This window comes from Thamnophis sirtalis, unplaced genomic scaffold (genome assembly GCF_051295495.1).
Source record: "Thamnophis sirtalis isolate CommonGarterSnake01/CBP01778 unplaced genomic scaffold, rThaSir2_p1.2 scaffold_2, whole genome shotgun sequence".
Taxonomy (NCBI): Eukaryota; Metazoa; Chordata; class Lepidosauria; order Squamata; family Natricidae; genus Thamnophis; species Thamnophis sirtalis.
Genome location: NW_028261382.1, coordinates 79,121,632 through 79,193,720, shown reverse-complemented (window position 1 = coordinate 79,193,720; position 72,089 = coordinate 79,121,632). Strand labels below are relative to the sequence as shown.

Below are 72,089 nucleotides of genomic sequence, written 5' to 3'. Positions count from 1 at the left end.
GGGGGCTTACCTTGAAGAATATTCAGAATCTACAATTGGTCCAGAATGTTATGGCATATTGGGTGGCATATGCAACATTACATTATGCGAGCTGCACTGGTTGCTGATCTGTTTCTGTTTCTTGGTTGTTACCTTTAGAGTCCTTTATGACATTGGTATCTCCAGGATATGTGGGTTTTCATTTGTTTTAATTTTTGTGATTTTCATCTTTCTTATGTTTATAATTGTCAAATGCTTTTTTCTTGTAAGCCACTCAGAATCACATTGAACCACAAGATGGGCAGGAAATAAATAAATAAATAAATTGCAGAGTCAATGGTCTCAAGCCAATGTCCATCCAGATGCGTTGGAATTTGTGACAGCTGCAGCTCTAGAAGGGTTTTAATTTAACACTTCTGAATCAGGCTGGAGAAAACCAGTCTAGCTGCTTTCACAGAATAAATGTCAAGCATCAGAGAAATCAGGAGGTCCAGGAACTTCAAGTGGGTATATTTATTGCAATCTTAATCTCTCTACAATAATTTGAACTACTAATGGCCCAAGTAAATTGTTGATATATAAGAGTTCTAGGAATTGAAGGTGGGCTGGATTAGGATCTCTGATGGGTGCGAAGAGACTCATGACTGATGAGACATTTGACCCTTTCCTCAGCTTCAGTCTGGTCATCTCTTACATTAAATACTTCCATGTATATTGCCAAGGGGGATGCTTAATGGAGAAATACTAAAGCTTTTGTCAAATATTGATTGCTTTTGCCCTTGAGACGGTTAGGACAAAACAATGGAAACATAGGTGTAGAGATAGAGGAAAGGTTACATAAAGTCATGCGCAGCACACTGCCATAGTAACTGGTTACCTCAGATGTCTATGAGCTCACCTAATTAGGAGTGCCAGGCACCATCTAGATATGTGAGATTCTACCCTGGCTGTGATGTTCTTAAAGATTGACAAGGAGAATGCACCAATAAGATTCTGTTCTATATGCTCTTTGCTTTGCTTGTAAAAACGGTGTAAAAAGAATAAACTCTGTGGAGGCAGATGGAGAATTTGGAATGAACCCTGCTATGGCTGGTCTCTGAATCCATCAGATAGGGATGAAAACTAATTTAATTCTGCTCAAATTCAATTAATTAAATGGAATACATAGGATTGTTGTCCCTTCAATCAAGTTATAAAATGCAGTTTGGTAGCAGCTCTTGGAAATTCAGGTGAAGCTGAATGTCATTAGTGGCTACATCTCCTCCTGGGAGAAAGATGGTTGTGAAACTGAGCCAGCAATTCAAGGAGAATTAGCCTTGTGAAATGGTTTCTCATTTTTAACATTGATTCCTTAGTGCACTTTTTACTCAGCAGTAGTTCCTGTGGAGTCCAATAGGATTTACCTTTGAGTAAAAACATGCCCAGAATCACCATCTGGAAATGGAAGCTATCCTGACCAACAGCTACTGCTCTTTTCCTTCAGGAATATGTTTAATACTTGTTGTAAACTCCAAAGTCATGAAAACCTCTTCTACAATTAACCAGGCCCTGCCATGCTTCTGTATCTATAATTGGTTCTTTTTTACAATTAGATCCATGACTCGGTGACATCATTTTGTAAGACAAACTCAGCAGTTTTATCTTAACCAGTTTCAAAGTCTTCACAGACAAAGAAGAGGAGTATTTGTATTTGTATTTATTTGTATTTTATTGGTCTTGTATGCCACCCACTCCCGAAGGACTCCGGGCGGCTTACAATAAACAAAGGAAGGGGATAAATAGACAAATAGACAAACAACAATTTAAAATACACAACATTCATAGTTACAGTGGGGCTGGCTATTTCAACAGCCACCCAGCCTGCCGGAGCAGCCAGATCTTAGTGGCTTTGCGGAAGGCCGGGAGAGTAGTAAGGGTCCAGATCTCCACTGGGAGCTCATTCCAGAGGGCTGGAGCTGCAACAGAGAAGGCTCTTCCCCGGGGAGTCACCAGCCAACATTGGCTGGCAGATGGGATCCGGAGAAGGCCTAGTCTGTGTGATCTGATCGGTCTATGGGAGGTAATTGGCAGGAGGCGGTCTCTCAGGTAAGTAGCAGAACATAAATAAAGGAGAGGCTTCAGAAAAATGTCTATCAACATCAGCATGCTGATTCAGCTTTGTTGTTGTTGTTTTTTGTTGTTGTTGTAATTTCCATTCAAAGAAGTTGAATAATCTTGGTACACAATCAAGACTACCAGAAGGTCTGCTAAATGAGAATTGTTATATGTTGATTAACAAGTTGCCATCATCACCACTTTCAAACTGCAGGGACAAAACTTCCTTTCAGATTATTGTTCAATAGTGTGGGAGAATAATGTTCAAGGATATATGATATGACTCAAGAAACTGAAATTATTGGAAGATTTAAAGGAAGGTAAATATCACAATAGAAATTATTTCTGAAAAGTACATGTTGTTTTTTTTTAAATATTGAATGGAGATTCTTTCTACCATTAATAGAAAGCAGCGAGGTAATCTGATTTGTGCTATCCATCTGATTAGCAGTTTAACTAGGATCCATCACCACTTTACCAGTGCTAATGACAGTAAGAAACCATAAGAAAGGGATCAAGGCTATGCCAACATGGCTTTTATATATATGAAATTTGCTCAGCAGGCATGCAAATGAAGTCAGAGATGGTGACACAAACTTGTGGTTACATATAAATAAATAAATATATTTTACATCTACATACAGAAAACTAGTTATTCAAGCAAACAGGAGCCTCATGAGGTAAATCACAGAGCACCCAAGGCACACAGAAGAAAAAGGCGGGAAAAAAGGGAGACTCCCCTCCCCCTTCACAGTGCAGATTGCCTCACACAAGAGCAATCCGCTTTAATTGTGTGTTCTAAAATAAATTTTAATATCTTAGCAAAAGCGAATAAAGATATGCTTCTGAATAGGAGACCAATCTCTGTAGCATCAAACAAGCCACGTGGCCTTCAGAGGAAAAAATTATCCTTCCATGCAGTAAATGTAAGGATTGCCAGTCAGCTGCCATTTAGAGCAACAAGTATATCATAGCAACAAAAGTGTTGAGTTTGGATTGGGGTCATCCATCTCTTCACTTATCTTTTCCCTTCCCTTCCCTTTCCCTTTCCTTTTCCCCTCCCTTTCTTTTTCCCTTCCCTTTCCATTTCCCATTCCCTTCTTTTCCCTTCCCTTTCCCTTTCCCTTCCCTTCCCTTCTCTTTCCCTTTCCCTTTCTTTTTCCCTTCCCTTTCCCGTTCCCTTCCCTTTCCCTTTTCCTCCATTTTCCCTTTCCTTTCCCTTCCCTTTCCCTTTTCTTTTCTCTTTTCCTTCCCTTTCCCTTCTGTTTCCCTTTCCCTTCCCTTTTCCTTTTAACAATAACAATCCTATGATTTCAATTGGGCTGAGTGAGTATGACTGGCCCCCAAATCTGGCAGGTAGCTTTCATCAACTAAATCACATTCCGCACTGAACATGTAGTCCTCAATGGAACTGCATCTTCATGGAGGGAAGTATGCAGTGAAATACCCCAAGGCTCTGTTTTGGGCCCAGTACTCTTCAACACCTTCATCAATGATTTAGATAAGGGAATAAATGGGGAATTCATCAAATTTGCAGATGACACCAAGCTGGCATGAATAGTCAACATTCCAGAAGATAGGCTAAAGATACAGAAGGATTTTGACAAATTTGAATATTGGGCACTATCTAATAAAATGAAATTCAATGGCGAAAAGAGTACGGTTCTACATTTAGGCAACAAAAATGAAATGCACAGGTACAGTATAGTTGGTACCTTGCTCAACAGCAGTAACTGTGAAAGCAATCTTGAAGGCCTAGAGGACAACCATTTAAATATGAGCCAGGCATGTGCAGCAGCTGCCAAAAAAGCCAACACAGTTCTAGGCTGCATAAACAGAGGGATAGAATCAAGATCACGTGAAGTATTAATACCACTTTATAATGCCTTGGTAAGGCCACACTTGGAATACTGCGTTCAGTTTTGGTCCCCACGATGTAGAAAAGATGTGGAGACTCTAGAAAGAGTGTAGAGAAGAGCAATAAAGATGATTAGGGGACTGGAGACTAAAACATATGAAGAGCAGTTGCAGGAACTGGGTATGTCTAGTTTAATAGAAAGAAGGACTAGGGGAGACATGATAGAAGTGTTCCAATATCTCAGCGATTGCCACAAAGAAGAAGGAGTCAAACTATTTTCTAAGGCACCTGAGGGTAGAACAAGAAGCAATGGGTGGAAACTAATCAAGGAGAGAAGCAACTTAGAACTGAGAAAAATTTTCCTGACAGTTAGAACAATTAATCAGTGGAACAGCTTGCCTCCAGAAGTTGTGAATGCCCCAACACTGGAAGTCTTTAAGAAGATGTTGGATAGCCATTTATCTGAAATGGTATAGGGTTTCCTGCCTAGCCAGGGGGTTGGATTAGAAGACCCTCAAGGTCCCTTCCAACTCTGCTATTGTATTGTATTGTATTCTCCTGGTTTCTAGACCAGCAAATCTCTAACCAGTATACCAAACTAGTTCTTTCTTTACTCCATTTGTTATTCATTGTGCTAATTAATAACTACTCACCCAGTTCTCACGCCCGTTAACCAGGATTGGTGATCTTTCTGAGTTTTGACTACAGCTATGTGCATTACCAGGGAAAGTTAATAAAAGAATGTCAAGATGTGGGCACAAAGCCCTGCCTCTTTTGTGTCTGGAGATGACCTTGACTGCCGCTAATTCTAATGTTGCATAACCTATAGTATGACTCTCTACAGTTTTGGAAAGTAAAATAATAAAAACAAGCAGAGACTTTAGAACAAATAAAAAACAGATTAGAGAAAAAAGGTTGCTTCTTATATTCATTATGGCATTAATCTCCTTTTAATCTCCTTTTATCTGATTCTTTGAATCAGATGCTGGCAAGAGCTCAAAAAGCCACCTGTGAAACAATTATTGTTTAACCTTTTGGCAATCACTTATTTTTATTATTAGTACGGCTATTCTTTAGGATGAAGGCGTCAGTCCTGTAAATCTATTAGTATTACAGCACTGATATTATTGCAGGGTTTTGGTTTTTTTAGCAGCTACTGTTTATGAATACTATGGGGTCCTTGGTGTTCTCTGAGCTTGACTGTTTTCTTGCAGACATTTCATTACCAAACTAGATAACATCATCAGTGGTAGAAGGGAGACAGTTTGCTATCTATTAATATATTGTACAAGTGGCTTTTCCTACAAGGGTTGGTGAAAGTTTTCTTGGCGGTTCCTTGATTAGACTGTTGTTTCCTGTTAGCTTGTTTGTCTGAGTTAGTAGTGTATTGTTTGGAGTATTGTTTACTTCTTGATTATTCCCTGGTGTAAACAGTGGTGTTAATCTCTGCTCATCTGTGAATTGATTACAGGCAAGAAGGTATTTTGGTCTTTTTGTTTCCTGTTTAGCTTTTGATTTTCTCTCTCTCTTCCAGGTATTCTCTAGCATTTTTGGACATGGCTTAGTTAAAGATGTTTAGTTTTCCAATTCAAACCATGGTTATGTCCATCCACGTGTTATGCAATTGGTGCAAGTGGCTTTGTGCTATCAATGTTGATGGGAGTGTTCTTGATGGTTCCCTGATTAGAGTGTCATTTCCTTTACCTTGTTTATCTAAGTTAGTACCGGTAGTTCCTTGATCAAATTTATTTTTTTATTTATTGGCCTTCTATTAATCTTGGTGTTCATTTCTGCTTATCTCAGTGTTGATGTTTTGGTCTGTTTTGGTTTTTTTGGCTTTTTGATTGTCTCTTTTGAATGGTGTGTAGATGTTGTTTATCTCTATATGCCTGTTGATGGCCAATTTGTCTGATGTTCCCAGTGCCCTAGTTAAAACATACTTAAAGGTGATCATGTGTCGGACAATTAAAAAAGTTTTCATCCTGTGTTCTCACTCCTAGTTGGCACTAATAGACTCTGCAATATACTATAAATGGCAATAATTTTGAAAGACTACACTCAATTGTAAGTGGGAATTAGACTTTTCTTCCCCTAAATATCCATATCAGAAACTCTTGTTTTTCCCAGAATTACACTTCTTTAATTTCATTTCTGAATAATGTTGTATTTTTAGTTCCACCTTTTTTCTATGCTTTCTACAGACTTTCTTTTAACAATCCTATTTTAAATATTTTTAATATTCTTGCTCTCTCCTCATCCCATCATGGACAATTTATTTTTCCTCATATTAAGTATTTTAAGCAGACTTTCACCTAAAATATGTAAATGTATAATGGGATGAACCTTTGTTTGTTAAATATGCCTTTTGATAAGGAATTACATTGGCAGTGAACTGAATGACAGATGTCAGCATATAAATGTGCTTTCTAACAACTTTGCAAAAGTCTAATAAGTATAAATGGCCAGTTTATTTTTTGAAAACCTCCAGTGATGGAGCACCTACAAATGAGGGAGACAAACTATTCCATTGATTAATTATTCCTTCCATCAGAAAATATGCCCTTACTTCTAGGTTGGGTCTCTCTTTAGTAAGACAATCCTCTCTTCATTGTCATAGCCACTCAAGTACAGGAAGACAGTTATCATGCCCCCACACCTTAATCCTTCTTTTCAATAGGCTAGACATACCTAGCTCCCTCAACACCTTCCCCCCCACTAGAAGAAAACTTTTTTGCTCTTGGTAGGTATGCAAAGAGAAGATATGTAAAAAAGGTATGCTTTGAGACCTGTTTCTTCATAACCTATTTCTTTTGAAATGAACCCATTGGAGTTTAGCTCTTCTTCATGTTTTTCTCCTAAGAGCATTTATTTCTGAACTTTGTGGCTGTTTACCACCCACAATGCCCCCTTGTTTCAAAAGGGTAGGCACCCCTCATTTACTGCAATGGATCAAAAGGCAATGTCAGAAGAAGAGAACATTTATTTGCCATTTTGCCTTGTAAATGACCTTATCATCTGGCACAGTCCACCTTTCCCTTTACAAAAGCTTTACATGCCTTGTGATGGCATTTCACTGGTCTTCCCCCTTATAGCATTAATTCTCCCTTCTGTTTACCATAAAGATCTTTTAATCTAATCAGGAGCTTTGGAAGAATTAAGAGTTCCAGTAAAGAAATGGTCCTAATCCTTGAAAAACAAGTACAAAATCTAGCACAGTAAATCACATGTTGTCCCCTTGTTTCAAAAGAGTTGACAATCTTCATTTACTGCAATGGATCAAAAGACAAAGTTCAGAATAAGAGAACTTTTCTTTGCCCTTTTCCATATAGCCTTAAGTGACATTGTCCACCTTTACCTTTAGAAAACTTTCACATGCCTTGTGATGGCATTTCACTGAGCTTCCTCCTTATGGCCTCCGTTTGTCTTAATGATCTTTTAATCCAATCAGGAGCTTTGGAAGAATTAAGAGTTCTGGTAAAGGAAAGGGTCCTAATCCATGAAAAACAAGCACAAAATCTAGCACAGTAAATCACATCCGTGTATAGAACCTGTAATAATAAATATACACACTGACATTCAGACTTTTCCTGGCAGGGATGAGTAAATAATACAGCAATTAGAAAACATACTGTACAGGTAGCCCTCAACTTATGACCGCAGTTGAGCCCAAAATTTCTGTTGCTAATCAAGACATTTGTTAAATGAATTTTACACCATTTTATGACCTTTAGGAAACAATGAGCAAAAACCATGAAGTGATGAGAGGAGATATACAGAAAATTGATGACAGAATAGGTACAATACAGCGAGCAATTGAAAAAAAAAGAACAAAAAATAAAAACAGTGGAAATCAGATTGGAACAGACCGAAAAGAAATTGGAAGTAGTGGATCAGAAACTAATGGCAATGAACCAAGAGTTAGTTTAGTTTAGTTTAGTTTAGTTTTAGTTTAGTTTATTGGGATTTATAGGCCGCCCTTTTCCCTGAGGGGACTCAGGGCGGCTTACAACCACAAGGGAGGGGGGTGCAGTGTCAAAAAAACAAAACAAAATGTGAACAAAGAAAATAGTAAAAACACAACTTTCGTTCAGCAATCAAACACTCAGGCGGGTGAATTGGAAACCTATCCCCAGGCCTGCTGGGAGAGCCAGATCTTGAGGGCTGCGCGGAAGGTCTGGATGGTGGTGAGGGTACGGATCTCAACGGGGAGATCGTTCCATAGGGTCGGAGCTGCAACAGAAAAGGCTCTCCTCCGTGTGGTCGCCAGTCGGCATTGACTGGCAGATGGGATTCGGAGGAGGCCCAGTCTGTGCGATCTAATTGGTCGTAGGGAGGTGATCGGCAGAAGGCGGTCTCTCAAGTACCCAGATCCACTACCAAGAGTTAGAAGACTCAGTTTATCTATTTGGAAATGGAATGTGCTGCCTTCTACTTCTGATTTCAAAATGTAACAGAGAACAAAGATGAAGATTTAAGAACAATTGTCAGATTTAATTGCGAGAGTATTACAAGGAGATAGACATGCAGTACGGAATGAAATTTATGAAGCCTATAGAGTACACACAAACTACACTAAATGCAATAAACTACCAAGAGAAGCCCACATCAGACAGATGAAAAGGAACATACAAAATGAAGTATATAAAGCAACAAGAGAGGGAACAATGCCACACAAAGGTATATACATTCAAACATTGAAACAAGTGCCAAGACATGTAAGCGAGTAGGTTTAGGTTTAGGTTCATTAGATTTATATGCCCCCCTTCTCCCAAGGACTCAGGGCAGCGTACAACATTAAAGGAAACACATAATACAAAAGTTTAAAAAAATTAGATAGAATATCCCAAACCCAATTAAAATTGACATTTTTTTTAAAAAAATCCAATTAAAATTAACAGTGATCAATAATTTATTTTGTTTTGTTCAGGCGAGGCTGGCTTGCTGGAAAAACCAACTTTTTAGGGCACGTCGGAAGGACCAGAGGTCGGGGATTACATGAAGCTCCGGGGCAACTCATTCCAGAGGGAAGGCACTCCCACAGAGAAGGCTCTCCCCCTGGGGGTCAGTAGCCAACACTGTCTGGCCGAAGGCACCCTGAGGAGGCCAACTCTGTGGGATCGCACTGGACAATGGGATGCTACTAGTGGCAGTAGGTGGTCTCGCAGGTACCCTGGCCCTAAGCCATGGAGTGCTTTAAAGGTCATAATTAGTACCTTGAATCGCACCCGGAGGACAACCGGCAACCAGTGCAGGCCGCCTAAAAGGGGTATAACATGGGAGCACCTAGGGGTCCCCATGATAACCTGCACAGCCGCATTCTGGATCAGTTGAAGCTTCCGGGTGCTCTTCAAGGGCAGCCCCATGTAGAGAGCATTACAGTAGTCCAGGCTAGAAAAGGTGAGGGCGTGAGTGACTGTGCACACAGCATCCCGATCCAGATAGGGGCGCAACTGACGTACCAGGTGACAGGAAAATTGTACCAGGTAAAAGACCCCACTGGTCACGGCCGTAAAGTGTTCTTTTAAACTAAGCCGCATATCCAGGAGGACACACTGATTGCGGGCCCTCTCTGAGGGGGCTAAAATTTCTCCCTCTATCATCAAAAATGGAACAAGATGCATAAATCAGGATGACAGAAACCACAGCCACTCCTTCTTGGAGTGATTGAGCTTGAGCCTGTTCCTCCCCATCCAGATCCGCACAGCCTCCAGGCATCAGAACATCATGTTGAGGGCATCGTTTGGGTGGTTTGGGGTAGAGATGAAAAGTTGGGTATCATCAGCATATTGATGATACCGTAACCCAAAACCACAGATGATCTCACCCAGTGGTTTCATATATATGTTGAACAGGAGGGGTGAGAGAACCGACCCCTGGGGCATCCCACAAGTGACGCTCCTCGGAGTCGATCCCTGCCCTCCAGTCAACACAAACTGCAACTGATCTGACAGGTAGGAGGAGAACCACCGTAAAATGGTGCCCCCCACTCCCAACCCCTCGAGTCGTCGCAGTAGGATACCATGGTCGATGGTATCGAAAGCCGCTGAGAGGTCTAATAGGACCAGGACAGAGGAGCAGTCTCTGTCCCTTGCCTGCCAGAGATCATCGACCACTGCGACCAATGCCATCTCTGTGCTGTATCCAGGCCTGAAACCCGACTAAAATGGATCCAGGTAGACAGCTTCATCCAGGGACTGATGACATGCTACCGCATTCTCAACAACCTTCGCTACAAAGTGAAGGTTGAAGACCAGATGATAGTTGGCTAAAGAAGCTGGGTCAAAGGAAGGTTTCTTAAGGAGGGGAGTCACCCCCGCCTCCTTCAAGGCAGTGGGAAAGAACCCCTCTCTCAATGAAGCGTTGGTAATCGCCTGGAGCCAGCCTCATGTCACCTCCCGGGAAGTCGAGACTAACCAATAGGGACATGGGTCCCCATAATCCTGTACATGCCCTCAGGGGTCACAGGATCAAACTCATCCCAGATGGTCTCCACAAGATTCATCCCCATCGACTCGCCCTAATCTACCCAGTCAGAGTCCAAGCCTGTCCGGATCTGAGCGATTTTATCCTGCAGATACTGAACAAATTCTTCAGCCCTACCTGCAAGGAGTCTTTCCCAGCTCCTTGATTAAGTAAGGAGCGGGTCACCCTAAACAGGGTGGTTGGGCAGTTATTTGCGGATGCAATAAGAGCAGAAAAATGTTGCCGTTTTGCCGCTTTTATCGCCACTAAGTAGGATTTAATATGAATTCTTACTAGTGTTCGATCAGATTTGGACAGGCTGGCCCTCCAACCACTCTCTAGGCATCTTTTCCAGCGTTTCGTCTCCCAGAGCTCCTCAGTAAACCAGGGAGCTACCCAGGATCAACACCGGGTCAGAGGCCACAAAGGCACAACACGATCCAAAGCCCCAGTGGCTGCCCTATCCCAGGCTTCCACTAGGGCTTCAGTCAAGTTGTGAGCAAGGGATTCAGGAAAAGTCCCAAGCTCCATCAGGAACTTTTCAGGGTCCATCAGACACCTGGGGTGGAATCATCTAGTCGGTTCCGCCTTCCTGTGGTGAGGAGTAGCAGTATGGAAGTCAAGCCTGAAGAGGAATGACCATGACAAGGGTTGGATAGAAATATCCCCTAAATCTAGATCATTCATCCACTGCCCAGAGACAAAAATCAGGTTGAGTGTGTGTCCCCCATTACAGGTGGGGTCTTGAATTAACTGAGTAAGGTCCATAGCCGTCATGGAAGCCATGAACTTCCGAACTGACTCAGATGTCTCGCCAATGGAAGGCAGATTGAAATCCCCCAGGATCATAAGCCTGGGGAAATCCACCGCCAATCCAGCTAACACATCCAGCAGCTCCGCAGGGCCGATGAAACATAGCAGGGAGACAGATACATAACAAAAAGGCCCATCTGAACTCCAAGGCCCCATTTCACAAAAAGGGACTCACACCCGCCTATCTGAGGCACAGTGACCTCCTGAGGTCTGAGACTTTCACTAATAACCACCGCCACCCCGCCAACCCTGCCCTGGGCTCTCGGCTGGTGAAATGCCCAGAAGCCTGGTGGACATAATTCACTAAGGGGAACACACCCCTCATGGCCTAACCAGGTCTCCGTAATGCATGCCAGGTCCGCTCTACCCTCTTGTATCAGGTCATAAATGAGGGGAGCCTTATGTACCACAGACCTGGCGTTAAGCAACACCTGCCAGAGACCAGGGTCCTGTAATCCCGAGCACCCAGGGGTGTGAGAAGGGTGATGAGGGTTGGAACACACGATCGCTCTTAAACAGCGGACCCACATCCCCCGAACATAATTTGGCCCTCGGCCCCCACCATATCTGCCTCTCCCACAAACAGTAGTGATGGTGAACCCCACAATGGAATGGCTTAATGTCTCCCCTGGAATCCCAACCCTTCCCAGCTCTCCCAAACCGCACCCATTAGTTAGCTCTGGCCTGTGCCCTGGCAGACCTCCCCCCAAGCCTGTCTGAGCAATCCGTATCAACCCCCCTCCCCCCTTAAAATTTGATTTAAAAACCCCTGTAAGAAACCCCTAAGAAGTCTCTTCTTCGCATGCCACCTCTCGGGATCCCAAGATCCATCATTAAGGAAGCGTCTTGATAGGCAAGAAGGCCATCCCTGGGAAAGGGGGAGTTCCTGAAGGGAATAAAGTTCTGTTGAGAAATAGCATAGAGGAGAGTGTGGCATCAACCAAATGGGATGACATCACGGGTAGATGGAACAAGGAGATGACATGTCCATGGGGGGGGGCGACAGTGTTCAAGGGGGGTAATGGGAAGCTGCTGCTGGGTACATCCACGCTGGCTGCAGAGATCCCAAGCCGGGCAACCCGCCACTGCTGCTGTTGAACACACCCATGCCGGATTCAGAGACCCCAGGCTGGGCATTCCGATGACCACACCCACGCCAGCTGTGTTCAAGGAGGGTAGTGGGAAGCTGGTGCTGAGCCTATCCACACCAGCTGCAGAGATCCCAAGCCGGGCGATCCACTACCACTACCGCTGAGCACACCCATGCCGGCTTCAGAGACCCCAGGCTGTGCATTCCGATGACCACACCCACGCCAGCTGTGTTCAAGGGGGGTAGCGGGAAGCTGGTGCTGAGCCCATCCATGCCAGCTGCAGAGATCCCAAGCCGGGCGTCTTGCAGCTGCCGCTGACTGCACCCACATCGGTTGACGCTCTTCATTCTTCTCTCACTGCCAGCCACCCCCTTTCACTCATGATGTTCCAGCTATGAAACAGTAAATCACAGCTCAAGGGTATCCCCGAGATCCCAGGAAGTTCTCATAGCTAGACCTGGAACCAACAATGGAATAGGGTACCCCTGCAAGCTCCCAAGAAGGACAATCATCTCCCCAAAGCTCTCCTCAAACATGACAGGACACTATCTTGGGCATGCACACAAACAGCTTCTAGACAGAGTACAGGAGAGATTACCATTTCCTGGCAACACAACTTAACAAACACAATATTCTATTCAGATGGCTCACACCAGAAGGAATGCTTATAACATGGCAGGAGAAGAAGGTAAAAATAGACAATCCATACTAATGCTGAATGTAAATGGACTAAATTCCCCCAACAAAAGAAAGCAAATTTACACAAAATTATACAAATAAAAGGTAGACACAATATGTCTACAGGAAGTGCATGTCAAAAAACAATATTAAAAATGTTTGGAACAACTGACAATAGGTGAACTTTATGTCTCCTTGGCAGACCTTCCCAAAAAGAGGAAAAGCCGTATACCTCAAAAAAGAGTTTAAAGCTAGCCAAATGTATGCTGATGATAATGGAAGTCTCCTAATGATTGAGGTCAAAATTCAACAAGTGCAAGTGCTACTGGTGATGATCTAAGCACTGAATGAAAACCAAAAGAAATTTTACTTAAAAAATGCATGAAAAAATAATAGAAACTTGATTAGAGACCATTTGTTTACTGGGAGACTTCAACATGGTGGTAGACACAATAAAGGACTATAAAAGTAATAACCCAAAGAAGAAAAGAAGGACAACTTTACCAAAATTATTTTTTGATATGACTCATGAACTAAATTTAAGAGATAGTTGGAGAGAAATAAATCCAAAGGAAAAGTGATATACCTTCTATTCAAACCCACACAAGTCTTGGTCTAGGTTTGACATGGTCCCATTGAACAGCGAGATAGAAAACAAAATAGAAGCGATAGAGATTGTACCTAACACATGGGCAGACCATAACCCAGTAAAAATAATTTGGAAGAGCCCGAAGAGGAAAAATAGGTGTTGGATGTTAAATACACAAATACTAAAAGAAAAAGATTATACCCAACAGATTAAGAAAGAAATGGAATTCTTCTTGAAAGAAAACATCAAGATACAACATTACAAAACTTATGGGACACCACCAAAACATATTTACATGGGATAACAATAGCGTATGTAGCTCGAAGAAATTAAAAAAGTGGAAAGAACAACATATATTGCAGGAAACTTTTTAAAAACTAGAAACTACTCTACAAAATGAACCACAAAATGATAAAGTTAAGATTGGGACTTAATGAGACATAAACTAAATTTGATGGAGCAGAAAGACAATGCAAGGAAAATAAAACAAACAAGACAAAACTTTTTTTTTTTAATTAAATATTTTTAATTTTAGTTTGAAACGGGTACAGCATCTTTCTTAATATATCAATCAATTACAGATAAGTTTTGGTACATCTCCTCCACAGTCAACCAACATAACTCATATTAACTCAAGCATTATTATATATCCATTTTCATTTAACTGTAATTATTATTTAGGAGTATTGGTAGGAGTAATAATCTTGAGCAATACCTACCCACACCGATGGGAGGGGAGAAAAATCAAAAAAGAAAAAAAAAAGAAAAAAGGACAAATAAAAAATAAAAGTTAAAATAAAGGATGGTAGATAATACAAAAAAAGACAAAAACGACAATCAGGAAAACAAAACAAAACACAGGTGTCTATTATGAAAAAAAAAGAAGTATATCAACTGGTTACAACATGTTTTGGTGCTTCTCTTCCGTTAATTCATATTAATTCAGATATCTTAACTCGAATATTTACCATATCAACATCATTATACCTCCAGTTTTAATTATTATGGTTATTTAAACATCCTTCATCCTTAGCTATGCTAAAGAATTAATCCATAACACATGCTGGCAATTCATTTACTTATTTGTAAAGTCCTCTATTATCATCAAATCCTCATATCCTATTTTAGCTAAACATCCATAATATTCAATTATATCATATATCATAACATTTTCCCAGTATTGATTAACATTTGATTGTATGAATTTTATTTAGTTTTTTAATAGTGCTAATTATTATAGTTAATACTCTTTATGTATAATCTAAAGGTGTTTTCTCATATCCAATTGTTAGTTATCATATCAACTCCACATTATATACATTACTATCAATATCAATTATTATTCAGCAATATCTGTTACAAGAAAAAGCAATTAGGTTTAACTAGTTTTCAATTGTATTCATCAATCTATCAGCCAGTTCCAAATTATATATATTGCTATCCATATCAGTCATTATTCAGCTATATCTATTACAAATTGAAGTAATCCGATTTAGCTAATTTTAGATTGTATTGTCCCATCTGTCAGCCTGTGTCCCTCCAACAACGAGATTTCCTCAATCCAGTAGCCATTCGTTGGATAAGTTTACCAAATGTTTCCATAGGCAAATCCAAACAAAAATATTTTGGCACCTTTGGATTCTGAATGTCGGTGATGAAATAATAATGTTGTCCTAGGCTTATAAAATTTCCCAAATTAACTTTAATTCTCAAGGGTGGATTTTCCATTCCTCCTGCACTCTGTCTCTTTAAGTGAGTCATCTTTTCCTCTGAGATAGACCAGACACCATTTCTCACATTTTCCATTTGTGTTTCAGGAACATTTAAGCATTCAACGATCTCAGTTTTAACTTCATATTTTAGAATCAGTTGATCCAGGGTTCTTTCCAGTTTTTGGTAAGAATCAAAGAGTCCTCTACACGCAGAGAAAAGAGCCTGAAATGAAATCTTAGAGGTATTTTGGGACGCCATGATGTGTCGTAGTTAAAAATTAGAAGCTCTCTTTTTTTTTTCCCCCACAGGCTTCGAAGTACTTTTTTTTTAGTCTCTTACAGGCTGTCAATCTTATCTAGTTGTAAACAGAACTAGGTAGTAAAGTAATAAAAATGTTGAATCGTGACGGGCTAATTAGTAGGAGATAAGTTTTACGATCCACTTAGGGAGATTCAGAGGGGGGAGGATGTCGCGGGGTTTCTTGAAGCATTTAAGAAGTAAAGTAACCACCAGTCATAAATCCATTAGAAAGAACCAATTCGCCGCTAAATCTTCCTGTTCTTTGGGTTCAATTAGCTTAATTTTTTAACACGAACAGTCTCTCTTGGATAATAAAATCAGCTTACCAGATGACATCACTTCTTCCATTCTTAGGGGCAACCTGCAGTTTCAGTTAGCACGCAGCTAATCCAAAAAGGAATTGGCACGAGGAGTTAATACCCCCCCCCCCAGAGATTTGCGAATATCTCTGGGGTCCTGGATCCCTCCCCACCTTCACTGTCGTCTCCGGGACAGCTAGAGTTCAAAGAACCCGTCCAAAAATCCTTTGGTATAGAGGAATTTCAGGAGTAGCCTGAAACTCCATCTTCTCACTGCTAAGCCCCGCCTTCTTCCACAAGACAAAACTTTTTGAACACGCAAACAAAACTGGAAAGTGGCTAGCGCATAAACTGAAAAAAGAAAAGGAAAAAACCCAAAACCGCCACTAGAAGATAAGAATGGGAATATTCATTATCAAATAGAAGAGAAGAAAAATATTATAAGAAATTACTTTAAGGAGCTCTACAGAGAGGATAAAATAAAGGAAGAAATTGACACATATCTGAAAGAAAAGGGGCTTCCCCCAATAGAGGAAGAAAGTAGAGAAATGCTAAATAAAGAAATAACCTAAAGAGAATTGGAAAAAAAGTAATATTTAGACAGAAAAGTGGTAAAACACCAGGACCGGAATGTCTCCCAGGGGAATATCAATGTATGAAACATTTGAACTCTTAATGTTAGAACTATATAATGAGACTCTACAATAAGCAAAAATACTAAAATCTGGCTGAAGCTTACATTACATTAATCCCCAAAGAAAGCACTGATAACAAAACAAAAATCCAAAATTATAGACCAATCTCATTGCTAGATGCCAACTACAAATTATTTATGATGATTATGGCAGAAAGATTGAAAAATATATTAAACAAAATAATCCACACTGACCAAAATGGATTACTACCATATAGACAAATTAAAAATAACACTAGAATAGTACTAAACACATTAGAATATTATGAAACACATACAGAGAAACAAGCAGCACTAATATTTCTAGATGTGAAAAAAGCTTTGATAATTTGAATTGGGACTTCTTTATTAAATAAGTACGAAATATGAATTTAGTTTAAATTCCGGGATAATGATATTGGCAATCTATTCAAAGCAAATGGCTAGTTTGATAGTAAATGGAGACCACACAGATGGTTTCAACATAACCAAAGGAGTAAGACAGGGATGCCTGCTGTCACCTCTAATTTTTATCCTCTTGATAGAAATACTACTAGATCAAATAAGAAAAAGAAATAAAGGGAATTAAAATAAAAAATAAGGAATACAAGCCCAGACGTTCGCAGATGATTTTGTATTTTTCATAGAAACTCCAATCAATTCAGGAAAGGCACTGTTGGAAGAAATAGAAGAATTTGTTAAGGTAGCGGGGCTCACAATTAACAAGGACAAGACAAAAATATTACTTAAAAATCTTACGGCAAACCAGAAAAATGAATTAGAGAAGGAAAATGGACTGCAAATTGTAAAAACAATTAAATATTTAGGGATATGGTTGACAGCAAGGTGTATAACAATAAAGGAGGATAATTATAAAAAAATAATGGAAAAAACAAAACAAGATTTGGAACATTGCAGGAAACTTTAACATTGGTGGGGAAAATCACCCCAATTAAGATGAATATACTCTCAAAATGGCTATACCTATTCCAAATGATTCCCATAAAACTAGATCAGAAGTTTTTTTTAACAAATTAAATAAAACAATAACAAAGTTTATATGGAAAGGGAAAAAAACTTAGAATAAGTCTTAAATCATTTCAGAATAGTCGAATTATAGGTGGCTTTGGAATCCCTGATTGGGAGGTATACTATCATGCAACCGCCTAGCTATGCATCAAAGAATGGATACTCCTTACCAATAAAAGGATACTTATCCTAGAAGGACATGACCTACATACAGGGTGGCATGCGCATCTATGGAAGAAAAAAAATACAAAACACTCGAATTTCCCAAGCCATAGAATTAGAGGAGCATTACTACTAGTCTGGAGAAAAATTAGGTCAAAGTACTATATTAAAATACCATGATGGTTATCGACTATGGAGGCAATGATATACCCAAATAAATTAGATATAACTAAGATCAGAACCTACAACCAATTGCTAGATAATCAAGGAAATCTGAAAAGAACTCAAGAATTGAAAGAATAGGGAATATTCATTGACTGGTGGTCATACTACAACTGCAGAAAAGATGTAAAAAAGACATAGAGGGATACGGCATTGAAAAAGAACAATTACCATTAGACAAATATTATTAGGAATGGAGGAGAAATTCCTAACCAAAATGTACACTTATTTATTAAAATCTGAAAGGGAAAAGAAAATAGTTAAAGGAAATATGATAGCTTGGGCAAGGAATTTCAGCTATAACATTCAATTAAGAGATTTGGAACAGTTGAGGGTGAAAATATTTTAATTAACTATGTCGGCCTCACACAAAGAGAACTTATATAAAATGTTCTATCGTTGGCATCTAGCACCAGCAAGATTGGCAAAAATTTACTAAAATTTGAGTCCCAGATGTTGGAAATGTAAACATGAACAGGGCTCATGCATTCATATGTGGTGGACACTGTTCCCTCTATGGTGTGTGGCAGCGCGGGCGTGCACATGGAAAGTAACACCGTGCAGCAGTTTCCAACTGCTGCACAGTGTTGTTTGCCGGACACGGACTGCAGTCTGCTCACAATCGTGATTGAAACCCCCTCCAGCTAAACAGGAGTCTTGAGGTGCACCAGGGCAGCAAAGTGGCTAGGTTGAGCGCTTGTGGTGGCTCAGGCTTCCTGGAGAAACTATTTAGAGGGAACATTGCCCACAGCTGCCTTTGCACAAGTTTAAGAGGGCTAAATTTGTCTCGTTGGGTGGTGGTAGGGAGGGAATGATTGGCCGAAACTCGCTGAAAGAAAGTTCCATGTCTTTTTGACAAAACGTGATTAATTCAGCCTCTGAGATAAACGTATTGTGTGAAAGCAGCTGGCTTCCCTTCCTCTCCATCATCCATGCCTCGATTAACACATAAAAGCCCACAAGAGTTGGGGGTGGGAGCTGGTCGCGAACCAAGAACGAACTAACAAGCTAACTAAGCCGAGTGTGGGTTGCTCCACAGAGAGGCTACCCATCTGAGGCTCACATTGGCAAATCCAGGGCGGTGCGGCAGTGATCCTAAACTCCCACCTAGAACAACTGTGCCACAGAATCCAAATGCAAGAAGCAGGGTCTGTTTCCTCGCGCATCTCTCTTTTTCAGAAAGCCATCCTTGTTCTATCTCTCCTGGCTGCAATCTCAGCTATCTTTGAGTCTCCTGCCGGCCAAGTGACATCACATGATATTTGATAACTGATTGAGATTTTCAAAGTCATTGAGAATAGTTTTGCTTTTAAGCTAATTAAACTTCCTATCTGTCAGTTTATCTGTGCAATTTTGTTGGATATTTTTGGTCACTAGTTACTATCACTAGTTATATGCAGAATTGTCTCCCAGAGTTCAGTAGTAGTAGGTTACTGAAACCACTTGTATAGAGAGGAACAAATTGCCACAATTTTTTAAACAATCAGCAAGTATTGTTGAACAGACAGGCAATAAATCCTTGAGTTTACAAATTAATGATGGAAGAAAACTGTTAGATGTGAATGAGACTTTATGCATGGGGATTTTAATCATTTTACTCATTTAAAATAGCAAATTGCATATAATACATTAAAATGAAATATATCAAGTAAAATTCATTAAAATGAAGTATATCAAACATTTACTATTTTAATATTACCAGTATTAAGTGCCATTTATATATTCATTTCAAAGCTCTTTTTTATTTAATCCAAAATGAATTTGAAAAGATAATTGTAGTGAGTTTGCTTTTGAACAAATATTTCTAAATTTATTTGTTTACAATTTTATTCATTTTAAAATTTTATTAGTTTGATTTGATATAACACCTATTTCGTTGTTGTCTTGGGTGACATCTGTGAAAAAAATTCAGGTGCTCAGGCATGAAAATGTGCTGCTCAAACACTATACTTTTCCGCCCACACTGAAAAAAAGTTAGAGGGAACATTGGTGGTGGACCTGTCCAGAAGTGAGGAAATATTGAAGTAAAATAAGAATTTGGTTGAAAGAAATAACAGGCCTTCAAATCCAATTTAAACCTGAGATATTTTTGCTAGGGATAATTAGAGGAACATTTACAAAGGAAATCAATTATATCATAATTCATATACAACAGCAAGAATAGAATACGCCCCAAATTGGAAAATGGTCGACATACCCTCCAAAAATATGATAATTTAAAAAATAATGGACTGCACAGAAATTATTAAATTAACCCTCAGACTGCAAGATAAAGAAGAAAAATAATATTATGCAGTATGGGACAAATGGTATGAGTGGCTAGAGAATAGGAATAATGAATGAAAGTAGAATATGTAAATATTAGGTTATAAGAATTATAAAGGGAAAGAGGAAATTGCAAATGAAAAATGAATGGAAAGTATATAAGATGCTAAACAAAGGGGATATACCGATGTTTTAGGAATGGGAAGAATGGATGTTGAATTTGATTTTTATGTTTCGTTTTGTAAAAAGCTTAATAAAAAATTATGCATTAAAAAACCCCAAAGCTTTATTTCATCAAATTAAAGATGAATGCACCAATTACTTCTGCAAAGAGGAGGAAAAGCCATTAAACTGAAAGTCTATGCCTTTTACAACTTTGTTAACTTGAAACTTAAAGAGTCGCAAGTTAATCCACCCTTAAAAGGGGGAAAACGGGGTTGATTGTAATGACAATGTTGGTCAGGCCAATCTCTTCAATTCATTTTTATTTCAGTTTTTGTAGGTAGCAACCTTGTCACCTATTCTGCCCTGTGCTTTGATTTACCTTGGGGGATGTACAAGGTGGGAGGGACATCTGTTTTCTCTCAGTTTGGAAAGCTCATGGAAGAAGCACATGGGAACAAATCCTTATCTCTTTCTCAGGACGACCATTTCCACAAGATCTTCCCACGTGTGGATTGGCTCATTCAACAGTAAACTGAAAGGAGGGGGTTTCTAACCACTTTATCCTAACAGAATTGTCTGGGTGAAACTCAGATCCTGCTTTGCTTTATCTTGCAATCACTTCCTTTCAATAAAAGGTTCCTTTTGAAATGCTGCTGTTTCAAAAGTCCATACTTTCTTGATTGGGGAGTATAGGCAGGACCTTACACAATGATGTAATGATGCCAGTTTGACACCCCTCCTCTAGGGCATAATGCTTATCCCTGATTCTTGGTTGAGAGAAATGAAGTAATAGGGGAAGTTAAAGTTACAGGAACTATGACAGAGAATGACCATGTCATATTGGAATTCAACATAATGCAGGCACAGTTAATTAAACAAACTCATTGAGTTTAAAGCACAGAAGGGTTTATTCTTGCCACTTATGTACAAGAATCCAGTCAATGTATGGTCAGTGCTAGATTGGCACTAGATCAGGGACAATGTAATTAGTGGAGGGCTTGGCTTGGGTCACTTGTGCCAACACAATGACTCCAAACTGATGACATATTTGACTCAAGCTTCCGGCTTCGTCTGCTCTTCTCCTACATCTATATGAAATATGGCCAAATGTTTTGTTCTTGATTTGTGGGGTGTTTTTTTTTTAATTTTTTCCCCTTTATTATTTTTATAAATAAGTTAATAAGCACACATACCTAATAGTCCTTCCTCCTGCTATTTAAACCAACAACCATGATTTCAGTTAGGCTGACAGAGAATGACTGGCTCAAAGTCACCCATGGCTGGCTTCCATACCTAAGACAGGACTAAAACTCACTGACTCCTGGTAATTGGCCCGAAATCACCCAAAGCAGCATCTTAACCACTACACTAAACCGACTCTTTTTTACTCCATTCTTAAATTCATTTTGCTAATGAATTTGTTCCCCAATTCCAACCACGATTGACAAAATTCAGTGGTTTTCACATTTTTTGCTGCAACTATGGTCATCTGCAGAGAGAGTTAGCAACAGAGTGTCAAGATGCTGGTCACAAAGTCTGGTCTCTTTTATATTAGCAGGTGAAATGTGTGCATCATTGAATGCCACTAATTCTAATTTTGTATAAACTGCTTTGTTCAAATGATATCATACAGATCAACTAGGAGGAGAATTACAGAAATAATGGGCTAAATTGGATAAATTAGTGGTTGGAGGCAGAATGTGCACACACACACACACACACACACACACACACACACACACACACACACAGAGACCTTCTTCCTTCTATTTTCCCCACATTAATAACCCTGTGAGGCTGAGATAGTGGCCCAAAGTCACCCAGCTGGCCTTGACAGGGTTAACTCAAACTTATCGTCTCTTGCTTTGTAGCCTGATAACCATTGGATCAAACTGATCCTCATTTGCAAGCATCAAGATCAACAAAATGTTGCCAGATTACCTTGGAATACTGTATAACCACTGGTTATACATCCATGAAATAATAGGAAGGAAGGAAGGAAGGAAGGAAGGAAGGAAGGAAGGAAGGAAGGAAGGAAGGAAGGAAGGAAGGGTAGTTGTCTCTGTCACTTTGAGTAGAATCCTATTGGCTCAGTTTCTTTTTTTCCGTTATTTTTAGGTGTTGCTTTATGAACATGAACACTTTTCCTTAAAAAAAAGTTTGATGAGCTGATAATGGCTGTGGAAAATATGCAGAGGTATTTATTTTTGGATGAAGATAGATGATAAAAGTTGCAGACCAAGAGATATCTCCATGTGTCTTTTTGAAGTTTAAGCCTGCCTTTCCTTAAAATAATAGGAGTTTGACTGAATGGGAAAGTGACAAATTCTTTTACCCTTTTTTTAAAAAAAAATTATTAAATGTTTTTAAGTTTAAAACGAACCAGAAGAAATAAATGCAAAAACAAATACAAAACAGATAAAAACACAAAAAACATAACAATGTAATATACTTTCACAGCTTTCTGTATCACATATATATTCTGCTTTTGTAGTTTATAGTTTAATTATTGCCTTCTCTTAGTTTTTAACCAATTAATGATAACGTGATAATTATGTTATAATATAATAGTATAGTTAGTACACATAATCAAATTTACATATATACGTTTTTCTTCATAGTGTATTCAATAGTTTTCAAAACTTTTATTTCTTGTTCTGGCTTTAATTCTCTAGTCACTTGTACAGTCTACTTCAAATTTTATAATAGTCCGACTCTTCCCTTTCTTTTAACTCCATGGTCATCCTATCCATTTCAGCACATTTGAGTATCTTCCTAATTATCATATCATGAGGGTTGTGTGTGTCCAATTTTGCACAAAGGCAATCCTTGCAGCGGTTAGTATGTGTAGTGATATATATTGGCATTTCTTATGCATCTCTGGGTCTAATACCTAATAAACATAATTCTGGTTTCAATACTATCCTCTCTTCCGTGGTTTCTTCCAACCAATCCTTAATTTTAAGCCAATATTTCATGGCATGGGAACACGTCCACCACAGATGACAAAATATTCCAGATTTATGTCTGCATCTCCAATATTCCACAGAATGTTTGGATACGTCTTGGCCAATCTTGTTGATGATAAGTGCCATCGGTAGAACATTTTATATAAGTTCTCCTTATAGACAACCGCCATTGTGAGCTCCCCCCCCCCCAATTTGTCCCAATCTTCTGATTTTATATTATGTCCAAAATTTCTGGCCCAGGTTATCATGGTCTCTTTTACAGTCTTTTCTTCCATTTTATATCTTAAAAGGAAGTTGTATATTTTAGTAATCAACCCCCCACCCCCGGTTTCTTGCAATAATTTGGCTAGTTCCAATTGTTTCTCATATATACCATATTGTTCATGGTCCTTTTAAAACCTTGTTTTAATTTGTAAATAAAGACACAATTCCATTTCAATTCCTTGTTTTCCCATGTCATGTTGTGGCTGCAGCTTGATAATAACGTTCCCAATCTGGGAGGGCAAATCCTCATTTCCTTCTGCTGTCCTGTAATATTTTAAGTTTTATATGTGATTTTGTTCCTGCCCAGATAAATTTAGACCCATTTTTTTATTGTTCAAAAAAGTTTTGCCTAATTTTATTGGTATTATTTGGAAAAGATATAACAATTTAGGTAATATATTCATTTTAATTGTTGAAATTCTGCCAATTAATATATCTGTAATTTCAACCAATTATCTAAATCCTTTTGTACTTGTTTTAGTAATCTATTGTAGTTGTCTTCTTTTATTGTAGTACCCTTTGCCATTAGCCATATTCCCAAATATATATATATTGCTCTCAAAATTCCATTTCTCTTCGAATTCTTCAATTTTTCTTAGTCAGATTCTTAGTTAACTTTTTAGTTTTCTCTTTGTTTATTTTAAGCCCTGCTACTTTGCCAGATTGTCTTATTTCCTGCAGTAATATTTGCCCACTTTATAGCGGGTCTTCTATAATAAATGACAGGTCATCTGCGAAGGTTTGGCCTTTATATTCCTCCTTTTTAATTTTTAATCCCTTTATTTCCTGGTTTTACCTGATTTGTATCATTAACAACTCTATTGAGAGAATAAACAACAGGGGAGATAGGGGGCATCCCTATCTCACCCCTATAGTTATATTGAATCCTTCCGTTAATTATCCATTTAGTATTATTTTTGCTACCTGGTTTGAGTATATTGCTCTAATCATTCCAATAAATTTCTCTCCAAAGTTCATCTCTACCAAAATTTATAAGAAAATGCTTTTTGTGCATCAATAAATATCAGTGCTGGTTGCTTTCCCAGGTGTACCTTGTAATATTCCAATACATTCATTATAGATTGTATATTGTTTTTTATCTCCCTATTGGGTAAGAATCCATTTTGGTCCCAGTGTATGATTTCATTAAGTATAATTTTAATTCTTTCTGCCAATATTTCAGTTCAACAGCGAAATTGGCCTGTAATTTTGGATGTTTTGTGTCTCAACACTTATCTTTGGGGAGAAGAGTTTTGTGTCTTTGTCAGGATTTTGGTATTTTGGCTTTCTCTAGTACTTCATTGTATATCTTGAAATTGTAGGTTCACAAATAAATTTTGGGTTTCTTTATACAATTCTGCTAGAATTCCATCTGGTCCTGGGGTTTTATTGTTTTTTTTGTTTTTTTTTGTCTTTGAATTGCCCTTTTTAACTCTAACATCATTATTTTCTCATCCAACACTTCTTTTGTTGATTCCAGAAGTATGGGGAGATTTCTCTTTTTTAGGTAATGTTTAATGTCCTCTATTTTCTCCCATGAGCCGAGGTGGCACAGTGGTTAAATGCAGCACTCAGGCTACTTCAGCTGACTGTAGTCTGCAGTTCGGCTGTTCAAATCTCACCGGCTCAGGGTTGACTCAGCCTTCCATCCTTCTGAGGTGGGTGAAATGAGGACCCGGATTGTTGTTGGGGGCAATATGCTGACTCTGTAAACCGCTTAGAGAGGGCTGAAAGCCCTATGAAGCGGTATATAAGTCTAACTGCTATTGCTATTGCTATTTCTATAGAGTTTGGAAATATTTTAGAGCCATCATTTTTTCCCCTTCTGATGATGAATCTTTCCTTCTTCATCTTGTAGTTGCTGTATTAATTTATTTTCTGTTCCTTTTTTTAATTGGTATGCCAACCATATCCCTGGTTTATTAACGCTTCCAAAATATTTTTGTCTGGTTATTCTAAGTTTTTGGGCTACTTCTTCTTTCATAATTTAATTTATCCTGAGCTTGGTTAGTTCTTTTTCTTCTTTGAGTTTCTCATTTTGAGGTTCTTTTTGCATTTTTACTTTCAATTTCCTCAATAGCAGTTTCTTAACAGAGTTTTGAAACTTTAATTTTGCCTTTTTATTAATGTTGTTCTTCTCGTTAATTATTTTGTAATTAACATAGTATATATTTTACTTGTCTCCGTCACTTTGACTACAGTTGACTACACCATCAGTTTTGGTGTTTCCCCTTTTTTGCCATTCTTTTTAGGTGGTGTTTTATGACCATGAACACTTTTTTTTAAAAAAAATGGTTTGATCAGCTGATAATGGCTGTGGAAAATATGCCGAGATATGTATTTTTGGTTGAAGGTAGATAATAAAAGTTACAGACCAAGAGATATCTCCACATCTGGAGAACTGTGTCTCTTTGAGGATTAAGCCTACATTCCCTTACAATACTAGGAGTTTGACTGAATGGGAAAGTGACAAATTCTTTTTTCCTATGAAGACTGAGGAAGTTGGGGAAATCAATTTATAACACTTTACTGTAAATCACTTCTGTTTGGACTTTGTTGGCAAGATATACCCAGAGTGGAGACCGAATCTATTATGTTTAATTCAACAACAGTTGTTCAGAGATGGCATTAAGAAACAAGCGTAGATGCTTGATCCAGGGCAAATTATTTTCAACTTTTGGGAGAAATAGATAGGATCCCATGGCAAACCTACTACAACTCGATTTCAACAGTTTGTTAATAGAAGGATTTAGAGCATTAATTTTGTCTTTTTTATTATTCTTCCTGTTAACAATTTTGTAATTAATATCATATATAGAAAATAGATCAAAAAATTGCAAATAAATATACTAGTTTAAAAGCAGGAGGGATGTTTCGCAAAGGGCAAAAAAACTATAAACTTTCATTTGAACAAAATAAAAATTACAATAAAAAAACTGGTGGGTCAGTTTACTCACAGTGATCATTCACTGTACAGTGCCAAATCCTTATAATTTGCTGTCTGACTTCACCTTGATTTTTCTTGGTTTGTTCTATTGCACTTCAAGGATGCCTTCCTCTCTATTCACCTTTAAGCAGTTAGCCATAGGTTGTTTGCTTTTCAGTGGTCTGAGAAGGAACAAGTGGTGGGGACTCAGCTGCACTGGACTTTCTTAACCCAAGACTTTGAAAATAGCCCGTTTTCGATGAAGCTCCTGTTTCTGATTTCCTCCTCCTCCTCCTCCTCCTCCTCCTCCTCCTCCTCCTCCTCCTCCTCCTCCTCCTCCTCCTCCTCCTCCTCCTCCTCCTCCTCCTCCTCCTCCTCCTCCAGTTCTGCTGACTTTTGTCCAAACCAGTCCCTTAGATTCTGAAGCCATGAAGTTCTTCTTCTTCCTGGACCTCGTTTGCCTTCAATCTTTCCCTGGGGAATTAAGTGAAGGATGTTGTATTTTTCTGGGTGTGGCATCACATGTCCAAAATATTCTAACTTTCGCTTTTTTCGCTTTTGCTTTTGCTTCTTTTTTTTTTTTTTTTTATTTTTTTTTTTTTATTACATAGACAACAATGGGAAAGGGAGAGGATGGAAAGAAAAAAAGGGGGGGGAAGGGAAAACCCATCTTCACATACAATATGTCGTTTAATCACAGGTGCATCCCTACTAAGTTTATACATCCCGTATCTCTCTATTGTATATTTAATAAGCACCACAATAAGCTAGGGTTTGAAAAACAAAAAACAACAAAGTAAGACAAGGGAGAGAGGGAGGGAAAAAAAAAAAAAAAAAAAAGGTTCAAAAAGAGAAGGGGAAAAGAAAGGGGGGAAAAAGGGGTAGGGGGAGGGGGGAAGGCCAAAAAGGACAAAAAAGGTCCAAAAAGGAAGGGGGAAGAAAAAACAAAGCAAAACAAAAACAGGACAAAACAAAACAAAACAAAACAAAACAAAAAAAAACAACCATCATCACATGCAGCATGTCGTTTGATTACGGTTGTTTTAACATCTACATCTTTAAATAATGTTTACCATCTCAGATATTACCTCTAATGTAACTAAAGGTCTCATTTTCCTTCTACAATATATATTCAGTTAACATTAGCATTATTTTCCCCCAGAGAGTATACTTCTATTCATTGTTAATCTTACATTTCATACCTTCAAACAGAGATCTTATTCCTTCATTGTTCAACAAGGCATCGCTGCCTATATATACCAGTTTTCATTTGTTCCCCTACTAAAATTACCTTATTAGCAGCGAAATGTCATTATAATAAATTCTTAACCTTGTACATTATATCACCAGACCTTATATTAGTACTTCCATATATCATTGTTGAATTATTTCACAGCATAATTATATCATCATTTACTTTTTCCAATTAAAGCATAAGTATATCATTTTACATTTCCAAAATTTTGTTCTTTTTCCCTTAGCCATTGATAAAACAAGTCCCATATCTTATAAAATTGTTCATCCTCTTGCTCTCTAATTTCAAATGTCAATTTACTCATTTCAACACAGTCCATTATTTTTCGAATGATTTCTTCCTCTTTTGGTATTGTTTCATTTTTCCAGTTTTTTGCAAATACAATTCTGGCTGCTGTTACAACATTTACAATCAAATATTTTAAGTCTTTGTTGTAGGTTTCTGGTAAGATTCCCAATAAGAAGACCTCTGGTTTAAAGTCTATTTGTTTATGTATCATTTTCTCCAACCACATGTGGATTTTAGTCCAGTATCTTTTGGCTTCAGTGCAAGTCCACCACATGTGGTAGTATGAACCAGGTATCTGGTGACATTTCCAACACTTTTCTGATTTATTCTTAAACATTCTTGCGATTCTGGTCGGGGGTAGATGCCACCTATAAAACATCTTATACAAGTTTTCTCTATATGCAGTAGACATTGTCATTTTATAATTTTGAGACCACAATTTCTGCCAATTCTCTAAATCAATCCCATACTTAAAATTTTTCCCCCAAGCAATCATAGTTTCTTTAACTTGTTCTTCATGCAATTTAAACTCCAATAAGTATCCATATAGTTTTTTAATTACTTTTTCATCGGTACCTGTTAGAATTTTATCTAGCTCAGTCATTTTATTATATAGACCTTTAGTTTTTCTATCTTCATTATATCTAGATTGTATCTGTACATATGAATACCAGTTCATTTCCATCCCTTCTTGCTTCAACTCTTGACTAGATTTGAGCTCACCCTCTGCATTCAATAATTCTATATATCTAACTGTTTGTTCCTTTTTATATATTATCGGATACGAAAATGCTTCAATTGTTGATGTCCAGACTGGAATTTTTAAATAATGTAATTTTTTAATCTTTTCCCAATTTAACAACAACGCCTCCCTTATATAATGTCTTCTAAAGTAACCATGTGGTTTAGTTCCCTTATACCATAAGAAAGCATGCCATCCCAACAGCAAATCGTGACCTTCTACGTTCAATAATCTAGAGTTTTTTAATGATATCCACTCCTTAATCCACATCAGGTTTGCCGCCTGATAGTATAGCTCCCAATCGGGTAAACCAAAACCTCCTCTTGATCTAACATCTTGTAGTAATTTAAGCTTTATTCTAGCTTTTTTCCCTTGCCAAATAAATTTCAAAGCTATTTTATTTAAGTCTAGAAAAAAGTCCTTACCCAGTCTAATTGGGATTGTCTGAAACGCTTTTGCTTTTGCTTCTGAGCTACTTAGATGGAAACCCTTCCCCATCCAAACCAGGAAGAAATGTTGCCATATGTGGATTATTTATTGTTAGGGGCTCTTTTTAAAACAATACGAACAAAATGCTATCAACCTTTTGAACTTTACGGGTGAGTGAATAAAATAAATGCAGCATCTTTAATGCCAGAAGATAATTCACCTGATGTTTTACCATCTCATGATTGCATGCAAATTCTTGTTGTGGTTTACTTCTGAAGATTTGAAATATCAACCTTTATAAAATGCAGCATTAGAATTGTTTATTGATGAAAGCAGTTACATCTTGGAATCAGCATGAAATTTTGCAACAAGAAGCATTGCCTTTGGATACTCCAGCTCAAAAGGCATGTTGAAATAAAACATGATTTGCAATTGGCAAAGGACAAAATGACCAATTGACATTAAATATGCCTTTGATGTTGGACATGCCCCTGGAGCTCTGTGGCAGGAAAAAGATTTAATTACAGCAAAAGAGAGTTAGATTAAATAGGGAGAAGAAATATTTTAGATGCCATCAAGAAGCTAAGAGTGATTGATGATTAGAATGAAAGTAAATGGTTCCTTTGGACTTGAAGGAAGACTTCTGGAAGGAGGATCTCCAAAATCACATTTGAGAGAAGCTAATTGTTCACCCAAAGACTGTATTTATGTCAATGCACTCTCCGAGGTCGCAGACCTGAAAGTCAAAGTCAAAGATTATCAATACAGTAAGACGATTCTTTCCTACACAACTAAATAAAACCAAGATATTCAATAATCTTTGTTCAGTTTATATATTGTGTATTATATATTTATACTATACTTTATAAAAAGTAATGATTCCTGATCCTTTAAGATAAGCTTTCAAATTGCTTCACCACTTCTAAGTGTCTGCATTGAACTGGCGACCTTTGGATTACAACCAGCTATGCCGTGATTTTCGCATTTCTCTCTTCCACCTTCACTACAAGTGAAGAGAAAGGACTGTCTCTGTCCAGAAAGTGTTGCAAGGGAGAAACATAAGGCTCCAAGAAGACAAGGCACTTTGTTCTTAGAAGGAAAAAAACAACAGACATTCAACTTATTTGTTGTAATTGTTTGAAGGAAAACAAAACAACAAAACAAAAACAAAAAGAAGGCTAGATGGATATTCTTCTTCTACTTAGATTCACAGAAGTGTGGAAAATCGAGACTAGCTGTCAAAATGATCCATTCCAAAATTATTTTAGTGATCACCCCTTGGAATCAGACTTTAGGGCACACAAATTAGAGGTAATCTTTTACTAACCATTCCTTCTCCACATTTCGTTATTGGATCAACCATTCCAATATTTTCTAGTACTTCATGATAGCTGACTTTGCACGAACCAAATGAGATATTTTCTCCAACTGAAGGTGTCTTTGTACCATCTGTGCAGTAGAGTCTGCCACATTTTATATTCCTGGAAAAGTCAATTTTTTTTTCATTAACAAGAATTCATCAATGAGAGATCTGTTCCTTTCTCATTTGCAAACAGTTTAATTAATTAATTAATTAATTTGCAAGGCACCTTTCTCACTAATACAAAGACTCTGGGCAGCTTTCAATATAATAAAAGGTCAAAAAGTGTTTAAAAAAGGGAATTAAAATTAGAATAAAAGATGAAAACTTAAAAATCAAGATGATGGGCAGGTTGGGACAAGAATCTTCTCTATCTGGTCAGCCAGCCCCAATGTAGCAGTCCCATGTCAGGCCGTAGACCAAGGGGCAGAGTCCCGCTTATGGGTTATTCCATTAGGCCAGAACTGTGGGGGCAGACCTCACCTCTGATGCGAGAATGCGGGGTGGGGTGGGGGGGGAGAAGAAAAGGCTCTTCTCTTGGACCCTGCCAGCTGAAGGGTTTGGCTGACTGGATCTGAAACAAGAAGGACTAGGGTGGATTAGTCCCAAAGGGCTAAGATGGTTCTTCAGCCCTCATAAATACATTGGTTACCAATTGCCCAAATTTCTTTTACATGACTATAGGAATATTGTGACAGTCCTAAGTGCAAGGACCAGTGGTAAGTCACTTCTTTCAGTGGTGTTCTAACTCAGAATAGTAACTAAACAAATGGATATAAGCCAAGGACTATCTTTTTTTTCTCACTCAATCTTTTAAAAACAAAACCTCCTAATATAGCCCACTTGTGCTCTTTTTTCTTGAAGGTGGAAAACACAGGAAAATTAGCCATTCAGAAATTTGCTCACATGTCTGTTGTTTTAGTGGGTGATAGAATTAGCTTCCTACAGATGTGGACCTGAAAACATTTCTTATATTATCCTTCGATTGTATCATTATCATAGCGGGAAATAATTTAGAGTGCTTACTCTGGTTCACATGGAATGTTTGTATCGTTTTCCTTTCTGCAGTAGCCATATTTATCGCCATTCCTGTTATTCTCAAAACATTCATCTGGAGCCACTTTTGCATCTGTAAGAGAGGAGTGAGGAACCAAGACCAAGACCTGAGTTGTCACATGACAGCAGGATTCCCAATCATCCCCAGTTGCCACCTGAACCTTTTAATTAAAATTCTATTTGAGACATTCTATAACACCTCACTGCACCACTCATCTACGATCAATATAAATCTCCTTGTTTCCCATTCCCAGAAAAAATATCTCTTTTATTTGAAAAGGAGGAACTTGTTTTCAGTTTCATTTGGGAACAGACTGCCATTAAAATCCTGAGCGATCAGTGGCAAGAATCACATCCCCAATGCCTGTTTTATTAAACCAGATGCAAATAAAATTTATATCACAGAGGTTTAATATTCTTACCAGACAATCCCATATTCAATCTCTGTTATCTCTGATTGAGAAAAGCAGAAAGTGATGGATCAAACAGTAACCCTAATTAACTCTTAGAAAAACAAGGGAATATGGATAAAACTTTAAGCATATGAGAGGTTCTTGGTGTTATTCTTTGTGCTTTTCCAGGAATGTTGACTTACTTCACAATGCCCATTGTGACAAAGAATATTGGGCAATGATTTTGAGCTGTTGCTGTAATATACAACAGGGCAGTCTATTAATGGCATATACACAGCTACAGTTCACATACATATTCTCTCAGATCTTTGTCCAAATTGGAAATGTAGTAAGAACCCCCCCCCCCAAAAAAAAAATTCTTTGGCCGAAGCCCATCTCTCTAGCTGGACCATTGGCCAGGTTCTCTAGAGATGATTGGACCTAAACCAAAAGATCTGGAGGACTGAGCTCTAACCCCTCCATAAAAATATTGGAAAATTATGCCACTTGCATACATAGACAAAAAACAACAGAAATTAATCATTTATTATGGCTAATTGTTCAATAGTAAAGATTATCTAACTTTTTTTTTGCAATGCCATAATTCAGAAATCCTAAGGTTGACTTACCAGGCCCCCAGAGAGAAATACATTGGTTTGCCAAAGTGGGGCAGTTCCCCCTGAAGCAGTAACCTTGGTTGTTTTGGCATTGGTGTCCATTCTTTTGAAAGCGATCTATGGGACACTGAGCAGATTTTCCTGTGCAGAGTTCAGGTAAGTCACAGTCATCTCTTGCCTCCCGGCATTCTTCTCCTGCTTTCTTAATCTGTGAGTGAAAATGAAAATAACTTCCAGCTATAACTCCTTAGGGCTAAAAGAGCTAAACCACAATTCACATCAGGTTTCACAGTTTCCTCTTCATCTGTCTTGAGGATTACCAAGCAAGGCATCCCTGCTATGTTACAGATGGGCTCCATGAATTAAGACACTGTGTATAATGCCCAGAGGTCCCAGCCTTATTTGCGATGAGAAAATGATCACCATGAGATGCAAATGCTACGTGTTGGCTGACCATGAACATCAATGAAAACTCAATTGGCTCTCATGAAAATCAGCAAAACATTAATTGATGAATGTGTGCATGGTATATTTTCATTTCCTTACATGGGCAGAAGCATTCATAGAATTTTCATGTCATGTGCTGAAAAATCAGGTGGCTGATTTCTGTTGCTATGATGGAAGTATAATAATAGGTTTTTGGCCCCTCTGGGGAACAAGTTTATTACAGAGTCAACTGGGATCCCATAAAGAAGGAAAGAGAAACTTGCACCTCTCTCTTCATGGTCCTCCTGCCCCTTCAGAAGGTCCCACCAAAATAGCTGAATTGAGGGCTGTAGAGAGCAGATGGGGAACTTAAGGGTTGTAAAAGAAGCAGTTTGACCCCTAAAAGTTTCCTGAATCAATTTCTGCCTTTAAAATCTCAGAAAGAAAAATGTCAAAGCATTACCAGAGACCTCTTAGAACCTTCCAGAAAGTCAGGAAACTGAGTTAGGACATCATTCCTAAACTTTGCCCACCTTTATTTAAATTGGGTTTTCATACAAACTCAGTCAAAGAAGGATATGAATTATTTTCACAGGTGTGGTTTAAGATGCCAAAGGAATGCATTTTAGACTGAGACAATGCTAAAATCTTGTTAAACTGTCCTCCCTATGGATATTTTCATAAGGGTTAAACTGGAAGAAGAGATGGGAATAGAATTAAAATGCTTTTCATCATAGTAAGCAGAGAGATCACATTTTCATATTAGTAGTAAGGAGTTAGGTAAAATCCTTCTTAGTGTTGTAAATATAAAAGCCTTACCTGGCACTTCTCACAACATGCCCCTTCTGCACACTTTGCTCCAGGTTTCAGTTTACAGTTTGTAGGGTCACAGCACTCATTTGCACATTCCTGAAAATCAAAACATATGAAATGACATCATAGGCTTTACTTCCTGGTCTCTTTTAATTGGTCTCTTTTGAAGAGGGAAAAGGATATTTCTGTCATGTGTTTCCTTTTATGGGTCCATGCTGGCAAAGAATGTGACAAAGAGCAGCCTGGGGTTTGTTATTGCAAACAGAAGATGGCATAGCTACATGAAATCTGCTTATCTGATATTTCCTATGTGAAAAGAATAAATCAAATAAAAATATCACCTCCTGATTGTAAAACCTTTATAACCTGCCGTCCAAATCTCTTCCTTATTCTGAGCCATTTTCTACTCAGGATGTCAGCCTTTGAAGTCAGCCAGAAAAGATTCACCAACCATGAGTATTAGCACTACCTTTATTGTAAAGTTATGATAGCAGATTCTTTCCTGCCTAGAAGTACGTTTCTTCCCACTCATCTTTAGAGTGGGGAGAAAATGGGTATGAGGTATCCTCTTGAGATGCTTGCCATGCCCCAATTGCTTCCACAGGTTAAGCTGTAGGAAGCAGCTCAAAAAAACTGTGAGACAAATAATGTGAAGTAATAATGTGAAGTAATGTAAGGGTTTTCAGCAGGGAAGGATATTGTTGCAGTGATAAATCAGCCATATTTAAAACTGAATTGTCTTCCCAACAGAGTAGCAAGGTATCAAGTCTTTACCTTTACAACTGGTTTCCCAAATCCAAGAAACCAATTCACACATCCATGTACATTGAGGACGTACGCCTATGCTACCCACAAACCAACCTCTTGGATACCACTTAGAAAGCCAGATGATTTGGCAAGATTTCCTATTTTTGAGAAACATCTTGGAATTATCCTTATTCTTTTAAAAAAAAGAACTTACCTCTGGAGAGCCACAGTCACATTCTTCGCCCTCCTCCACATAGGAATTCCCACAAACTGCATTTTGAAAAATATCTGTGTTTGAGGGTTTGTTCATAATACATTTTGGGGTCTCAATCATCATATATTCCTGATAATCCATTAAACTGCAAGAGCTGAACTGCAGGGCAAGTTCCTCTCTGTAAAGGTGAAGAAAAGATCATGACATCATCCATATTGGGACAGATACAGAATTCATTGCAAAAGCATATAAGATAGGGAAAAATGATTCATGAACAAATGCAGTGATTTTTCTCTAAATCTAATAAAATAACTAAGATAACTCTTTGTACCCTTTTATCTTTCTGCCAGATTATGCTCCCTCAGTTTTAATTCCACTAACCTTTTTTTTTAACAAAACAAAATTTTCAATCAGAACTCCATGTGATGTTAGTTGCTCAGGCTACTTCTTGTATCTAGTGTGCTGCCTTTCGTTTTTATTTTTAGTCAGCCTTTCTGTGGAAAGACAGTGTCAGCCCTTCCTCATTCACAAATCAGGAAAGAAAACCACCCGACTCCATTTGTTGAAATCAAGTGTACTTTTACTAATTATAAATGAAAAGAAGCTAAGCTAAGCTAAGTCTGATTATTTAGGCGTGAAAGCGAATAATATATTGTATAATTCATTCCCCTCCCCTTGGCATCCCATACACAGTCCAATCATAATTCTCCCAAATGTCAGGTGCGAGATAATGTCGAAAGGCATCACCAGGATGGAATGCTGGGCCGTTGGCCTTGGCGGGAAACACTCCTCCTCCACATGCGCAGTAAGGTGGTCAGTTCCAAATCTAGAATCTTCCTCCAGCACAACAATAATTCCCCTCCCAAATACCATGCCCCCCCCCCCGTTTCAATGGCAGCCGAAGCCGTAGCAAAGTGGAGGCTGACAGACAGTAATATAATTGAAGGAAAAATATTGGATTTTTTCTTTTCTTATATTGGAGGGGTTGTAATTTTTATAACAAATGAATGTTTTAAGTCAAAGGAAAAGTTAATATATTTATTGGACTGATACACTGGAAATCCACCTGAGCCTTCTATAATTTCGTAAATGCCAAACTTAAAGACCCGAAAACTATCCCACGCCTAAAAGGGCCGAACGGGGAAGACTGTAACATTGAAGCCATAAAGGCTAACCTCTTCAACACGTTCTTCAGTTCAGTCTTTGTCAACCGCAATGGCTACAACTACTTGCAACAATCTTCTGCATACTGATTTTACAGTAGATAACTGCCACTACCCCAGCTCAGTGGTGGTTTCCTACCAGTTCGGACCAGTTCGGCCTAAGAGGTAGTGATTTGGTGGCCTGGGTCGCTGGAACTGGTAGCAACCCAGGCCTGCCATGCCCCCGAACTGGTTCCCTGGTCACTCATCCCACCCTCCCATCTAACCAGTCACTCCTCAACTCTCAGGTAGCTTGCCTGACTAAGCTGCCACATGGTGCCTGCCCTACAACCCAACAGAGCTGCCTCCTCCTACCTATAGTACATGTAAGTGTCACTACCCCCCCTCCGGAGCTTGCTGCACCCTGCCCCACCATCCCCACCAAACCCGCAACCTTACCTTCCCCCTCACCTTCCAGGAGTCCCCCACAAGCTCCATTATGGCTCCCAGGGGCTTTAGGCAGGCCTGTTAGGCCCAAAAGAGGGTAGTGGGGTGGCTCCTCCTGCACCCATTTTGGCTTCCAGGGGCATCAGGGAGACCTGCTAGGCCAAAATAGGGCATGGGGTGCTTAGCAAGCCTATTTGCAGCCCCTGGGAGCAAAAATGAGCTGCCAGGGGGGGGGGTGTCTTCAATGGAGAAAGAAAAAAAATCCTCACCATTTGAGGATTCCCAGGGCATGGAGCAGAGGTCTTCAAAGTTGGCAACTTTAAGACTTGTAGACTTCAACTCCCAGATTTCAGCTCTTCTGGCTGGAGAATTGTTGCAGTTGAAGTCCAGAAGTCTTAAAGTTGCCAAGTTTGAAGACCTCCGGCATGGAGCTTTAGTCGTGAGCTTATTGAAAGTGCAACTAGCTATCCTTGCTCAGGCTAAGCTAATCAATCGTGGAACTCTAAGAATGCCAGATGATCAATGGGCAAGTTCTCAGTTTCAAATCGCCTGCTTTTCTTCCTCCTACCAAAGACCTTCTGGGGTTCATCACAGGAAGGGAGAAAGGGAGAGGGAGGGAAGGACGGAATGGAGAAAGAAAAAGAAAGAAAGAAAGAAAGAAAGAAAGAGAAAGAAAGAAAGAAAGAAAGAGAAAGAAAGAAGGAAGGAAGGAAGGAAAGAAAGAAGAAAGAAAGAAAGAAAGAAAGAAAGAAAGAAAGAAAGAAAGAAAGAAAGAAAGAAAGAAAGAGAAAGACCATGGGAGGTGAGGGAGGGAAGAAAGGGAGAAAGAGAGAAGGGAAAGTTAATGAGATATGGATGGATGGATGGATGGATGGATGGATAGAGGGAGGGAGAGAGAGAGAAAGGAGAGGAAGGAAGGATCACAAACCTGGCACTAGATGCAGCTTCAGAGGATGCTTTGAAATAGCAGAGCAATCCAGGGCTGGAAGGGACCTCAGAGGTCATCTAGTCCAACCTCTTGCTCCAGCAGAAGACCTTATATCATCTTGGTTATTTTGGTGCCTCTAACACAGAGAAGAAATTCCCAGAAATTCCCAGGCATTGCCAACTACTCCCCCCTAGTAAAAAAAAAAAAAAAACCTAGAGCAAAAACTTCATGCAGTATTAAAAAGAATAGAAAAAGGGGCTGCTCTGTATTGTTTAATGGATTGCTAAATTGGCTAAATGGATGGCCAAATTGGCCACTCACACCCAGTCACATGACCACCAAGCCACTCCCACCCAGTCACATAGCTGCCAAGCCATGCCCACAAAATAAGCCATGCCCACCGAACAGGTAGTTAAAAAAATGGAAACCCACCACTGCCCTAGCTGAACTTCTAAGCATAATCCTATGAAGCATCTTTCAGAACCAGCTCCTTGACCGATCTATGGTCATTAGCCATAGTCATACCTATCTTTAAAAAGGGAGACTGTAGCGCAGTAGAAAATTACAGCCCAATCTCATTGTGTTGCATCACCTGTAAAGTCATGGAATCAATTATAAACAAATCCATCACCCTCCTCTTAGAGGCAAACAACCTGCTTTCTAACAAGCAGTTTGGTTTCAGGAAAAAAGTTGTCTTGTAATCTACAACTCTGCAGAAACATTTGGATCACATATCTTGACCAGGGTAAAGCAATAGATGCAATTTACATAGACTTCTGCAAAGCCTTTGATTTAGTGGTGCACGACAAACTACTGTTAAAATTAAGCTCCTACAGCATTTCTTGATCCCTGCACAAGTGGATAGCTGTGTTCCTGTCAAAGAGGCAACAAGTAGTCAAAATAGGAAGTGCCCTATCAAACCCTCACCAGTCAAAAGTGGTGCCCCCAAAGGCAGCATTTTAGGAACTACACTCTTTTTGCTTCACATAAATGACCTCTGCGATCATATTATAAGCAGCTGTGTGCTCTTCACTGATGATGTAAAATTATTTAACACCACTGACAATCCCCCTGTTGTACAAAGCGACCTTGACTATGTGTCAGAACTGCAAAGCGACCTCGACTACCATATTTTTGGAGTATAAGATGCACCGGAGTATAAGGCACATCTTAATTTGGGGGGAGTAAAACAAGAAAAAAAGTTTCTGCCTCTGCCTACCAACATCCATCAGTATTAATCTGGCTAGTGTCCTTTCAGCAAACAGCAGGTGGAATACCCCCAATCAGCTGTTCCAGGCTGCGGGGATTGTCACACACCATCGCCGCCTCTGTGCCTGTGGCTCTTCAACCGGGTGTGCAGAAGGCAGTGGATCTGAAACGAAGGCATGCCAGGCAGTGGAGTTCACAGCAAGGCCACTTTGGGAAGCAGCAAAAGGTTAGGGGGCTTGCTGGGAATCCCGGCAATGTGTTTATGAGATGTCAGCATCAAGAAGGACTAAAATGCTGTGTCTCTATTGGGCTTGCTGCAAGAAAGCCAGCCTTTCAATGCCTACATTTATAGGTAGGAAGATGGGGAATCTTGGGAATGGAGCCTTCAGTGCCAAGTCCCACTTCTGCCCCCATGAAAATCATACCCCACCCCACCCCTCGAGTTAAATATGCATAGGGTGATAGGGTTTGTTTTAAATGGATAAAAAGCTTGCTATCAAAATCCTACTGGAAGTGAGGGTTGCTGCCACTGGGAACCACCCAAAAATGTGACACGCAGATTGGGTGGGGCTACATTTGTAGTATAAGATGCACCCAGATTTTCATGCTCTTTTTTTTGGTAAAAAGTTATGTCTTATACTCCGAAAAATATGCTATGTGTCAGAATGGTTACGCAATTGGTAACTCCAAATCTCAACTAACAAATGCTCTGTCCTACACATTGGCAATAAAAATCAGAATACCAAATACAAATTGGGTGGAAATGACCTTGTAGACGACCCTCACTCTGTCAATGACCTAGGAGACCTCATCTCAAACAATTCAAGCCCTGGAACCCATTGTAACAGCCAAACAGGCTTTAAAAGTTGTTAACCTTATTTTGTGAAGCTTCTCCAGCAACATTGTAGTGCTAACTAGGGCATACAAAATGTTTGCCAGACCAATTCTCAAATACAGCTCATCTGCCTGGAATCCACACTGTATATCAGACATTAATAAGATCAGGTGGGACCAGAGGTATTTCACGAGAAAAGTACTCCACTCCTCTGCTCACAAAAGAATCCCTTATGACACCAGGATCGAAATTTTGGGCTTGGACAATCTGGAACTGCACCGCCTGCAGTCAGACCTAAGCATAGTATACAAAATTGTCTGTTACAATGTCCTACCTGTCAATGACTACTCTATCTGACTCCATTATTATATCCTCTAAACCGCACAGCTTCAACCTTAAACTATCTATCATGGACCTCACCCCATGAGGTTGCAGTGGACAATTCCTGATAACATCTTCACTTCACTTCTTTCCTGTTTTTTCCTCCTCTTCTCTCCTTTCCTTTCCTCCCATTCCATCCCATCCTCTTCCCCTTCCCTTTTCTTTCTTAATGAAATAAAGCCTAACCATGGAACAGCAACAAAATACAGGTAGTCCTCAATGTACAATTACAAGTTGTTAAGTACAGCACTGGAGATGTTATGTGAATCACACAGTCATTAAGGGAATCCTGCTTCGTTCATTGACTTTGCATATTGGAAGACAGCTTGTAGGGTTGCACATGATGGTCACATGAGATGCAAGGACCAGGTTGCAGTCAAGGACTACCTGTACATTGCTACCAGTTTATTTCAGCAGGCTGCAATATATGAGAGAGATAGAATGTGTCTCCTGCCTTGAAAAAAGGCTGAGGCCAGAAAGGATGCTATTTTATTTCTTTCTTCCACCTGTTGCCCAGTTCGGAATCATTTTATTCTATTCTGCTTATAACTTCTTCCCACTGTAGGAAAGTCTTTACTGACATCTATCTATCTATCTATCTATCTATCTATCTATCTATCTATCTATCTATCTATCTATCTATCTATCTATCTATCTATCTATCATCTATCTATCTATCTATCTATCTATCTATCTATCTATCATCTATCTATCTATCTATCTATCTATCTATCTATCTATCTATCTATCTATCTATCTATCTATCTATCTATCTATCTATGCATCCATCTGTCATAATTATTAATATTTGTTTTCTTGGCTATGCTTCCTATGCTATTTCTCTTGTGTTTTGGAGGAAGCTACTGATGGATGGCTCTTCAATTGTTGAGGGTAGTCCTATCATTTTAAATACAACCAATTTTAATTACACATGGTAAAGTGACACATACATGGCCAAACCCCACTGTTGTGTAATTCTCAGACCATTTTATTTTTTAAGCTCTTAGCATACTTACTTTAACATTTAATTACAACTATTTAAATATAACTTGATTAGAAAAACGTTATTTTTTTCCCCCTGAATACTTACCCTCCCGAAGCAGCCATAATGCATGGGCCACCCTTGCAAGTGCAGGAATTTGCATCATGCTCCATGCCCACACTATGACCGATCTCATGGGCCATTGTAGATGCAACCAAACTAACATCTTTGGAATGATCCTGCAGAAAAGAGAGTACTTTGTTTGTTTTTAGTCTGCAATAAATCAAAAGTGAATCCAGCTAGCCTTGAGCTAACACCTTTGCTCAAGCACTTTCTAATGAAATATCTAAGACAGCGGTTCTCAACCTGTGGGTCATGATGCCTTTGGGGGTCAAACGACCCTTTCACAGGGGTTGCCTAAGATTATCTACCTCCACTGCCGTTGCCCATGCTCAGGAGTGCATCCTGAAGCATCAGGTGCATGAAGAGTGCCGGGTGATGAAGCACCCTTCTCCTGGCTCTGAGTGCAACCCAGATGCCGCCCCGCCCGGTCTCCATGCCATGGAAAGGCTGAGGCGCTGAAGGGGTAGAGAGACGGGTTCTTCTGGGTGGCGGATCAGCCTCGGCTCCAACAGACATCCAACTTCAGTCCTACACAGGGGCTAGAAGGCAACCGGAGAACAGGAGACCAGTGGGGCAGTTAAACCAGGCAGATGCTGGGTTTAAAGCCACTTTGGGCTTGGACACTGTATTTGCCGTCCCGGCCGCCAGACCTGTCCTACGGGCTAAACTGAGCTCAGAAGCTTTTTGGCCCCCAGGAAGGGCTGGCAGGAGAGGCCGGAGGGGAGGACAGGCCCCTCCCACCCATTCCTTCTGTCCCGAGGAATTCCACTCATGACAGAAGCACAGTTCAATGTATCTTAAGCCTCTGTTTAAAATCCCATTTAAAGGACAACTTCTTAATCTGTGTTAAATTGATTGAGGGAGGGAGGAATGGAAAAAAAGAAAGAAGAAAAGGGGAGGAATGGAAAGAAAGAAAGAAAGAAAGAAAGAAAGAAAGAAAGAAAGAAAGAAAGAAAGAAAGAAAGAAAGAAAGAAACTGGGTGGGAAGGTGGGGGGAATGGAAGGGAAAAAAAGTAAAATTAATAAAGTGAAACATGTAAACCACGAACTGCTGCTGGAGACATGCAAGGAGATTATTTTATACTGGAAAATCCCAGCCTGGCTGATCTCCCAAACCAAGATTGGCAGATTAATCACTATGCTTTAATTATGTTCAATTTGTAATAATGAAAATACATCCTGCATATCAGATATTTACATTACAATTCATAACAGTAGCAAAATTACAGTTGTGAAGTAGCAACAAAAATAATTTTATGGTTGGGGTCACCCCAACATGAGGAACTGTATTAAAGGGTCACGGCATTGGGAAGGTTGAGAACCACTGATCTAAGAGTTAGAAAAAGAGTTTAATAATTTGCAAGGTTGTGATTGTATTTCCTGGGGGGAAAAAACAGTTTCTTTGTTCAAATAGCAAAAGCTCTTAGACTTATTTATCACTTCATGATGTTTTACAGGACTTTCTAAACAGTTTACAGAGTCAGCACATTGGGCCCTCATTTTACCAAACTCAGAAAGATGGAAGGCACCCTTGAGGCAGCCAGGATCAAACTCCTGGCAGTGGGCAGAGCATTGTAACCACTGTGCCACTACAGCTTGTAAGAAACTTTCAAAGCAAGAAGGTTTACTATTTTTTTTTCCATTTAGTAATTTAGAGATTATATGCCTGTATATAAATTTTCATTAAGTCCAAACTTGTAATGGGTATAACTTCTACCAACCTGAACAATTCCCACAGATATCCAAGGATCACACATGCCTCTAAGGGGAGCGTATCCAAAACTTCCTCCATTGAACTGAACACCCCTATAAGAAAGCAGTGAGGAGGACACAGTTTATAGAAGCTGTACAGTAAAAACCCCAAACGTGGGTTTCTATAAAAAATATGTTTCTTCTATCAATTTGCTATTGTGTTATTAAAGATTAATTGAGCTTGGAAAGAAGATTGAGTGATAACTGAAATAAACACCTGTGGGAAAAGAAAATGGATTATTATTTTATTTTATATTCACTTTGATTTGTTCTCCATCTAAGGATTGCTCATAACAGAATTGTTATTTGTCCAATATATTATAGCTATAAGACAATAAATTTATCAATTTCAAGTGTTATCCAAGATTTTATTATTTTAATTTATTTTTGGAGATCTTCACCAATTTAGTTCAAATAATTATGTTAATTAGGCCCATAGTTGATATTAATTGACTTGGCTTTCTTCATTTTTTCACTTGAAGTTTCATTCTGAGAACATTTGGAGAAAATGCTATTATAAACCAAGAAGTCTGAAAAATCATTTGGTTACTGATAAATATTGGAAATGGGAAGAAAAATAGATCCTGGCTTTCTTCTAATTACATCATTCTACATATGCCAAAAGACCATTTTTGTGACTTTCAAAGCAGAGATTAAAGTTCTCTGGGCCACAGGTAGTTCTCTCAGTCTTTTAAAGTGTTGACATCCAGGCACTCTTTAAAATTGTCGTTAAAGTTGTTATTCATTTGAGTTTCAATTTAGATTCAAGTGAAATGAAATCAAGCTGGCTTTTTGACCTGCATCCCTTCAAGCCCTTCTCAAGACTAATTCTCATATAAGAAAAAAAATGATTGATTTGATCCAGAATATAATTTGCACATGGATTAAGGCATGCAACTCAGAGAGGAAGTTCTGTGCAAACACTAACTTTCCCATAATCCTCCACTCCCTGCCCCCCTCTTTCCCTCTCTCCACAATGAGACATACGTGAGTAGCTGTGTGTTGTCATTCTTTTTGAGTTTCAGATTTTTCTGTCTCCATACTGAAAAGGAGAACAAGTTGTCCTCTGTTGCATTGACCACAATCTTATCTCCGTCGCACCAAATATTTAAGCCAATCAATACTACTTGAATTCCCAAAGCTTTATATACCTGTGGGTAAACATAGCATCAATGAGAAACTCAAACAGAAGTAAACTGTGAGAACCATTTCAAGACCGAAAGGCAACTGACATTGGCCTCTGTGGGACAGTGAAATTTGGGAATCAATGAAAGAGAATCTCTGAAGCTCAGGGTAGAACTGAAAGGGGGGAATCCTTGGTGCTCTATGAACTTGGTGGTTTAATCAGGTAATGAAATATCTGCAAGGAAACCACCAAACTCAGACAGCATCGAGGACTCCACATATTAAAGAATAATAAAAATGTATTAAGCAGAAGAAATAAATGAAATAATAAAGAAGAAACAAGGTTATTATTCTCTTTAATTAAGAACAGAAGAGGAGGAGGAGTAAAGGGAGATTTCACCCACTGATGTTCCCGTGGTTTCCCTGATTCTAACTGATGATCAACAGTGAAGATGTCAACAAGGCTAATGGGATAGAAACAGAGACAATATGAGTGGATCTTCTCCTAAGTGCCACAATCCAACTTAAATTGGGTTCCTCTGTCCTGCTTTATTCTCAGGGATCATCTTCATAATCAGTTGAGTTTGGACTAGGCTTACTCTGTCCATTTCTGTCTAATCTCCAAGTTCAGAAGATTGACCACAGCTCTGAAAGAATCCAGCTACAGAGATGTAACACTGATTGAATTCTTGCAACAGTTTTAGACTTGCATCCTCCCAACACAATGGCTATATTCACCTAAGAGCCTTATTAACCTAGTTACTAAACTAACCCATTTTCTGAATTAGGCTTCCATGCTGCATCACCAACTTACCAAATGATGGAGTTTTGGTGCACTCCAAGCTGAGAAAGTTAGCATTCTTGTAAAAATCAGTCTCCTGAGTCATCTTATTTCATTTAATTTTGTTGTGTGAATAAATTTAAAAAAAAAAACTTTTGCCAAGTTTTCTTACCACATTTATAAAGTTGATCATACCAAACACCCTCTTCCTTATAGTAGTGATGTTGCGGTTGTACTTATTGTACTACAGAAAAGACAAAAAGTTAAGAATAGACCATAATTTTGGGATTGAAGGAATTGAGGATGAGAGAGAAATAGCATATCAAGTGAAGAAAGAGATTTTTTTAAAAATAGAATTTGCTGATTTAAACAAAATACTTTTATATCCAAGATGTCTAATGAATTCTTTTCATTTCTGATAGTTTTTAACCATTTGTGCCATTAATATATTAATGTTATTAATTTTTCAGCACCACACATGGTATTTCCTCCTGGTTGGAGAAAATGTTGGTCAACCGACTTAAATGCTTGCCTTAATTGAATGCTATATTTCCATATTCAGGAATGTGTGAGATAAGCATTATTTACTATCCATTTGATTCTTCATGTGTTGTCAACTTGGACAATTAAATTCCACCCTCTCCCTCACCTTCACTACCTGACCATTGTCTAGTCTGTGGAAAGGGCATCCCCACATAACATTTCCCAAAGGAAGAATGCTTTTATAAATTATCTTTCCAATCAACTTCCTCCATCCAATGTAATGAAACAAATTTGAAAATGTTTTAAAATCATAGTACTAACTAAGCAATATTGGGAACAAGGAGCACCATTAAGATGAATAACACATAAAGGAATCTTTGCAAATTTGCAAGATGTATCAGGTTTGATGGGTAATCACTGAATTCACCCAAAAAAATAATCATATTATATCTCCACAGTGAAAGGTGTTTTATTGCAGAATAAAGAGCCTATATTTTTGCAGTAAATAACTTCATAACAGAATATCACTAGTCACCCTGCTGAGGAGGAGGAACCTGAATTTCAATGATATCAGCCTGAGACCAATTTCCTTGAAAAGAGCTTGCATAAAATTTTCCATTTTGTAATAGCATAAAGGGGAAAGCTTAAACTGATGTTTGGGAATTCATGCACTATTTTTGAGTTCATGAATCTTTTTTTTTATTTTGCTGGGGAAAAAAATTGCACATAGTCAGAGAAAGCCAAAAAGAGTTATTTTACTGAAAATGCTGCATTCTGCAAAGGAGATTGGCTAAGTCAAATGTGGTTCTTTCTTGTCTATTAGCCAATGATTAGCTTCTATTCGAAAAATAGATTTAATATGGTGGGGGAAAAGGTTTAATTTGAGAGATGCTATGAACATTAACAGTGTATAATTATGATTTCTTGAAAGAATCTATTGAAATTTGGCAAAAAAAAAATTCACACAGGCACATAAGGTGGAAATCAATTTCAAATGCATATAGTCATAAAAATAAATCAAAATATTTTCTGCTCAGGAAACTTATTTTAAAATTGCATCTCAAACAAAAGTATAAATAAAAAAATATGCTGGGAAGTATATATTTATATTTCAATTAAATTTAAAAACCTACTTGAATGTAATAGTTTTGAAATAAAAGAGAAAATAAGGGAAAGGACTATCCACCCACTAATTCAAAATTCTCCGCATAAATTTTGGAATTCTAGATTGACCAGGGAGAAGAAATGTATGATTATTCCCTTTTACTCTTTTCTCCATTTCGAAATTTCATTTATCTTCTCTGTATTCAATTTCCTGATCTTGGCATTTCTGAATAAAATATAATTAAAATTTAGATGGAGTCCTGGGTGACTAATGTGCAATTAGAATGTAGTTAAATGTCAAACATCTCTTAAACATTTGACTGTAATAACAAATATAATTATCAAAGTTTATTATAAAGCACATTTTAAGATAAAGCACATTTTAAGATACAATCCAGTTTGAATGTTATGTTAAAAAAGACAGAAAGAAAAATGTGTGCACAATGCAGAAAGAAAATGAAATGCTATCCAGGATACTTACCAGTGCATTGTCTGCAATTATGTAAAGCTCGATATATTTTGGGTCATCCAAAAAGTTATTTTGCTAAACAGAACAGTAAACAAAAGATTTTTTTAGACATGTTACTCCCTGCAGCCAACCGGTCATCAGTCTGCATGTTTTACTTCCTGGTCAAAGTCCTTGGAGTTTAAGAAATATTGTTTTTTTGAAGAAGACATTTATAGAGAGAGATTTTATCATGGTATGAAATATTTTCTTTGTACATAATGTAGTATGGCACTTGTCTCCAATTGCATCCATTTTGGCATAGAAACAAGCAAATGAAGAAATCACTTTTTTGACCTTTTTTCAGCCTGTCAAAGGTTCTGCTACTTGTATTTCTCTGGGAAAGAAAAAATCTCTCCCTCCTGCATTCTAATTTCATTGTCCAACATTAACTTACTCAAATTATTCAGGAACTACCCTTATGGCTAAGATTTGAACCATATCAGGTGCATTACTTCCTTCTTCCCATAGGAAAATGTATCCATGCTTTTTCAGCATATGGCACTGCAAGTTCAGATTGCCAATTCCATGGGGCAATTTCTTTCCTTGCTGTCTGACAGCCCCTTTCTTAACCCTGTTGCACAAGATCCAGGTTGAATAAAGTGACCATGACCTGACATTGAGACTAGAACATTCAAGATGTGAAGGTGACTATAAAGCACAAGCACCACTTTCTGAGCACAAAGAATCTCCAATTGGCATAAACACTGAAGCCATCAATCAAGCAGACGTTCAACTTTGGCGATTGCATTTGCATTTTGGCATTGCACTGTAATAACAACTATTGCTCCAAGATTATCACATTTTAACAAAAGAAGTTGAGGTTTTGAACATCCGGATATGTTTCAGCCATTTCCAACTTCTGCTACCAAAAGGAAGGAGGGAACTGTGATCTTGGATGCAATATTTTGTCCTCAATTTTCTTCTGCCTCCAGTAATGGAGAAAAACATTGTGAGTATGAGGATCATATGTGACCAGATTCAATTTGTTAGTTTTAATTCTATCATTACTTCAATCTAACTAGATTCAAATCAAATTGGAAAATTGAGACAAGATTATATTTATTAGGTCTTATTAGACATCTCAACACATTGTTTTAACATTTCAATCAATTTCTCCCTTATCCCAAGTCCTCTATGCATGCATAAAAGTGGCATCTAATTTGATCATTTGGTTACTTTTTAAAAACTGATTTACAAAGTTAAGATTCAATTAAATCCATTTTGAACCAAATCGCCAAACTAAGTTTGCATGATCATGGAAAATGGTATATAGCTGGAATATGTATTTTCTGTTCATTAAATTTCCATATCTTATTGTTCAGCATGGCTGAAATAGAATTTCAGAAATGGAGGTTTCTTTCCTATGAATTCTTTCTAATCACTTCCAGAGAAATTATCTTTTGCTTTACATTTTCAAAACAAATAAGTGTATCCCTGTTCTCAAACCATGTTATATACTGGAAGGTTTATGAGACTTACTTCTTCAGGAGTAGTAGATAATTGAGAGGTCTTTTTGATGGACCCATTTGATTTCCAACTGGTTACCCCACAGATTTTGGGGGTCTCATCCTCCTTTTCTACATTTTCAGATTTGTAGACTGCATGGGCTTCACTGTCAGAAAGCTTCAAGGGTTCAATAAGGTATGTCTCACCTTGGTGCTTGAAATGTCCTCTGTAAGAAAAATTGTAGGCTCTTTATGAACAGGGTGATTAAATGTGGATAATCAATAAAAGACAATATTTGTACTTCAAGACTAAACTGCACCAATGATGTTACCTACTTGGGTAACAAAATGTCTGCAAAAAATCAACACACAGAGTGTACAGGACCCTTCAATGGATAAACAAATGTTAACTAACCAAGTCAACATTCTCAATATAACCATGAAATATCTGTACAATAAGGTGACCAGACATCCCGCTTTTGGCGGGACACCCCCGCTTTTTGATGCATTTTCCCGCGTCCCGCCCGCTTTTTTAAAAGGCACGCTTTTTTTGGCGCTCGCAGCTCCCGCCCATCAGCTGCTGGGCTGGCTCATCATTCTGTTCTATGCTACCTACAAATTTAAGCCAGCCCAGCCTGCCGCTCACTGATTTGATTGGCTGGACTCCTTAGCTGAGGACGCATGCGCGAGTCTCCATTTTATTTTGTCTTTCTTGTTGGGGTTGCAGCTGCGCTTACTGGTGGTGAGTAAAATAAATCATGTTTTGTAAAAATTTTTACTCGGGAGTAAATTTTACTTACTCCCGAGTAAAATTTTTACTCGGGAGTAAATTTTACTTACTCCCTAGTAAAAATTTTACTCGGGAGTAAAAAGCGGCTGCCGGTCACGCAGAGAACTTCCACGTGGTTCCATCCAGACTTGCCGCCCGTGCTGGCTGTGAACTCCGCAAAGCCAAAGGGGGAGAAGGCAGGGGGCTGTCTCCTCCTCCCAGCCCAGCAAACAGTCCGTTTTTCAGCCGTGCAGACAACTTCCACGTGGCTCTCGCAGCCTGGCAGAAGCATTTTTTTGGGGGAGGGCTCTGCCTTAAGCAAGAATTGCATTAAAGACCAGAGCAACAGGTATTTCCTTATTTGCCTGGAGACAAATAATTCCTAGGGATACTTGCCATGTTCTTTCATCACCATGACGATCTTATTTTTTTGAGCTAAATGTATTTTTCCAGTTTGAATTGGGCATAATCTTTTTTTATTGATCCACTGTCAGGAAGAGGGATTATAATTTAAAACAAATGATTTCAGTGGCATCTTTTTTATTAATTTAAATTTCTTTCCGTTCTCCATACCCATCTTCTTGTATCAAATAATAGCTGTGGATTCATTGGTATTAAGTGTATATGTTTGAAGCAGTGCAGGAAATCTTGAAAACTTATGAATTTCTCTCCCCTCTGTGGCATTAGGCCTTAGTATCTGATTTGCTATATAACTTAGCAGTAGTTATTAGCACTCTTGGTGAATGATTCCCTTTTCTCAAATTATCTTGAACAATAGTTTGCAATGTTTTCATATCTTGCATCCAGCTTTTTAAATTTATTATTAAATAATTTGTATTCTATCAGGGGCTTTCAGCAGTTTACAGCAACAAAAATGCCAAATAAAATTATATTATTATAAAATCATTGTAACAATTCCACAAAAACAATAAAAAGAAAATCCAGTGATAAAACCATATTAAATCCCAATGGCTCTAGAAGACAGAATAATTTGTACAGCCTTCCTGAATGGACAGCAGGTTAGGGCTCCCTGCTCTGGAGGAGGTTTCCAAAGGATGGGCACCAGCTGAAACCTTCCTCCTGAGAAAGCCCTACCTTTGTCATGAATGGGATTACAGGGCCTCCCCAGAAGATATTTAAAGCTCTGGTAAGATAGCTTTGAGGGGGGTGGTCTTTAAATATTTGGACTTTAAGCTGATTTTGGAACATCTGTAAATTTGAAAGCACAAAAAATGCTATTGGCTTGTTTCCAGATGAGTCATTTACTGTAAGGAGTATAGGCTCAATGTATTTTAAAATAATATTTTATTTATTGTGCATATGATTTTTTAAAATAGTGGTATTCTGTGTTGATTCTTTTTTTAAATTGTCTTAGACTATTTAAAAAAAGATTCTATCCAAAATAAATTGAAACAAGCCATTTTTAAAATTTCTATGCACAATACTTTGAAATGGACTCAGGAGTCATGATTGACACTGAGTGAATTTGCACTTTTAATAATCAGGAAGATACAATGGCATTGAAAAAAGTGACTGATGACCATTTTTCACACTTAGCGACCATTTTCACACTTAGCGATCGTTGTGGCATCCTCATGGTTACGCGATCAAAATGTTGATGTTTGGCAACGGATTCGTATTTCTGATGATAGTTTGAAATGGTGACAGTATAAATTATTGCTGGTGTAATACTTAACAATGGTTTTTAAGGATTTCTTTTATTTATAGAATACCTTTTTTATTATTTTGGGGGGATTTTTACTTTTAAATTGTTTATAAAATGTATTTACTACAAGAAATGTTCCTTTTTGCAAATGTGATCTTTGCAAATCTTTGTGATGCAATATGTTCAGACCAGGTTTATGTGTCTCAAAGTGGCTGCTATTCTATGGGCAGGCCAGGTTGGTGCAAGGCAGCTTTGCCAGATTTGGTGTGTTTCACCCTCATTGAATTTTATATCGTATAAAGAATGGAAGGAGGAAGGAAGAGAAAAAAGGAGGAAGGGAGTGAGTGAGGAAAGAAGAGGATGGAAGGAGGGAGGAAGGAAGGAAGAGAGGGAAAGAGCAGAAGACAGATAAGGTGAAGGTAGATAAGCAAGAGGAATGAAGGAAGAAGTGAGGAGTCTCGAGGAGGGGGAAAACGTTTAGTGACCAAAGTTACAATGGCATTGAAAAAAGTGACTGATGACCATTTTTCACACTTAGCGACCGTTGCGACCATTTTTCACACTTAGCGACCGTTGCGACCATTTTTCACACTTAGCGACCATTGCAGCATCCTCATGGTTACGTGATCAAAATTTTGTTTGGCAACAGATTCGTATTTATGCTGGTTTCAGTGTCCTGGGGTGACCTTTTGACAAAAAATATTTTTTTTAATCAAGCCCCCCCCCCCCCCCCCCCCGGTCAAGGGTGTCCCTCTTTTCCAATCTGAAAATCTGGTCACCTTACTGTACAATATTTCTATGAAGACTAAATCTGCTTGAAAGATTCAGTTTGTATGTAAAATTTATTTCATAAAATTATAATATAGTGCATTATCAATGCAATATCAGGTGTTTTCAGTCCAAATGTATAGAATGTGAAGGATTTTTGTGTTTTATTTTTATAATTATAATGTACGAGGTGCAATGACAATAAGGTAAACTTAAACTTATGTCATATGTATATGATACACACACACACACACACACACACACACACACACACACACACACACAAGACCCAAATATTTTAATTTAATTTTAGGTAATAAAATAAAATGTTATACAAAAACTGAATCTTTCAAACAGGTTTAGTTTTATATGCCAAACTATCTCCATACAAATATTGTACAGATATGTCATGGTTACACTCAGAATGTTAACTTTGTTATTGTTCGCATATGTGCATGCATGCATGCAATGCAGAGAACAACATGAATAAAATCCAGACTAATAGTGCAGAAAAACAGGGAGCTGGAGGCTAAAACATATGATGAATGATGGAGGTAATGAAGAGAAGGACTATGGGTGACATAATAACAGTTGTCCAATATTTAAGAGGATGTCACAAAAAAGAGGAGGGTAACCTATTCCCCAAAGTATCTTAAGAGCAAGACAAGAAATAATGGAGAAATTTAACAAACTTATCAAAGAATGAAGCAACCTAGAACTAAAAAGAAATTTTGTGACAGTGAGAACCATTAACTAGTGGAATTAACTAGTGCCTCCTAGTGGAAATTGGTGGAAGCATCACTGCAGGCTTTTAAGAAGAGATTGGACAGCCATTTGTCCAGAATGGTGGATAGAAGACCTCGAGGTTCCTTCCAACTCTGTTTTTCTACCATTCTGTCATTCTCTTGTTATTCTATTGTGTTCCAATGTTTCTATTAGCCCTTCGTTGTATGGACACAGTCTCAGCTCAAATGTTTTTTTTTGGGGGGGGGGGTTAGTTTGGGGTGGGGTTTTTTTGTATTTTCCTTCTGTTGGGAGAGCATTGAATCTGGTTAAAGGTGAAGTGCTTCTGAATTTTGGAATCTTTAAATGACTAAGTTATCTACATGGTTGGAGAAGGTGGGCAGAGTTGCTCAGGAAGGTGTTTCTGGGCAGAACTGAAAAGTCTGCTTGCCTCTTTCGAGCAAGGTGCATAATCTGAAACCTACCTATCTTTTTTTCCCCCCTGCAACAATCGCTCCTATATACAAAGGAGACATGGACTTTAAAGGTCATCTAGACAGGACTGATTTCGCTCCCTACTGTGTCTACTGGCTGGCAGCAGCTCTTCTTTGTATCCAAAGTCTTTCTGACTCCTGCAGATATCTTGGATGACACCCAATTAACTTGCATGCTCTTTTTTAAATATGACAATTCCAAGAACAGTAATAATATTATCATTCTTAATAAAATAAAAGATAAAAGACTTTCTTACTTCAAGCCGTCGCATGTACTGATGACTGCAGTTGAGTCAATGTCATTCTGGATGCGTCCATGATAATAGCAGTGATCCTGTATGGAGGCAAGAGGACCACACTGGTTAAACCTTCTTTGCAGTGTGATTTGATGAGCAGAAGTGCAGTTCCAATATATTCCACAACATCAATGAAACAATGAGTAACAAGCAACTTGTTCAAGATATTTTGATTGAGGAGGACAGAAAATCTGCTTTGAATTGATTATTCCAAAATGAATATAGGATAAACACAAGTCTCCATTAAAGGAAGTCACACTGCAGGGGGATTATCACTGGTGGCAAAATGCTAAGAATCTTTGAAAAGACACTCAACAAAGGACTATAAAATGTTCTGTTCAAGTAACAAGCCCATTTCTCAACCAACGTTGTCTTATTGGAGGCCAGCCCAATGCTGCATCACAGGATTTGCTGAATCAACTCTCAAACTATGTAATAGACACATCAATGATATACATACGCTACAGTAAAACTAACTATGTAAAAGATGCATATATAACCAGGAAGACTCCAATTGGTTTTGAAATTTGATTCCTAGCATCTTCTAGTAGACGAGTCATGTAGAAATTAAAACCAACAGATTTCTGTTACAACCAAGAAAAAATGAGTTGGTATGACCTTTGAAGATACTAAGTCACAAGTAGACAATTTTTGGAAGCAGATGATGCACTTTTAAATCAATTTTGGTGGAGGTGGCAGTGACCTAAGGAAGCATGTTACTGTTGTGATATAACAGCCGTGACCCGTCAAAAGCGCGGAGGACAAAATCGCGCTCGACGAAAGCACGCATGTGACGTCATCACAGCGCGACGAAAAAAATTAAAAATTGAAATAAAATTAAAATTAAAGCAAGCCGATTCACATAAAGGTAAGGGTTAGGTTTAGGGTTAGGGTTAGGGTTAGGTTAAGGGTTAGGGTCAGGTTTAGAGCGTTAGCGTTAGGTTTAGCGTTAGGTTAAGGGTTAGCGTTAGGTTTAGCGTTATGTTAACGGTTAGGTTTAGGGTTAGATTTAGGGTTAGGTTAAGGGTTAGGTTTAGGGTTAGGTTTAGGGTTAGGTTTTGGGGGGTTAGGGTAAGGTTTTAGCTTCATTTTTACATTTTTTGATCACAGCGCGATGTTTTCGTCGCGCTGTGATGACGTCAAATGTGCGCTTTCGTCGAGCGCGATTTTGTCCTCCGCGATTTTGTGGTGGAACCATAACAGCTGGTGGAGTCAGGCTCTGGCTGATTTTAATGTGGGGACATAGTATGAATTTCTGAAATCTGTAGAAGCAAAGTATTGATATTCAAAACAAATGATTTTTCATCTACAAGTGTAATAGGGTTTAAAAAGCAAAGTAGATAATCTGAACTTGATGTTCTCATACTAAACCTATGTAGGGCTCACTCCACAAAATATTGGCTTTTAATCAATAGGGAAGAACTAAAATATCTCCCTATTAATTCAATAAGTAGAACAGACTGGGTTTTAACAACTCGCACATCCTTACAGAGATCATGCTCAATGTAAGGCACTTCATCCATATACACCCCTACTTGTTTGAATAGCTTGGTCTGATATATGCATATTTGGAATGTTGTGCACAAATATTCTTCCCAATTAATTTCATAAAAATAAGACACTCTGAATATTACCTCAATTGGAGGGCTTGTTGTAATTTCTCTGCCATCAGGAGAATAATGAGTCTCGGTGTAATCTTTGGAAAAAAGTCCTCTGGAAAGAATGCAAAGAAGACGTTACTTAGCAAGCATTATTTATATTAGCAATTAAATAGGCATCTAAGAGGCAATTGCATATTCAGTCTACAATTACTGTATAATGGCATTTTAAAGATATTGTTTGGTGTCAAAGAAAAGGAGCCAGCATTTCAATCTGATCAGGTATGGCTATTTATGAGGAGTGCACAGCATTCCAGATTTTCCTGGGGAGAAAGATTTGTACCAAAAAAGCTGTGCAATCATCAAGGCTCAGAGGTGGTATGATTGATGAAAAGGGTCTTTGATTCTTCCATTCAACGATCAGCTGAAGCTACTAGGTCTGCAAAGGAGAGCAGTACAGCTCTCTTTACTCAAGAGGTTCGCATTGCTTCATGAAGACACCTCAAGAAAGGGATGTCTCTGGAACCTTCATTCAGAAACATCTCTTGAAGTTCCAAACAATGGTATTGGGTCACTCCTGGCATCATATCTATTCCATTCATTGGCATATAATTCTATGTTTCCAGTCTAGGCATAACCTTAGTATTCCTTGCTAGTCTCCCACCTATGGCCCTGTTTTGCTTTCAGGTCTGAACATGATCATGCAGATGCTACTCTAGAAGTTCTTCATAGCCTTCATAGTCAAACAGTAGAAAAAGGGGAACATATATTTAGAGGGCACGTATAGCATGGTCAATACAGAAATACACTCTAAAATCAGAGCCAGACAGTCATTCCTAATGTTCAAGGTTTTGAAGCTATTCTTAAATTGCAAGAGGGCTGCAGGGATTCTAAGCAACTCTTCCCATGTTTACAGTACAGTAGCTGCAGAGGTGGTATTCAGCAGGCTCTGACCAGTTCTGGAGAACCGATAGTGGAAATTTTGAGTAGTTCGGAGAACTGGTAAATGACTCTTTCCAATCATGTTATTCTGTTCTACTAATAAAATAATCATGTTATTCTGTTCTACTAACAAAATAATTTGAGTCCATGTCTGTTTCCAGTACTAAAACAAAGATGTTAATAAAAATTCTAAAGCCTGACTTGACAAATTAATGAAAGACTAAAAACATGTTCCAATGATTAATTATTCTGCAGATATAATCCAAGTGGCAAATCTATTTATTATTACCTTTATTAATACAATTCAAATGGTGCACCATTAAGAAGGCCGACATAGCATTCTTAGCAAAAACAACAACAAAAAACCCAGGCTGTGTTGAAATCTGAGCCTGTTTAGGTCAAGCTTGTTTATGTGATCCCTTTCATGCCTTAATCATGCATGAGGTTTCATGACTTTGATGCTCCAACATGTAAGCTCTGTTATAAAGTGAGCAGCAATATCAAGCTCTTAGGAAGCATACAGATTGATGCGTTGTCTGTGGAGAATCATTAATGCAATAGCAATCATTTTTAAATCTATGTAACAGAGGGGGAGTGATGGTGACAGGAGTCTCTGCCCACACGCCTGAATGCTTTTGCACATGTGCAGAAGCGTCATGCATGCACAAGCGAACCAGTAGTAAAAATAATGGAAACGCACCACTGTTCTGTAACATTTCATAATTAGCTTGATAATTCAAGGTCCAGAGGTTTATGAGCCTTGAGTGCTTCAACTTTATCTAGAATTGTTACATTCAAGCAGAATAGCAGTGAAAGCAGGAATAAAAATCTCTCAGTTTTGGGCTAAGACTTAATTAATTGATTCAATAACTATATCTATTTCACTGATATAGTAACATTTAAATTAAATTTCCAAAACTAAGCAATACAGATATTATTTCTACAGAATTATGTCCAGGAATATACATTTTTAACCTTCTTTTAGCAAAGTTAAGAGAACTTCTGAGTTAACATACTTATTTTTTTCTAGGTGGAGGACCACTGGCTTTCCATTCATTTTAAATTCATATTTAATGGTATCTTCATAGTTCACCTGAAATGCAAAGTATTCAGTGTTTATTTTTTAAAAACACAAACAAAAAGACAAATAAAATGTGTACCTTCTAACAGATTAATTAATAGAGTTGGAAGGGACCTTGCTGCAGGTCATCAAGTCTAACCCCCTGCCCAAGCAGGAGACCCTACATCTGCCTCTACCAAGGATCCAACTCACAACCTCCTGATTGTTAGGGAAAGATCTTGACCTATAGGCCACAGCTGCATATGCTGAACATTTAATGCCTCTTAGGACTTAATACAGTACAATAGCAGAGTTGGAAGGGACCTTGGAGGTCTTATAGCCCAACCCCCTGCCTAGGCAGGAAACCCTATACTGTTTCAGACAAATGGTTATCCAACATCTTCTTAAAGACTTCCAGTGTTAGGGCATTCACAACTTCTGGAGGCAAGCTGTTCCACTAATTAATTGTTATGTCAGGAAATTTCTCCTCAGTTCTAAATTGCTTCTCTCCTTGATTAGTTTTCACCCATTGCTTCTTGTTCTACCCACAGGTGCCTTGGAGAATAGTTTGACTCCCTCTTCTTTGTGGCAACCCCTGAGATATTGGAACACTGCTATCATGTCTCCCCTAGTCCTTCTTTTCATTACAGACCAATCTCATTGTAATGCATAGCCTGTAAAATCATGGAATCAATTACGAACGAATCTATCACCCTCCACTTATAATACAAGACAATAGCAGAGTTGGAAGGTACCTTGGAGGTCTTCTAGTCCAACGCCTTGCCTAGGCAGGAAACCCTACACCACTTCAGACAAATGGCTATCCAACATCTTCTTAAAGTCTTCTAGTGTTGGGGCATTCACAACTTCTGGAAGCAAGCTGTTCCACTGATTAATTGTTCTAGCTGTCAGGAAATTTCTCCTCATTTCTAAGTTGCTCCTCTTCTTGATTAATTTCTACCCATTGCTTCTTGTTCTACCCTCAGGTGCCTTGGAGAATAGTTTGAGTCCCTCTTCTTTGTGGCAACCCCTGAGATATTGGAACACTGCTATCATGTCACCCCTAGTCCTTCTTTTCATTAAACTAGGCATACCCAGTTCCCGCAACAGTTCTTCATATGTTTTAGTCTCCAGTCCCCTAATCATCTTTGTTGCTCTTCTCTGCACTCTTTCTAGAGTCTCCACATCTTTTCTACATTGTGGGGACCAAAACTGAATGCAGTATTCTAAGTGTGGCCTTACCAAAGCATTATAAAGTGGTATTGACACTTCACGTGATCTTGATTCTATCCCTGTTTATGTAGCCTAGAACTGTGTTGACTTTTTTGGCAGCTGCTGCACACAGCTGGCTCATATTTAAATGGTTTTCCACTAGGACTCCAAGATCCCTCTCACAGTTACTCCTATTGAGCAAGGTACCACCTATGCTGTGCCTGTGCATTTCGTTTTGCCTAAATGTAGAACCTTACTCTTTTCACCATTGAATTTCATTTTATTAGATAGTGCCCAAGTTTGTCAAGATCCTTCTGTATCTTTAGCCTATCTTCTGATCAATTCAACACTTTTGTCAAATGTGGAGCCATAGCCAATTCATTTTTAAATTTGGAATGTTTATCTGCTGCTTGAAAGGCACTGTAAAATTTTCTTAAATTAAATTAAACTTTCTTGTATAAGTTCATCTTCTTTAATTCAACATCCTGACAAATGAGGTTTGACTGGGACATAGAGACTGAGACAAAAGTTATCCAGTGGCTTCCATGGCTGAGGTTATACTCGTATCTGGTTCTTAGTTCCAACTCTCAGCTGTAACTACCACATCATCTTCACCACTTTTATATTTTAAAGTTATGCATTGTGGGAAGCTAGAAATGATATTTTCATATCTCATGGTTCTCAGTTGTCATTTTATGAAAAAATGACTCAAGACCATAAAAAGGAAGAAGAACTCTCTTGAAGTTACCTATTTATAGTAACTTTGTGTCAGGAACAAATAACCAGATTTACATGTGTAGAGTTCAAACTAACAGTCAGATAAGTTCCATGAAACTTTGTTTGTTTGTTTCTGTGTGTGTGTATGTGTGTGTGTGTGTGTGTGTTTCAGTCCTGGGTGTGTTGCAATTCTGCAATGATTCAAGGCAAATTCCCTGCTTGATCCCTCCCTCCTGTCTGTCTAGGCATTTCCGAACACTTTATGATAGTAACCTATTCTCATTATGAAACTTTAATGTTTTAAGTTGCCAGAAGTCTTCTCAGTTGTGTGCAATTGGTCATATGTTGTGGTCATATACTGTAAATCTGTTTAATAAATAAATTTGTAGGCACATACCGTATTTTTGGAGTATAAGATACACTGGGGTGTAAGACACACCATGGTTTTGAAGAAGTAAATTTTAAAAAAAAGTTTTTGCACTCTGCAGGTATCCCAAACCCTTTGCCCACCTTGTTTTTTGCAAAAAGATAAAGGGTATGCAGAGACTTTGGGAAGCTTGTAGAGTGCTCCTGGGGGCTGTGGGGAATGAGCAAAAGTGGCCCTTTGTTTCTTGTTTTTGCCCTCCCCAAGAGCACTTTGCAAGCCTCCCAAACCCTCTGCACATCCATTTTTGCAAAGGGGGCAAGGTTTGGTAGGACAAAAATGTTGTATTCAGTGTAGAAGATGCACCCAGATTTTCACTCTCTTTTTTGAGGAAAAAAGGTGTGTCTTATGCTCCGAAAAATACGGTAGATTGCAATGCAAAAGTCCAGATGACCATTAGATGGCAGTAAAGGAATACCAAAAGGTCTGTTGGCTGACAACAAGTATTTATCTAGAGGTAATAATCTTGCCCAGTAGAGTTCTTCACTCCTATGAAAAATTAGGGCTGTGTAAGTTTCACTCAAACCATGTTAAGTGCAAATCTTGATATAGGTATGCATGGAGTTTTTCTCAGACTTCTGCGATTTGATAGATTTTTAATCAAAAATTGATTTTTGAAATCTGAAATTGATTTTCAGAAGTTTAAAGTCTTACAAGACTTATTGTATGTTATCTTTACTTACAGCTTTCTGTATAAATCCATCTATGAAAGTATTATTCATCAATTTAAGGGTTGGACTAGGATCAGATCCAATCTAAATATGAAACTGATGATAAGTCCAAATTATAACCTTCTCCCATCATCACTTTTCACATTCTATGAACTTTGACAAATATGTGATTTTATAGTAATTTTCATTTACAAAACAGAACAAATTTAACTTTAAAATGGCCAATAAATATAGTGGGAGTTTCAGGGACCTTTGTCCTAAGATCCACATGACTAAATTGTAAAAATAGTAGAGTTTTAACTCTAACTTTGCTTCACATAAATCTGAAGTAAAATTTAGGGTCAGATTAATCAATAAATTAGTTGATGAAATGAAGATTATTTCTTACCTTTTGCTCACGCCGCTCAATTCTGCTTTTGGGCAATGGAGGGATTTTTTGTGGATATACTACTTCATAATCGTTAACCTTCCCAGCTTCCAAGATTATAGAACTCCCTTCACAAGAAAAGGAAATAAAAGTTCTACCATTATTCACATCTATAACAGTTATTGAGCTATCTGGTGGAGCATAGTACCGAAATTCAGGTTAATTTTTTGCATATGAAATTTGCTAAATGGTGTTTGATAACTGGGAGTCTAACTGGAGACATTGCTTTGGGAGGGCCAAAAAGAAACATGTCAGCCACTCAAATAAATGACAAAATAAACAAATAAATCTCAACCACTGTGTATGCTTCTGTACAGAGTGATGATGAGTGCTGAGGATAACATGGGAAACGGGATATCACAATAGTCTGATTCACACAATCCAATAAACGAGGCTATATTGTGGTCTAGCATATTCATTAGTGAGGCAGCTAGGCAAACCTAGTTTATTATTGAAATGTAGCTGATTAGGGATTCTTTTCAAGAATAATACATCATTTACAAGATGAAAGAGGAAACATACAATACCAAAATGAGAAAAAGTGTACAGAAATTTTTCGAGAAACTATACAGCAAAGAAAACATATTGCAAGACAATATCAAACAATACTTAAATAAAAAGAATCTAAATGAAATTGAGGAAGAGAGAAGAGAAATCTAAACAAAAAAAATCACAATGATGGAATGAAAGGAAACACTGAGGAGACAAAAACATAATAAACACCGGGCCCAGATGATATAAACATAGAATTTTGTAAAGCCACACAAGAGCAGATAGAAACGGTGATCTTAGATTTATTTCATGAAGCACTTATAGAAGCGAAGCTACCAAAATCATGGAGGGAAGCATATATAACATTGATACCCAAAGAAGATTCGGACCATCAACAAATAAAAAATTACAGACCAATTTCTTTACTGAACGTAGACTATAAAATCTTTACATGTCAGTGAATAAAAAAATATATTAAATGAAATCATTCACACAGATCAAAACAGCTTCTTACCAAAACACCAGTTAAAAAATAATATGATAATTATAAACCCGCTAGAATATTATGAAGAGAATCCAGGGAAACAGGTTGCACTGGTCTTTTTAGACGCCAAAATGGCCTTCGACAATTTAAATTGGCAGTTCATTATCACACACTTAAAAATGATGAGATCTGGGGAAAACTTTATAAAGATGATAGAATAAATGTATTTGGCCCAGACAGCAGAAGTAATAATAAATTGTGACACTACAGAAGAATTTAAAACATTGAAAGAAGTGAGACAAGGATGTCCATTATCACCTTTATTATTTATATTAACACTGGAAGTTCTATTAATAGAAGTTAGAAATAATCAAGAAATAAAGGGATTAAAAATTTAAAAAGAGGAATATAAAATACAGGCATTAACGGTCAATATGGTGTTTGTATTAAAGGAACCATTAAAATCAGAAATTAAATTAATCCAAAAAATAGAGGAATTTGGTAGGGTAGTGGAACTTAAAGTTAACAAGAACAAAACAAAGATCATTACAAAGAATTTCACCCAAAAACAAGAGCAAGAATTAGAGGAAAACATAGAAATTCAGATAATAAAAAAGGTAAAATGTTTAGGAATTTGGCTGACAGGGAAATGCTGAACTATTAAGGAAGATAATTACGATAGAATGATTCAGAAAATTAAGAAAGAGTAGGAAAATTGGAGGAAACTACAAATATTATTAATGGGAAGAATTGCTATTGTAAAAATGAATATCCTACCAACAATCTTATTTTTATTTTAAATGGTACCAATTAGCCTAGGGATTTTTTTTTTCATTTATTTAAATAAACTAATTGCACAATTTATCTGGTCAGGAAAAAAAACATGAATTAAATTAAATTTTTTCAGGACAGTAGAGAAAAGGGAGGATTTGGACTTCCCGATTGGGAGCTTTATTATCAAGCAGCAGCTCTTACTTGGATAAGGGAACTGAATCAATCCAAAAATCAGAAGATTGCTAACAATAGAAGGTTACAATTTGGAACTAGGTTGGCATGCCAAGGTGGCGCAGTGGTTAAATGCAGCACTGCAGGCTACTGCTAGATCAGCAGGTCAGCGGTTCAAATCTCACCGGCTCAGTGTTGACTCAGCCTTCCATCCTTCCGAGGTGGGTAAAATGAGGACCCAGATTGTTGGGGGCAATATGCTGACTCTCTGTAAACCGCTTAGAGAGGCCTGAAAGGCCTATGAAGCGGTATATAAGTCTACTGCTATTGCTATTGCTATTGCTATCTGGGATGGGAAGGATAAAACCCACAGCTATTTCCAAAAACATTTAATTAGAAAAGCTCTACTTCAAATATGGTTAAAAATTAAAACAAAACATTATAACAAAATTCCAATCTGGCTATCCAACATGGAAGCTCTGATATACCCGAATGTATTGGACATCAACAAGATAATAAGATATGAAGAAATATTAGGTAACTAAGAAAGACTAGAAACAAGACAAGAATTGAAAGACGAGGGAATAGACATAGGCTGGTATTTACAAATACAGGCAAGGTATAAAAAAGACAGAGAAAGGGATGGATTTTATAAGGAGCCACAAGAACTAGATAAAATTCTACAGGGAACCGAAGAAAAATTGATTAAAAATATATGGCATTTTTTATTAAAATTTAAAATGGAAGAAGAAATGGTGAAAGAAATGATTGTAAAATGGGCGACAAATTTTGTGTATATAATAGAATTGGCAGAATGGGAAAAATTGTGAAATAAATTATTAATTAAATATGACAATGGCATATAGAGAGAACATATATAAGCCGTTTTACAGATGGCATCTCCCACCAGCAAGAACTGCGAAAATGTTCCCGGAGTGCTCACTTATCTGTTGGATATTCAAACAACAACAAGGAACATATGTGGTGGCTGTGCACATCTGTGAAAAAATATTGGAAAAAAATAAAAGATTGGCTAGAGGAGATCACCACACACCAAATTGAACTAAAACCGGAATTATTTCTGTTAAGAATTATAAAAAGAAATTATGAAAAAAATATTAGTTATTTAATTCTACACATAATCATGGCAGCGAGAATTACATTTGCACAAAACTGGAAAAACTGGAATTACTGGTGTAACTGGAATTACTGGTGTAATTCTGTTTACACCAACAGAAGAAAATATAATTAACTTTTTTGGGGGGGAATGTGCAGAGATGGATAGGCTCACGAAAGAATGAAAAGAGAAAGAAGAATGTGAATATTACTCCATATGGGATTTATGGTATGATTGGATAGAGGAAAAGGGAGGGGGGGTAGGAAAGCAAAAAAGAAAGGAAGAAAGATCAACAAATTAAAAAACAACTACAAAACCGGAAAATGATTAAAAGATGGAAATGTGAAATAGACTGTTGCAAATAAATAATAGGAAATAGATACAAAAGGAGTCAAATGTAATAAAGGTTGTTATAAATAGAATATATAGAATGAAGAAAAAAGATGTATGAAAGAATATAAATGCATGTATACACACACACACAATTATGCATTTTTAGTCTTTCATACATCTTTTTTATGTACTGATAAAAGACTCACAAAAGATATGTAAAAGAAGTGTAATGTGTTGCAAAGATGTGATGTTTACATAAACAAAATAAAAAAATTAAAAAGGGAATTATTTTCAGTTCATCTGCTATTTCACGGTCATGAAAATAATTTTACTGACATTCTTTTTCTTTCAAAAATATCTATGGAGAATACATAGTATCATAGTTATCAATGAGACCATGTGCATAATCAGATTCAGTGATTTTTGACCCATAGTTCAAGAGTTTGGAGTTGGTTACCATGTGGACATTGAATGCTGAGCCAAGGTGGCGCAGTGGTTAAATGCAGCACTGCAGGCTACTGCTAGATCAGCAGGTCAGCGGTTCAAATCTCACCGGCTCAGGGTTGACTCAGCCTTCCATCCTTCCGAGGTGGGTAAAATGAGGACCCAGATTGTTGGGGGCGATATGCTGACTCTCTGTAAACCACTTAGAGAGGCCTGAAAGGCCTATGAAGCGGTATATAAGTCTACTGCTATTGCTATTGCTATTGCTCATCTGCTATTTGTTCCTGAACATATGTTTTAAATGTGATGAGTGGCAGCACCGCCACCTACAAGTAGTCCTTGACCTACAAGAGAAGCTCGGAAGAGACATGCAAATGATCACAATAAGACGCTGGACACCGGGGGTGATGGTGGCGCCCTCTGCTGCTTCTTCTGCTGCTCCCAGGGGCCAAAGTACCTGAAAGAAACAGGTACCTGCACTGGCTGTCTCCCTGGTGATGGGCGGGCAGTTGCGGGCGCTCCACCAGCTTGGGTGCAGCTGGACCGGAGCCCTTTCTCTTCTCAGAAATGTCTTCTCAGTGGAGCTGTGGCAGCCTGCCTGTTCCTTTCAGGTACTTTGACCCCCGGGAGGAAGGGGAACAGCTAGGTGGGGCATAAAGGGAGCCTCAGTTCTTCTGTGAATGGAGGGGAAAAAGTTTGGCTTCTCTCTGCCATTTAAAGGCTGCAGCAGGGAGAATCCCAACTTTTTTCCACTCCCTTCATTCAGAGCGGAACTGCTCCAGCCTCGCCCCCCCCCCCATTGCCCATTAACCCTAACCTTTGCGCTCTTCTCTGCGCTCTCCTTGGCTCTTTGCGACTTCAATAGATCATAGTTATCAATGAGACCATGTACATAATCAGATTCAGTGATTTTTGACCCATAGTTCAAGAGTTTGGAGTTGGTTACCATGTGGACATTGAATGCTCATCTGCTATTTGTTCCTGAACATATGTTTTAGCTTTTGGGGCTAATGGGGCTTAGGTTTCCAGCCTGACAGCCCCTGCCATTTCTGGACATCTATTGCAGTTGCAAGGAGCCGAGGAGAGTGTGGAGAAGAGCATGAAGGTTCTTGGCACTCTGGGAAGCCCCAAAAGCAGCTGGGAGAGGTACGCATCTTGGTTTAGCCTCTCTGGATGTAGCAGCAGCAGCAGCTCCAAGCACGCTGATCTCAGCGTTTTTGGGATTGGGCATGCTGCAAGAAGGAGTGAGTGAATACCTTTTCTGGATTGCTGCTGGTGGAGGTCCAGGCCCATCTCCCCCTGCTCAGCAAAGCAAGTCAGGGGAACTCCTTTGCGCTGGCGGAAAAAAGTCTTCACTCATTCCCTCTTGCAGCATGCCCCAATGCAAAAAACGCTGAGATCAGCGTGCTTGGGGCTGCTGCTGCGATGTCCAGGGCCAAACCAAGGCATATGCCTCTCCCAGCTGCTTTCGCAGCTTCCCAGAGCACCAAGAACCTTTACTCTCGTCTCCGTGCTCTCCTTGGGTCCTCATGACTGCAATAGATATTCAGAAGCGGCAGGGGCTGTCATGCTGGAAACTCAAGCCCCATTAGCGCCAAAAGCTGCTGCGCCAGCAAAGAGCTTACTTACCTCGTTGACAGGCAGCAATAGAAAGCCAAGAGCTCTCTATAGGGCTCTTAAAGGCCTGGTGCAGATGGGGGGAGTGAGCGGACCAACGGTGAATAGATGGGCGGAGCTTGGGGGAGCTAGTGAGGGGGCATTGGAACCGGTTCTAAACGGCACGCTAAACGTGGAACCAATTCTAAATGGCACGCTAGATGTGGAACCTATTCTAGCGAACCAGTTAGAACCGGCAGGAACTGGATTGAGGACTACCTGCATTTGATCTTTGCTGGTTCTCCCAACACTATGATTGGGAATGACTTAGGAGCCAGAAGGAAGAGACTGCTTAGCTGGCATGTCAACGGTATCTCAGCCCACAGAAGGAAGGAGAACATGGGAAGCAGGTCAGAAGGGACCCTCCCTGGTTTTCTGGAGAATGAAAAGAAAGGTGGGAAGAAATTATTTAAGATAATTTAAATCTTGCATTGAGGAAAGTGTCAGATTAGCTTCACTACCATTTGAAGATTCCCTGAAGATAACAGCAAGGGGTTTGCTCAATATTATGCAACTTTAATTACATGGTGTCTAATTAACCTAGTAGAAGAAGATTAAAACTGAAAACACTTTAAAAAAACATTTTACTTCCTGAATTTTGGTTTTTCTTTTTTTCTTTCAAAAACCTCTGTCTTTCTGTCTTGTTCAGTCTTCTACTCCTTTTTTACTCACATTACTGGAAAACATACTCGACTTGAACATACTTTTCTTTTGAGAATATTAGGTCTGTTCTTTCTTGGGATCTGTTTGCTGCTGGACAAAATTTAAGCAAATACAAAAAAAAATTCCATTCATAACAAATGTACTTTTGGGAGAGTTCTTTTGGCAAATCTGTAGAAACTAAAGTTGAGCAAACTTTGATTAATCATTGAAGAATAACCATAAAAATCTGTTGGATGAAATAGCCTTTTAGCAGTAAGAACCTGAACGAGGAAACCAAAGAAACCATCTTACCTTGATATGGAAAAACTGCTAAGCAGACGGTTGCCAAGAGAGCTTGGATCATTTTTGAGCCCAGAGTTGGCTGACAGTCAGGGAATCTCTTTCTGCTTTCAAGCCAACATGAGCTTTTCTCCTGTTGACTATGAGAAGCAAGTGACTTCATTCATGCCCTTATATGAGAAGGTGTTTGCTAAAGGATTTGCCCAAATTCTGAGTTGCCACCATACTATTGGAGGGCATGTTACCAACTAACTAAGTGCCAACTGTTACACATGGAAGGGTTCTTTGAAGACATCCCTCAAAGGTGGAAGGATAAGTGGTCAGGGGAGAGCTCTCCCTAGCCTGCAGGTTAATGCAACTAAATTTGGGTGCTCTTGTGCATGGGGTTTTAAATGTCAAGTGTTGGTTTTTATGGTATTTTTTGTACAAAAGGCATTTTTGGACAATTTAGCATCCTTTCAATATTGCTAGCATTTAGTGTTGGTTACTAATCATGAAGCTCAATGAGTTGACTTGTTGGCTGTGAAATATTGTGGGAAAGATTGACTACATGTCAAGAGATCCCTTACTTCACTACAGGAATATAAAATATTTATGCCATATTAGATATTTCAGTTTTTAAGAGACCCCTTTTATGACACTTCTAAAAGCCCCTCCATTTTATGAAAAAGACAATTCATGTGTAGGTGGTGCAAATTTCAGCTGGCATAACATGCCTTCAAAGTGAACATAGTCAATGGAACGGCTTGCCTTCAGAAGTGATAGATGCTACAGAACTGGAGGTTTTTTAAAAAAGAGATTGGAGAACCATTATTTCCAGCATGGTACAAAGCCTCCGGGTTGGACTGAGTATTGAACTATAAGAAGTACAAGGTCCCTTCTAACTCTGTTTTTCTGTATCCTTTAAAGGGTTTTTGAATGGGAACTATGAGATAAATCTCTGGCAAAGGAAAGTAACCTTCTCTTCATTTAGAAACAAGGACGTATATGAATCTTTGAAACAATCTTTGGTGCCCCAGTTGGCTCAGTCTTTCAGATCTTCTGCCATTACCCTCATCAGCAGACCTCTCTAGCAATAGCACCAGACTAATTAAAATTAGTTTAGGGAAGAAATATAAAGGTAGCCTCAAGTCATATTTTATGCTGAATTTAACCTTTCTGTTTGCGGGGAGGATAAATGATAAACCAGTATTATTATATACAGATGCTTCTCCCAATATGCACATCCCTTATTTCAATGTTTTTCTTATCTCAGTTCTGACACCGAATCTGATGTAGAATCCAATGAACTTTCTTGAAGTGAGAACTTTAGAAGAATCAAAGAATGAAGAGGTTAAAAAGTAGAAAATTCCAGGATTGAGGTCATCCCTCATAGCTGCTTCCCAACTGAGCAACCTCAACACACACAAACTCATTAATTTCTCTCTGTGTTTCTCATATGTTACTCCTGAAGAAGAAATCATCACTCACATGCTGATAGACAATTCTGATTCAGATTCTCCTTTATAATAATTGTTATTCATTTCCAGGCGGTTCAGATTAATTCTGTTTAGATTTTTATTGTCTGACCAACAAATTTCCTTTTCTATGAATGTGACTACATATTACTTTACTATGTGTAAAATATGTTGTTCTTTGACTAGATCTATTTAATTAGTATAATATTATTATTTTTTAATTTTATTTGTTAAAGTTAGAATATTTTTCTTTTTTTGATTTGTCCATTATAAGTAAGCTTATTGACTGACAATAATTCTAAGATAATAATTCCATAAGCCAATTCTCTGTGTAAATTATTTTCAGTTGTTCATCACAATAACATATGAAAAAATGGCTCCTTGCCAAACCACAATATCCCATAACTGGCAGCAACCATTTCAAATACACTTATAGCATTGTTGCACTAGGATTAAAGTCTTTTTTTTTTGGAAAGCAGGTATGAAGGAAGGGCCAATTAAAATCTGGCGACCTCTGAATATCAGCATTGTCCACAATGTGCAGTTCCCATGATATAATTATACACATATTGTCAGCCAAAAATAACAGAACAATTATAAAGCATAGAATAATAGTGTTGAAGGAGAACTTGGAGGTCTCCTAGTCCAATCTCCCCTGTCCATGGCAGTAGATCCTATACCACTCATGACAAATGTCTGTTCAGTCTCTTCTTAAAAATTTCCAGTGATGGAGCATCCACAATTTATAAAGGCAAGCCATTGCACTGATTAATTGCTCTCATTGTCAGGAAATTTCTCTTTAATTCTATGCCAACGAAGCATATAGGAAATAGTCTTTGTTTATGGCTACTTTTTTGAGGCTTTAAAAGCCATGGTGGTGCAGTGGTTAGGCTACTTCTGGTAACTGCCAGCTGCCAGTAGTTTGGTAGTTCAATTCTTGAACTGATTGACTCAGCTTTCCACCCTTCCGAGGTCAGTAAAATGAGGAGCCAGATTGCTCAGGGCAATATGCTGACTAGATAAACTGCTAGGAGAGGGCTGTAAAACACTGTGAAATGGTATATAAATCTAAGTGTTATTGCTGTTAGTCACTTCATCAACAAAAGCAAAAATGTTTGTCTGGCATTTTTACAAACCCATGCTATTAGTTGTAGAGATAACTAGTGAGTCAACTGTAATGGACTTAGATAAAGGTTTTCCTGTGACAGTGTTCATCTCCATTTCTTGGCCAAGGAAATGAAATGAATAGAGGAGGTTGAAGTTGTAGGAATGAAATTCTTCCGAAAATGGGTGACCATTATGATTCATAGAAAACCTGAGAATTCCCCTTATCCATTGAATCATTTCACTCAGTTCCTAAGCAGGGTAAAGAATTTGGAGAGGTTATTTAGAGTAGTGCTCCCCCAATTAAATTAAATTCTGGAAGAATAATGACAGACAAAGAAATAGCATATATATATATATGTGTGTGTGTTGTATTTGTGCTGATAAATAAATAAATATATATGTTTTCTGAGGTTTTCGCGGGTGTTAGTATGTAGGTCATATATATATATGTAGGTAGGTCATATATATATGATATATTTCTTTTTAAAAACTTCCAGTGTTGGAGCATTCACAAATTTTGGAGGCAAGTTGTTTCTCTGTAATGAGAACAGAATGCTGAATTAGATGGGCCCGAGGTCAAATCCAGTGTATGTTTCTTAAGTACATATCCTTTGTTCCTGAGAAACATGCAAAGAATGATACTCAGAAGGTATTGAAAAATACTTTCCTCCATTTTCCATTTCCCCATGGTCTCCTCAAAACTTTGCTCTATCATGTCCATTGCATTTCTAAAAAGTAAATCCATCTCCTCCACTCATTTCATATGGATCACCAGGATTTTTCACCCTCCCCAGGCTTCAGAAAAGCCTCTGGAGGCTGATGAGAGTGAAAAACAGCCCCAACGACCCAACCAGAAGTTTATTCCCAAACTTCCAGTTAGGCTGTTGGGGCCATTTTTCACCCTCCCCAGGTTGAGGAAAGTCTCGGGAGGTTCGGGAGGTTGAAAAATGGCTCCAATGGACCAACTGTAAGTGGTCCGTATTTCTGCTATGTATTTAAAATGGACAGCGAGGTTTGTGTGTGTGTGTGTGTGTGTGTGTGTGTGTGTGTGTGTGTGTGAGAGAGAGAGAGAGAGAGAGAGAGAGAGTGTGTTGTAAACTCGTGTGTGAGTGTGGGTTGTTGTTGTGAGGGATTGACACGCAGGAGCCATGTATGCAAGACAGATCTTTATTAGTACCAGATGACAAGCGATTCAAAGATTCTCCCTGCAACTGTCAGGGTATTTATACTAGCCAGAAACAACTGTCAAGCCCAACTGTCACGAGGCCAGCCAATCAGATGCTGTGCCTTGACCAACCAATTAGAACGCAACACAGGTTGTTGCTGGGTTATAACACTCCTTCCCCCCAGTTATTTTCAATTCAATTGTACATTATACATTTGCCCTTCTGTGTTGTACAATTCATTTACATTTTTGTCTTCCTGTTTTACCATTTGCAATTGTGTTCTCTCCTTCCCCCCAGTCAACCTGATAACTGTAACCACTTGTAACCACTTTAATGTAATGCTTAACTTTGTAACAGAAGTAGAAATTTAGCAACTCTGTCCAGGAACATTCTGGTCTAGTAGCTTCAATTAGTTTTTTGAAAATTACATTTGCAATAACAAGCAACTTTGAAATTACATTTGCATATTTGCAATAACAAGCAACTTTGAAAATTACATTTCACATTTTATTTCTTTATTTACATCTTTTTCTTTTTCTATTTTTCCCTCACAATCCTGCGCATGCCCAATGAATTCCCCAGTCCAGGCTCGTTGAAGGCCTCGAGCAGAGTGGGAAGCAGGTTTGTATCTTAGGAGACAGGCAGGACAGGAGGATTTCAGGCCCTGGAGGCAGCTAAGACAGGGAACGACGGAAGGCCGAGGAGGCGTCGGAAGTCCGAGAAGGCAGGCTTCTCCTTTCCCTTCGTTGAGGCGCGGAGCTGAGGCCAGGAGGCCGAGGAAGCAAGGCAGGAGACGGATGGCAGGGACACGCTTCAGTCCTCCTCCTTCTTCCTCTCTCTCTCTCCTGGTCAGGCAGGCATCGCGGGGAGGAATTCGTGCCCTGGAGGCAGCGAAGTGGAGACAGGGGCTTTGAGATGCTTGCAGAGGCATCGCAGGGAGGAATTCGTGCCCTGGAGGCAGGCAGGACAGGAAGGCAGGCCCTGGAGGCCTGTAGGCGCCGAAGGCATGCAACGAGCGGCTTCGGCAGGAGTTGAGGCACGGCTGCAAGGCTCGCAGTGGCTGCAGGCAGCACGGCCCGGAGAACGGAGGCAGCGACAGGGCTTCTGGCTGTCCTGTGGCTCCTTACTAGTTGGCTGATGTTGTTTGGCTCTGATGTTGTTTGGCTCCTGCGGGAATCGCATATCAATCCCACCTTCGTCGCCAGTATTGTAAAATGTGTGTGGGTTGTGAGTTGTTGTTGTGAGGGATTGACACGCAGGAGCCATGTATGCAAGACAGATCTTTATTAGTACCAGATGACAAGCGATTCAAAGATTCTCCCTGCAACTGTCAGGGTATTTATACTAGCCAGAAACAACTGTCAAGCCCAACTGTCACGAGGCCAGCCAATCAGATGCTGTGCCTTGACCAACCAATTAGAACGCAACACAGGTTGTTGCTGGGTTATAACAGAGAGAGAGAGAGAGAGAGAGAGAGAGAGAGAGAGAGAGAGAGAGAGAGAGAGAGAGAGAGAGAGAGAGAGAGAGAGAGAGATCATTATATTTTCATGTCTTTGATTTCACCTGCCATTGTATGGTATACTGGACTGGACTTAAAGCGGGCTAACCAGAGGTTGTCTGCTTTTCAGTGGGCTGACAATGAATATGTACAGGGAACTCAGTTGTATTGAACTGTGTTACATCAAGAATTTGAAAATAGCCCAACCATTTTGGGTGAAGCTGTTGGCTCTGATCTACTCCGATGGACCCACCCAGTGGTTTCCTTCAGCCGATTTTCCCCAGTTCAACCAAATCAGTTAACTTTTTGTGCAGTTTGGTGAACTAGCTGATCCTACAACTGGTTGGCCCCACCCCTCATCTCTCCCCTGCCAGCCACTCCTTGCCTGGCCTGAGAAGGTAAAGGTGACAGTGGGGTCACTCTGGGTGGGGCTGTAAATCTCTGCCATAGAGGGTGTTACAAGAAGTGGTGCAAGATCCCCGCTGGCTGGAGTGAGGCAATGGAGCTGTTGCGGCAAGGTGGGACAGTGCAGGTGTCTGAAGTGGC

The 72,089-nt window shown here is 38.6% G+C and overlaps 1 protein-coding gene and 1 pseudogene across 1 annotated transcript; both read right to left on the bottom strand.

Annotated features, from left to right (window-relative positions):
- Nucleotides 1–7,393: 7,393 nt before the first annotated feature.
- LOC148048950 (uncharacterized) lies at nucleotides 7,394–9,785 on the bottom strand (annotated as a pseudogene).
- Nucleotides 9,786–29,568: 19,783 nt separating this feature from the next.
- Nucleotides 29,569–66,484, bottom strand: LOC106552490 (zinc metalloproteinase-disintegrin-like ohagin). The gene is made up of 17 exons (XM_087703599.1): nucleotides 66,328–66,484; nucleotides 59,864–59,970; nucleotides 56,408–56,484; nucleotides 54,486–54,564; nucleotides 52,813–52,889; nucleotides 48,170–48,362; nucleotides 46,664–46,726; nucleotides 44,768–44,839; nucleotides 43,677–43,840; nucleotides 42,659–42,743; nucleotides 40,923–41,053; nucleotides 34,891–35,068; nucleotides 33,936–34,025; nucleotides 32,703–32,898; nucleotides 31,652–31,754; nucleotides 30,593–30,746; nucleotides 29,569–30,001 (listed from the first exon to the last, which is right to left on the bottom strand). Exons 1-17 carry the CDS (start codon nucleotides 66,476–66,478, stop codon nucleotides 29,954–29,956), a joined length of 1,968 nt encoding a protein of 655 aa, XP_087559725.1. The 5' UTR covers nucleotides 66,479–66,484; the 3' UTR covers nucleotides 29,569–29,953.
- Between the last annotated feature and the right edge of the window lie 5,605 nt (nucleotides 66,485–72,089).

What these genes read in the sequence shown, in the direction of transcription:
- LOC106552490 (XM_087703599.1), bottom strand. Translation starts at nt 66,478, where the DNA reads ATGAAGTCACTTGCTTCTCATAGTCAACAGGAGAAAAGCTCATGTTGG. An exon ending in AGTACATGCGACGGCTTGAA is followed by an intron (nt 48,363 to 52,812) that starts GTAAGAAAGTCT and finishes TTTTTCTTACAG; the next exon opens with AGGACATTTCAAGCACCAAG. An exon ending in TAATTGCAGACAATGCACTG is followed by an intron (nt 44,840 to 46,663) that starts GTAAGTATCCTG and finishes TCTTTTCTGTAG; the next exon opens with TACAATAAGTACAACCGCAA.